This window comes from Cinclus cinclus, chromosome 1, assembly GCF_963662255.1.
Source record: "Cinclus cinclus chromosome 1, bCinCin1.1, whole genome shotgun sequence".
NCBI classification, from domain to species: Eukaryota; Metazoa; Chordata; class Aves; order Passeriformes; family Cinclidae; genus Cinclus; species Cinclus cinclus.
This window is the reverse complement of record NC_085046.1, coordinates 106593487-106654434: the sequence shown is the minus strand read 5'-3', so window position 1 is coordinate 106654434 and position 60948 is coordinate 106593487. Positions and strand designations below refer to the sequence as shown.

Here is a 60948-nt window from a genome sequence, read left to right as displayed (position 1 = left end):
GCCCGGCCGCGCGGTGCGGCCACGGTCTCATGGAGGCGCCCCCTCGCCAGGGGAAAAATCAGGGACGAGCCGCCGGTCCTCCTTAACCCCTTCCCCCGGCGGGATGGGGATGGGCCGTCCCACCGGGCGCGCGCCCCTGCCCCCCCGCGCGCCGCGTTCTTCCCGGATCGCCGCCACTGCTGGGTCCGTGGGGCGCGCGCGTGAACGGGCGGGAGCGGACGCGGAGCCTCCCGGCACCCGCCAGACATGTCGGTGGCATTCGCGGCCCCGAGGCAGCGGGGCAAGGGCGAGATCACGCCGGCCGCCATCCAGAAGGTGAGGAGGGCGCAGGAGGAGGGCCCGGCCCGGCCCGGGCGGCCTCGGGGGCTGCAGCTGCCGCTTCCTGCCGCGCGGGGAACGGGGGCGGTCGGCGGCTCAGGCCCGGAGCGCCGAGGCCCCGGCGGGGAAAGGAGGCGGCCGGGCCGCACTCGCCGTGTCCGGGGCTCGGCCCCGGCGGGTGCTTGCCCCTCTTTCTGCGCTGGGACACTTGTTGGAGGGTCCCGGGGCCGGCGGGAGGCGCCGGGCGGAAGCGGGCGATGTCCCTGGGTTTTTCCAGCCCTCATTTTTCTTCCTCCGCTTGGGCTGCCCCGATTGCCACCGCGGGCCTGAATTAACTAACCCGAGAGGACTCGGCCTGAAAGTGGAGGAGTTGAGTAAGTCCTTCCTGCGGGGGGCCCCTGACAGTGAGACCCCGACCGAGTTGTTCCAGACCCCGTGCCTGACTCCGGGCGCTGCGGGGTAGGAGGCGGCTCCGGTTCCCAAACTTGGTCGAACTGGTAGTTAAGGCTGCCTCCCACTAAACCTTAGGTGTGATTGAAGGAGAATATTACGGTCGGAGCCAATGACAGCGGCTCCGGACGACTCCACCTAAGCTTTTTGTGGGAGGGAACAAGTTAACTCGCTAAAGCGATCAAAGAAAAGGGCATACAGGATTTATAATAATCTATAGTGTTTTGTATTAACAGCAACAAAGGAGCGTGTTCAAGTTCACTGGTCACTGTGTGGCGTTTGGCAGCTTTACCGAGGATTCGTACCACCATTGGTGTGGATAGCCGTGGGTCAGACGGAGTTCAGATTGCTGCCAGCTCCTCATGTAGAGGAGTCCTTTGGGTAGATAGAGCTAGCCTGTGATTTAGTAAAGAATTAGAACATCTACAAAGTAGATGTTGCAGCGATATGGACCTTAAAGAAGACCCTAAAGTTGTAATGGGAACCTCCAGGGTACTGTAGGAGAAGTCAGTGCTTGGGAATTGTAGATGAAAAGTACGAATCCACTGGGTGGAAGGCTGCACAAAGGTAGTCAGTAGACTTCAGGATGCTGAGGTGCACATGGAGAAGACAGGCAATTAAGTTTTTCTTGTGCTGTAGTCAAACCATTAGTTTGATAGTGGTGTGCTGGCAAAATCCTAATGTTAAAGTTGAAGAATTTTTGCGATGTATGTAAGTTGTCAGAAGCCCTGAAGGTATCTTCATCCAGCTGGAAACTAAATTCTCTTTTGATGGCAGATATTTATAACTATTTCATTTTTCTATCAGCAAACACCAATTAAACTTGTATAAAACAGCTGTCTGCAGCCCCACCTAAGATATAGTTATATTCCTTCTTGTTCCATTTCCTCTTAGTCCTAGCATTCCTCCCCCCCTCTCGTTCTTTCCTCCGTAAGAGGTCTGGCTTACATGGCTGTAGTGAAGAATGCAACCACATCATGGGCAGTCTCAAGGTCTGCTTGTCTGCTAAGCCTTAAGAATCTGCTGCTTCCCTCAGGACTGTGGGAGATACTCTGAGGAGAGCCTTGATTCACAGCTTCATTTCCAAGTGCTGTATTAGACTTTGATATCAAAGGTATGTTATGGTTTAGGGCAATTATCTCATTTTTTCCTTTTTTTTTTGCTGGTGAAAATGGCCACTGTGTTTCTTACAAAGCTTACAGTTAGTACATGTGTTGTGTACCAGTGTAACAGTGGGTTTGTGATCCTCTTCAGAAAGTGCAGTTGTAGCTTTGCCCATTTTCTGAGGCTCTCACAGTAGCTGAAAACACTGCTGTTATGTCTTTAGTGCTTAATGTATCTTTCCAGATCCAGCAGTTTCAGGCAAAATACTTGCACTGGGATCATTCTAGTCTATTTTGCTGATTTACTGTTTAGAGTTTAAGAAAACTTGGCTGACTGGCTTACGTGAATAGAAGTCCTGAGTGAACTGCATAAGGTTTCTGACTCCATACTCCTTTTTATAGTAGAGATGGATCAGGTAGGGGAAAAAGTTTTGTATTTTCCCTCCCTGTAGAATTTGTTAGGGAAATAAAGGTTATGTAATGATGTTGTACTCTCCTTGTGGAAAGATGAGTCTAGTCACGGCTAGTTTCAGCCATGTTTGGAAGAAGGAGAGAGTCTGTGGGATGTTTAAGATTCTGCTAGTTTTGTGAAATTCAGCAGCTGGATAAAGGGATCTCAACTCACTTTCCAGTGAGAGAACCAAAGGAGTAAATTGATGCAAAATTTTGCATTTGGCAGTAAATTTTCCATTTCATTAAGTTGACTTGGATGGCTTGGTGGGTGGCTCAGATTAGCCATGGTTCTGCTGAATGTTTCCCAGAGTGCAGAGCATGAGCTAGGAAGATGAGTGTGGGTACATGTTCTCTAGGAGACCAAGTTGTGCTTATTTTTCCTGTTTACGGAGCTTGGAACACTCTGACTTCCTGAACTTTTTGTAGAGAGTTGTGAAATAGACCATTTCACATGATTTTTAAAACTGCTCTCTTTTTTCGTTAGAAAATCAGTTAATAGGTGCTCATTTTCATGGACACTTCTGAAGTATAATAGATTTATTGTGCTTGTTTGTCCTGGTTCTTGCCCCCACAGGATGAATTCTTGCAGTGCCAGGAGGGGTCATGGCATAGACCCAGAGGTTATTCTGTAGCACCTCACTTCATTTTCTGGGCATAGGGGAAGGGGTCATGTAGTGTGGTGTGGTCAGGTTTTGTTGGGGGCTCTGCATGGTGAGTGCTTGTATGTGAATCCTTTGCCTCTCCTGTACCCTCCATTATTGGCATTTTTGCTGTTACCGTTTCTTCTCACCTCAGTGCTATTTCCAGTAAATTTTTCCTATCTCAACCTGTGATCTTAACCTTTTGTACCTCCAGTTCTCCCCTCCACCCCACGAGAGGGGAGGGAGACACATGGTTTGGAGTGTTTCAGTGGGAATACTGAATTTGCCAATACCATTCCTAAACCATGATCTATCATTATACCAAATATTTGTAAAATGCAGCTTAGTTAGTGATTCTTCATGTAAATCCTGCCCAGCTTTCCAGTGCATTTGCTTTAAACAAATCTGTCAGCTCAGTTTTTTTCATCAATAACAATTTCAGTGCCTTTAAAAATTAAATTTATAAGCAATTGCAGGCTTTAGGAGGAGAAGGGGAAAAGGAGGAATAGCAGAAACCTTTTAAAACTTCCTAAGAATTTCCTAAGTTCTTCCTAAGAACTTGGTGCAGAATCAGCATACGTATTTGAACAGGATGCTTCACAAATGTAGCAGCTAATGGTAGTGCTGTGAAGTCTTTAGCCAAAACCTGTAAGATGAATCAGAGGGGGGAAATGGGAGCAAACAGTGTTCTGTAAATACTTGGTGAAGTAGAACTTTCTGGATAACAACTTTTTTTTGTTGTTTTTTAAAGCTAAGAAGAAGAGCATTACTCAAGACTCGAACTTACCTTCAGTTTCTTTCCACAAAGAACATGAAGTTTACTCCAAACTTCTTTATTGTTTCAGATGTTGGATGAAAACAACCATCTTATCCAGTGTATAATGGACTATCAGAACAAGGGGAAGACTTCTGAATGCTCTCAGTAAGACCTTAATCCATATCTACTATGAACTGGGTGAATTTTCCATCTAGATCATCATTATTGATTTGTTTAGCTTACCTTACAGGAGAACTGTGCTGTGAAGAAAAGTATTGCTACAGATAATACATTTGAAATTTTTCTTGGGAGTGGGTAGGTTTTATTTGCTCTATGAATGTCACTTCTGTCACTAAAATGTTGTAGCTTGTCTCCTGCATGTCATGATGATGATGCTCATAAAAATAAGGACTGTACAGTAAAGATCTTTTTCCTCTGTATTGTAATTGCATTGTTAGAAAGAGGTAGTTTAGTTTGAAAAATTCTCAAAATCATGTAGGAAAATGGACTTTTCTGCTTCCTGATGGCATGTTTGAAATCTACCTGCTTTTCACTTGCCCAAGAACAAACAGGCTTGTCTTAGAAGTTTGGCTTGGCAAAATATCCATCATGGACTTGCTGTCTAGTGGGGCCTTTGGAAAGGGATTTGAGAGAGCTACAGAAGGAGTGAATTGTTAAGAAGTGTTAATTTCCCATTACTCTTTTCTGGCATGAGGTGATGAAGGCACCCATATAATCAGACAAATATGGACAGATAGGACATCTTAGTCCCTTATGAAGAGAATTAGTAGTCTGGGAGTAGGAGGGGCATCATAAATAATAGGTGCTTTTGGTTTAAGGGACTGCTCTTGTTTGTAAGCCTGTAGTTATGTACTTATAATCTGCTCCAGCTTTCAAGGTTATTTTTGTGGGGTAGATACTGAGAATTTGGACTGTGGTTCTCTAGCAGAAAAGTTATTCCATAGCAAACTTCCAGAGCTCAGGGTCCTGATGAAATGTGGTCGCAATTCACATAAATCTGTGATATCTTGAATATGGGGACATAATAAACAGCTCTCTTTCTCTAGTGTTTGTGATGGAAATTACACCAGACGCAAACACACTCCATGTCTTCTGGTGGTTTGGTTTAAGGCAGGAAGTGAAATAAGTGGCAACAGTGTCACCCAGCTTTAGATTTTTTTCATAGCAAGAAAGCTGTACAGATAGGCACAGATATGATGGAGATTTTGGGAAAAATTGGATAATAGATAAGTGTGAGGGAAAAGGCTTAAGATTCCTAGTAATGGTATTGTAAGCCACTTGAGTCTTGTTTTGCCTAAGTAGATTCCTTTACTTTTGTGGAATTAGAGTAAATTCTGATGTTACTGTATTTATGAATTAAGATTTGTTTTGCTTTGTTTATTTTGATAGATACCAGCAGATGCTGCACACAAACTTGGTTTACCTAGCAACTATAGCTGACTCCAACCAGAACATGCAGTCTCTACTACCAGCAGTAAGTACAAAATAGGGTAAAAGTAGGGATTTCATTTGGTTTCCTGAAGGAAAACAAAAAATCCAAAAACCAACAGCCAGATTCTTGTGATAAGGACTAAACTCTTGGTCTCTGATGTATGGTACAGTAAATACATGATGCTGTCTCTTCATGCTGTATTTGGAGCAATCTCACTGCTTAGGCCTTGCTTAAAATTTGACTTATTAACTGTAGGCTCTTACTGTGAATGAGATACGCAATGCTCAACTGTCTGGTCTGCCTCAAAGACAATCTTTTTTCCTTTTTATATTTTTGCCTTCAGCTGAGAACTGTAGCGGTACTGTTCTTAGTCAACTCCTACAGCAGTACTTTTTCCTCTTAGATTAGGGAAAAGTGGGAGAATGGGATTTTTTTCCTTACCTTTTTATTTTTCACTGGAGTATCATCCATTCTCTTGTCCCAGTAGAATGAGGCCGAGTAAATTCTTTTCTGCTTTTCCTCTTTCTAGGTGAGTCTCAAATTCTTTGCTTTTCTCCTGTATTGGAAAACAATGTTTTTTTAAGGTGAATTATGATAATATGAAAGAAATACGGACCCATAGGCCCTTTAAACACTGCATCACTTTACATGTCTTGGATATTACTTGCTTTATTTTTTGACTCTAATTTTTTTCTGAGTCTGTATTCCTGAACTCTGTATTTTATGAAATGCCTCAAATTTTTCACCTTTTCTATTGTTTATGCAGCAGTAAGAAAAGAAACAGCAGTGTTAAAATAGCTTGCTGCTATCTGTTTGCTTTTTTGTGCTAATCAGAAAGCTTGGGGAGTTCACTGTGAGTAACACGAGGAAGTTCTTTGTTTTTTGGTAATAAGACTTTTCTTGAATTAATATAGTCTTGATTCATTTCTGTAATATGAAGCTAAAAAGAATGTCTATAAAACAGCCATTCCTAGATACTAGTTTTCACCAACTGAAATTGAATTACTTTTTCTTTGGTCTCTGGAGAAGTGTTCTCCAATCATTGCTACTAGCAAAGTATCCGTTCAAGTTGGTACCTAGAGGACTATAGAAACAGTGCTTCATTATGTCCAACCTGTTGTGCCTGTAGAGGTTTCTCCTTTTATAAATCCATGCTTGTAGCTGAGGGGGAGGGAAAGAAGCCTTTAAGAGGGCTCTGTGTGTTCCTCAACTAATACATTTTTTGAGGCTTAATTCATATCCTGGTTCTGATGACAACTGGAAATGAATTTGACCTTATCCTAGTCCCTGGTGGACAGCCCTGTTGTTAAAGTTGAACGTGATGATATTCTCTTCTTAAAAGAAAATGAAGATAGGGCTGGGAAAGGCTTTTGCAGATCTGGACAGAAGTGTGTTTCTGATCTTCAATGTCAGGAATATTCCATGGTACTGACAAAAATAGCATAGTGTGTGTTTGAGTGGGTAGAGAAAGTCTCTTTTGGACAGGTGAGGAAGGGAGTAAAGGTGGCTTCTTGAGTTTTCTTTCAAAAATACTAATGAAATTTAGATGTTCAGTCCTACCTAAATGTAGATGCTCTGAGAAACAATTTTTGAAGATTGTCCCAAAATGTAGCATAATCAGACAAGACGATTTTTGTTGGGGTTTTTAGGAGAATATTCTTTGAATTCTTTCTGTCATCCTAGTAAATTTTAGCTAACAGAATTAGGGAACATATGGGCTATCATGTTATCTTTCTTTTTTCAATGCAAGATGAACTACTTCAGAGTCTTTTCCTCCACTGGCTTTCCATGTAGGAGCTGATGAGGCTCATGCTGACTTGGAAGTATGAGTCTCTTCATCATACTTGTGTATCAGCAGTTGATCAGTCTCACTAAATTCAAGGTATGGATGGTAACAGTTAAATACAGAGCAGGATAATGTGTGTGTAGACATCTACTATTTTTAATACTAAAATAAATCAATTTTATGATGCTACTATTGCAGTTTCTTTCCACAGATGTTAGGAGACTTTGAGTTTCGATAGCTTCTGAAGTTGGGTTGTCTCTCATCTGTTTCTGGAAGATAGTAAACTATATTTTCTTCTTAGTTTAAATTTTATCATGTTATTGTTTTAATCAGGTAAATAAGCTCTCAAGGAATTTCACAACTTTTAAAGCATTTCATAAAAGGTAATGGTTAAAGTGTTAAAGTGAGGTTGTTAAAATAGTTAAAGTGAGGTTGGAAAGAGAATGCTTCTGTTCAGATACCATTCGCACTGAATAAAAGATATAAGTGACCAGATTCATTGAAATTTTTAATATGAGCAAAAATTTCTCTAGCCTTATAAGAACTTCATTGTGTCCTCTAGCAATATTCCTTATACTTAGTACTTAATATTGCTGGGAAGAATGCTTGTAGTCAGCTGTTGAGCCTTTTCCCTTCTCTTTCACAACTTGCTCTTCTAGTGAAATGACTGATGTTGTTTCTGAAACTCTGGTATTGCCTTAGGAACAAAAAAAATGTAGTGACCCAACACTGCTGTGCAGAGAAACGTTTCCATAACTGGGACCTGGAAGTGTGGAAAGGTGAAATAAGTGAAGCAAGTACTGCAGGGTCTGGGTGAAGGGAGCTAGGAAATCCAGTGTCATAACAAAGCTCCTCTGGTCTTGTATGCCTGCTAGAGTACTAAATTACTACTTTTGGGGGAATACACCTTTCACATTAAGAGACAAAGTGTGAGGTTTCTTGAGTCAACCAGTCTTTTTTCAGCTGTGTGAGCAGCAGCATCATTAGGGTCAGGGCTGTTCTGTGGTGTCTTCCCAGCTGGATAAGAGCAGTGACTTAAGTTCATGTGTGAAGCTGATGCAACTTTTTGCTGTCTCTTTCTGAGTTGTGGCAGGTATTCTCTTTCTTGGATCACAGTCAAGAGTCTCTTCACCATCACCCTATGAGATAAGCTAGCTTCCCAAAAAGGGCTTTTGCACCATGAGGAACACAGCACTTGCTTTCTGGTGAATTTTCACTGGTGCTGCTTTTGAGGGAGGCTACAGCAACATATTGATGTCCTTGAACCATAGAGAGCAAAGATGCAATTGAAGTGTTTTTGTTTTCTGAAGTGTTTAGTGTCCTTAAAAAGTTATTGAAGACTACTGAATAAAAAACCCTCAGCTTTTCTACTTGGACATCTTCCCTCTCTTATATGTCTTCATTTTGCCAAATATTTTTAAAGGAAATAACCCATGACCATCACTTTATTTAGTATGCAGTGGGAAACTTTCCATTTTATGACGGGCAGATAGTGAGGTCTGCAGGAATTATTTGGGAACGTTCGTGTGTGGGTTTTTGTTGGTGGTTTTTTGGGGATTTTTGGGAATTTTTTTTAAGGGGGATGGTTTCTGTGGGATTTTTTTTTTCCTCAGTATAGGAAGTGATTTTTTTTTTCACTTTTTCTTGCTTATATTCTGTCAGCATGCAGAGCATGGAATTTCAGTGTGTCTTTCAAGAAGGTGTTGAAAATAAGTGTTTCTGATTATTGCTCACTTGTGTAACATAGAGCTTTCCTTTATGTTGAAAGTGCCAGTTTCTTCCAGTACTAAGTTACAGTCTGTATGTGTATTGACTTCCAAGAAAACTTAGAGTGTCCAAGTTATAGAAGAATCTGGATATTGCATTAAATAGTTTTTCTAAATTTCATAATATTGGAAAGGTAATAAAACAACTTTCTTGTTACCAAAAAAAAATAAAAATTGAGGTATTTCTTTCAAAAATAGAGCTTTTTGTAGGGCTTGTGAAATCCCTTATTTTGTGTTGTTCCCAAACTTGTAACACAGATTAGGGAGGAGTCCATGCCACTTCAGTTATAAAATACTTCTCTATAAGGTAATGATTACCTTTTATAAACACCTAATATCAACAAGCACTGAAATGCTGGTTATTTCCAAAGCACCTTCTTCAAGAGACAGAAAAAACCCGAACCACAACAAAACAAACTAATAAAAAAACCCCAAAAAACAGAAGACAACCACTGCCCATACACAAAATAATAAAATACTTCCAAAAATTAACTTGAAGACAAGCTTTCATGAAATGTTAGTAATGATGTTTAATGTTCTAAGATGTGGAGCACTGCAGGCTTAATAGGAATCTTCAATATAAGGATGGTTTCACTCAACAATGAAAACAAATAAAAATTTAAACACTTTATTTTTCAAAGGGGTAATGTTCAATCTGTGAATTTAATGTAGTTGTGATGTGATTGTAGAAAAAGATTGGAGTCTTAAGATCTGAGCTGTGCACTCTTTTTTAGTAGCCTTTATTTTGAACGTAGAAGTTGTCTAAAATGCATGTTAATTGAATTGACATGGTTTTTCTTGAAAAAAAGCAAGATGGCATCCTGAGAATAAAAATACGTCTTAGTTTTCACACTTTAAAATAAAATTTTAAAATAAAACTTTTGTTACTGATGATAAGAGGAATCCTAAATTAATGACACTCTTGTCCAGTTATGTACCAAATGCCTGGGAAAGTTTGATAGCTATGGTGGTGTTTTGGTTTAACCCCAGCTGGCAACTGAGTACCATGAAGCTGCTTGGTCACCCCTCACACCTTGCAGGGGGCTGGGCAGGAGAGTCAGAAATAAAGGTGAAACATGTGGGTTGAGTTAAGAACATTTTAATAGTTGAAATAAAATACTACACTAAGATTATAATTGTAATTAAGAATGAGACAGTAAAACCACAGACCAGTGCCCAGCCTGAGTCTGATGCTCTGTGGTGTGGATTATCCCTTTGGCCAGTTTGGGTCCTCTGTCCCAGTCATGCTCCCTCCTGGCTTCTTGCACACCTTGCTGGTAGAGCCTGGGAGACTAAAAATCTTTGACTTGAGAGTTGCTTAGCAGCAACTAAAACATTAGTGTGTTATCAACATTATTCTATTGAATCCAAAACCTAACACTGCACTAGCTACTGGGAAGAAAATAACTCTCTCCCAGCAGAAATCAGGACAGGTAGCAGTATAGCAGAAAATCTGTTTCTGGTATGTGCAGTATGGTGCATAATTCTGTATTAGCCTTTCAGAACACAAGTCTGTGCCCAGTTCAAGTTCAACTATTTGTAGACTGAATTAATAGAGAACAGAGCAAAAGGAAGGTCAAATGTTTCCTGTCAAGAGGCAAGGGAGCTATTAGTCATTACTGGAGCTTGGATTTTGAAGAATAATTGCTTTGGTTAAATGTTAAATAGTTTTGAAAAAAGCATAATAATTTCATAAGATGTTATAAAAGAGAAAAAGACAGCTGTGTTGGCACAGCTGAAAGGGTGCTGTTGGAAATGAAGAGTCACTGGAGGGAGCTTCTTAACCCAGCAACTACAGTAAGAAAATAATAAATACGGGAGTTTAAGCTGATAGATGTTAGGAGTGAATTCAGAGCCCACTAGCTGCCACTTCAAAGCAGAGGATCGCTCTAAGTTCTGTAAGCTACTTTGCATGTATTGTTAATCAGGTGTGTCCACACGGGGAGCTAGTGCACTGTACACAAAAAACTACTTCTATTGCCTATGAACTTGTGTGGCTGATTTAGAAATCAGTAAAAATCACTGGCAGTTTGAATGAGGAGTATGCTCTGAAGCATCATTCTTTCATACTCAAAGATGCCTCTCTGTAGTGCAGTATCTGCACAATAAATACCTTTCCAACTCTAGGCAGTTTTGTGAGAGCTGTACCAGGTAGGCTGGTAACGTAGGTGCAAGGTCTGTATGCTTTTGCTCTTTCCCAAATGCCTTGCTGTGAGGGTTCTGCAGGATTCTTTCTGCTTTAGTTGAGTTTGCATAAAGCCTTTTAGCTAGAACAGAGGTGTTTGTTTTTTTTTTTTTTTTTTTTGCCTATTAGGCTACTAAATGCAGGCAAAACCTGTAAATATCAGACCAAACATTAAACCATCTTAAAAACAAAAGAGGCAAGGGCTGTGGAACACAAAATTTCTGAGGACAGATAGGATCTGCATTTTATGGGGCAGTTTTAGAACACCTCAGAAGTTGTCTAGTTTGTATAATTCAGTGATCTCTGAGTTAACATCACAGTTAAATTATTCATGGTCACTTATAGTAAACCCATATGAATTAATATAGTTTTTAAAATTTCTTATTTAAATAATTTTTAGTTCTACTAAAGCCCCCCAAAGAATTTTTGGGGGATTATTTTTTTAAGCATCAGAGTAGCTATTGCTTAGAGGACATCAGATATTTTAGGGTTAAATTTTGTTTTTTAAAGAATATTGGGACAATAAAATATTTTAATGCAGTGGCTTATACAATTAGAAACAATTAAAGAATGTTTAAGTATTATATTGTACACTATTTTAACATTTGTTCAAATATTAAGTCAGGATTTCTCTTGATTTTTGAAAATACTGGTGTAAATTAAGATGTATAAAGTAGTTATCATTCTAAATTTAGAATTGCTTACTCTGAGTGTCACCACTAGTAATCCAACAGTGAGAGGACAAATTACATTTCTAATTAACTATTTAGGCATGATAGTAAATGCTTTTCCTGTAGAAATCCTCCCTACCCCCAAATATTACACTAGCTGAGAATTGATACAGGGTTTTTATTTTTTCATTTAAGACACTCGGTACTAGAATACCCTGTACCTTGTAGAAGAAGAGTTGTAACCCAATTAAATCTCGGCTCTTTCAAATCTCAAAACCATATTCCTTTACGATCTTATTTCCCAGTCAGACACCTCAGTAAGTACTCCGCAGGTGCCATCACCACCTATCAACAGAGAACTGCTCTCTGAGACTGGGACAGGTCCTATGATATTAGCAATGTGATATGAGCAGGGCAGAGTACCCCCTGGGAAGGGCTGTCCTGCTCTGCAGAAAATGGTATTTGGGAATTCAAAACAAAGATGATTGATTAAATCCTGAGTTAGGGCTTCTCTTGGAGAGAAAAAAAAACCCTATATTTGCATTTCCTGTAGCTTTTCATTGTTATTCTGAGAGAATTTCAATAAAAATTTATTTTTGATAGTGTAGTTTAAATATGTATCGATAGTTGTATTGGTTAGCAATATTGTGTTTTAATGTGCTTAATAGTATTTCCTGGTTTTTTTGCTTTTCTTTTGTCAATTTTTATAACAATAGGTGTTCCATAAAGAAATCTTTGAACCTGCTGATGGTGGTTAGAAAAACCTTACCGTATTCAGGTCCACTTTTCCACCCTAGGAGATTTTATTGTTGGGTCTTGCGTTTGATCTATTTTATTATTTAAAAGACCATCCTCTAAAAATGCGGTGTAGCTGTTGTCTTTAATGCATGCTTTCAAGTAACAGTTGGATTTAGTAGATTTTGTTTTCTGGAGGTTGTCAGTTAAAATCTAACTTTTTTTTTTTTTTTTTTTTTTTTGTTACAACTCTTGGGTCAATTTCAGTCTTATTCCGGTTCAGATTTCCAGAGTTTCACTAAATAGCTTATATTTTTTTTTTCATTCTCTGATAAATTTTAAATGATCTTAGCAGCTATAAGTGTAATCTGTGTGTTTGGGGAAATGAGCCAGAAGTTACTATTTAGCAAGTGAAGCTATATCTAACATTTTCTAAGTCTTTAATTTACTTTTTTCTGATAGTAAAATATGTGACATTTTCTATTACATAACTGGAACAAAATCAGCAGTTATTTTAATTTTCATTCATTTTTGTCACACATCCAGCAAAAGAAGGGAAGTAGCATTTCCTTTGGTTCTGTTAACCTAACTATGTTTGAATGTAATTTCACCCTTCATATATAGGCTTAATGACTAGGGTTTGTTTTGGGTAGCTTTTCTTTCACAAAGGGTGGGTTGTTTCTTTTGAATACTCTGTGATCATTTTGCATTTTAAGAAGTCTTTGCTATATGTAGTGCATGTTCCTGGGATAGTCAATTTTCTTCTGCAGAGAACAGGAAAGGTTAAATCATCTAGTTTATGTAGATGGGTGGGGGGTTTTGTTGTTGTGGGGTTTTTAAATTAAAGTTAATTTAAAGAAGTTTATTATCTGTAAAAGTCTGGATAAAGTCCAATAGAAACAGGGAAGTTGCTATTTAAAAACAATTTTTTCTTGTTTTCTTCTGTCTGCATCCACTAGAAAAATACTCCGGAGGAATTTCACTGGGGAATAATTATATCTGCAGGAGACATTTCATTTTAATTGCTATCAGGTAGTGATTGGTTTACGATCTAACAAAAAGGCTTGTAATGTTCTTTTAAAATATCCTATATAATATCCTATATAACTGTTTCTATTGCATATATGTATGTGTAATTATCTCTTAATCTTATTTAAACTTAGTTCTGACATACTGTGTTGATGAATACCTCAGGTTTATGTGATTTATGGGGTGTCTTGTATATTTAATGTTATTCCTCAATTTACTGGCTATTCTCCTGAGGTTTTCTTTCTTGTTAAGCCATAAATCGAATGATCTACTTTTTGTATGTATCATACATTCAATTGTACTTCTGTCATATCCTCTTACGTTATATTCCTTCATGTGCAAAAAAAAAAAAATCTGTCCTTTTTATTGTTTCAGGTGTAAACATTCAAAGTTTTTAGTCACTAATTGCCTCTCTTTAGAATCCTTCTGGTTTTACAGTATCTTTTTGATAGTACTTTTCCCAGAATGAATGTGTATTTTGCTATCAAGTACATTAGCCTTCTTTTCTTTAATACTTTACCTCACTTTGGATGTTACTGAAGATAATCAGAAAGTGACCACAGGTATTATGAATAGATTTTATGGGGTTTTGAGTTTTCTGTTCCTTTTGTTGGCTTTTTTGTTTTGGTTTGGGATTTTTTTCCCACCACACTGCCTGGATTGTGATAAATTCTTTTTTGTTTGTTAGTTTGTTTTTTTTTTTTCCTGGATTAATGGCAATAGGATCTTCCCTTATTCTGAAGAAAGTGGTTTACAGTTCAGTGTAATTGCCATATATTTATCCACATCACTTGGCACCTTCTGCTTATTGGTTCTTCCACATTTTCAATAGTGTTACAGTAGCTTCACGTGTTGACATTGGCTAAAATATTTCCAGGAGACCTCTGTATGTCCCTTTACTCTTTGAACTTCATGAACTTCCCTTTGGGCAGTTTCTGATCAGTGCCACTGGACAATGTATTGCTCCAAAAGGCTTTGTCAAAAAACTTGAGTTAAGAAGTTTTTGTTAATTATGCAGCTAGGTGTTTTAATTTACATTTAAAAAAAATTTCTAGTAAATTAGAAATGTTTGACTTTACTATATTGGCACTTTACTAACAGCTTTATCACCCTTGAAATTTTATGATATTTAATTATTTTCATCATTTTACCCGTTGCTTTGAGAACAAGGCTCACAGGTCCATCATTCCTGGAATAGGTCCTGCTACTTTTTTTTATAAATAGGGGTACAGTGTTTGTCTGCCTTCTAGTCATATGATAGGGTAGTTTCTTTTAATTGAAGGTGGAATTTTTTAGCAGCTTGGACCCTCATCTTGCATTATTTTCAAGAATCTGATGTGGATTCACACAAGTCTTTGTGCTGTTTCCATATCCAGAAGCTCCTGTTGATGAATTACTTTCTGGTGGTACCTTTTTGAGTGTTTTTAGTTGCTCTATCAGTTGCCTTAATTCCCTGTGGTTTGTGAAGTCTCTAGCAGGTTTTTGTATCTAAAGTCCTTAAACACTTTTTTCTTCCCTGTCCTTGCATGTCCACACTCTCTCATGCTGTCTTTTTGATAACTCCACTGGTTTTCTTGAAGGATAGCTGTTTTGAAAACTTCAGACTAAATAGAGTTGGTTTATATATGGTTTTGTCTAAATAATATATATGGTTTTGTCTAAATAATCCTTGGAGCTTTTTTTGTCCATCTTTCCACAGATAAGTGCATGCCCATGTTTGTAAAATAGTATATGCAGGATAGCTAAAACATAGGTATGAGTTAGTCTTCTTTAGAGCTTCATTGGACTTCCTAATGTTTTATGCTTGGAATTGAAGAAGTTAATTTTAATTCTAGAAACATTTCAGTTTGGATGATTTTTGACTTCGCTCTCAGTTTGCTGGCATGGGACTGCTCTGAGGCTTACATGGGATGGGTTCTGAGCTCTGACTATTCATGTGGAGGTTACCAAGTGTGTTGGTTTTGCTAGTATTCCTAAACATACTTTACAAATAAAAATGAAAATAGTCTGTTTCTTTTCTTTTTTGTTTGTTTCTGTTTGTATCAGTTTTAGATAATTCCTTTTAGATTCTGCTAGATGAAAAATTAGGATGACAGTGAGTTTTGAAGGTGAAGGGATGGAGGACTTAACTGAGGTGAAGCAGCTTTGCCTTGGTTGCTCACTAGTGGAGGAAGAACAAGCAAATTGGAGCAGCATTTCAGTCACAGTTTTCAGAGGGTAGAGCTACCTTTCACTCTTTCCTTCTTCACCTCCTGCCACTTTTACTATAGGCTGAGGAAGGAACTTCATTTATAAAATGTCATTGTCTTCATCATGGAGGAATGAAAGGAATTTAGTAAGAGGAGTAGCCCACTTGCTTGTATTTTTCTTCATCTCCTTCCTTCTTCCTGCTGAAAAAAAACCTTCACTAATTTCCTAAGGAGTTTTTTTAAATACCGCAGGAAAAATAATACCTGCTTGAGGTCTTTGAAGAAATGCTGAGACAATAAATGACTACTGTTCACTCCCCTCCCCTGGCAAGTGAATATGTGTCCGTGTTATGATGCTGTTACTGTCTCCAACATGCACTCACTGGGAAAGCCTTACTCTTTACTACTGTATTGTGTTTTGTTTATGAACCTGATCGTGTAGGCATAAGCGGGGACCGGGCTAGCCAGGAATTTAGGGTTCACCCCCTTGGTTCTGTCTGTGAGGAGAAATGTTGAAAAACACACTCCTGGTTGTCTCATGGGGAATGTTTTTCATGAATAGTTATAACCTGTAGGGAGAGTCCTTAAAAGCCAGAGAGCCAGGAATTTACTCTCACCGAGATGATTTTTACTCCCCTGAATGTGCTTGGCTAAGGTATGTGAGGAGGATGGTGGAGTCTCGCAGGTGTTTTTAGTAGGAAAACAAAGCTGGCTACTGGCAGTTTCTGTGTCTCCTTACATTGCCACGAGTAGAACCAACCAGTAAATTCCCCCTTGTATTTGTTGTTTTTCTTGCTCTCCCTCTCTGAACTCTCAAGGTTATTCCGTTATTTTCCTCACAATTTCATTAGGAAATTTGCCAAAAACATCCTTTCTAGGCAGCTGTCTCTGGACCTTTGGAGGCCAGCACTAATGTGCTTCCAGTCTGTAGGGGGTGTTTGGCACGGAATTATGAACTAGGCCTTCTTCGCTTTGGGGGAGAGTGGGGAAGAGATCGCTCACACTTTACCACACCCAGGTGCAAATTTTTTGCTGGTCTATGAGCATCCAGAGGCTTTCATCTCATGTTGTACCTGTTTTGTCCTGGTGCAAGGTCTGTTAACAGCAACAAATTGTTGATACGAGAGAATTACAGTGAAGACCTATTTCTCTGTTGAATGAAAGCTTTTGTGTGCGTGTGAGGGAGTGACTTCAGCAGTCTTAAACTGTTCAGATGTAATTTTTTAATGAGGCATTGATTTGTGGGTTATTTTTATTTTAAAGTGATGCTCAAAGGTGCTGTGGTGTTGTCTGCGTGTAATACTTCATGTAAAATCGATTAAAATGTTAGACGTTTTGCCAGAATTAATGTCGGGAGGTGTTAAACATAGCAGATAGAGAAAGAAACGCGTTTCAGCGCTTTCTTTCATACGCCGTTGAACGATATAGGCGAGTGCTGTACCATATGTACATATAATATATTTGTCAGACTAACTGCTTCTCGTGTTTGACTAAACTGTCTCCTTTCAGCCACCCACACAGAATATGCCTATGGGTCCGGGCGGGATGAGTCAGAGCGGCCCTCCCCCACCCCCGCGCTCGCACAACATGTCTTCAGATGGTATGGTAGGTGGGGGCCCTCCTGCACCACACATGCAGAACCAGATGAACGGCCAGATGCCTGGTAAGTTTTTCTCCTCTAAGACATTAACACCAGCGTTGCCTGGCAACTGAAACGACATGGGGGCTCAAGGGATACTAGATTGTTGATGACAAAACTGCTTTGAATGCCCCCGAGTACAAGCTCTCTTAGAGTTTGTTAGCTACAGAGCTACGTGACCTGTATTCAGTGTTTATCAGGCTGCCCTTGGGCTTTGATGTAGCTGACACACAGCATTCCTCTGATGAACAGAACTGGCTAAATTTAGTCTGTTTGAAACCATGCAGTACAGCTGGCTTTAGAGGGCTTACTGGGGAAAGGTATTGGCCTGTGGCTGAGCGAACACAAATCCTTCCATAAAAAGATAATGTGAAATCATTGTAGCTACATAATTAGATAATAATAAAATAGATACATCTGAAAGAGGCTGTTTCTGATTTGGGTAAATGTTTAAAAGAAAAAAAGGATTGCTTTTATACATCTTCCACTAATCTCCTGTGTTCTTTATTATTGAAGATGTGTTGAATAGTAAGGGATTTGTAAAGAAATGGCCTCCAGATTATTGTTCTAGGTGTAAATTTTAAGTCAGTTTCTATGCTATCCTGTTTTGTAATAAAAAGAAAAGTACTTGGGAAGACAGAAACAAAGCAGAGAAAGAGGGTGATAAAATTCCACATTGTACCTACCAACACTGGCTTCAGGGTAACTATTCCCTTTAGCAGTCAGATCACAGTAGAGTAGGCAATGGAAGAGCGTGCTTCTTTATATTGACGCTATTTTCCTGAATTTCCACTTGTAAAATCATACTGTCTATTTCATGTGAAATGGCTTTCAGCTTAAAATTGCATTCCCAGGATTGCTTTTGTTCAGGATCCATTCCGATTTTTTTTTTTTTTTTTTTTTTTTTTTTTTTTTTTTTTTGGTATGGAGGAACTTTTCAAACAAAAACTCCTCAAGGTATTGATATTTCAAGAGAGGAAACTACTGTCAAAGGACAGGATTTGAAAATTCATCTCTCACTGGTGTTATCCTTGACACCAGACAGCAGGCACAGTAATAACTACACAAAACTTAATTCAAAATAAAAAATATAACAATTGCTGTAGTCTCTAATTTCTGTGCATATCTTGATAAAATGGACTTGATAATGGTGGCTTTTCTGAAAGAGCGGCTTGAATAGCCTCCAGAGGCCATGTGTAAGAAGTGCAATAAAAGATCTAGAGAAGTTAGTTTCATCATACGTGTTGTTCATGGTCTGCATTTGGAAGTGTAAAGAGCAATATATGCTGCTCCCTAAGTATGGCAGAGATACTCTGATTATGGTGTCCTTCATCCATCTAAAATCCATCAGTTTCCATGGAGAATAGCATTGCCTCTCAAAAAGCAGTCTCTTTGACCCTCAGGTGTAATCATATTATTGTTATTATAGTGATCTTTTCCAAGGAGAAGGATTACTAAGTCACAATGTGGGCATAATGACTTCACCGCAGAGCCACGGGGGAGAAAAGTCACTCCTTAAACATACATATTTTGTAATTAGATAGAATAAGAAAAGAGCTCTTAGGAAAACATGTGAAAGGTAAATAGCTTTGTTTTGGTATGCACCTAGACAGATATTTAAATACAGTTTCCAACTAAGCTTTAATTTAGCCTTCCCTCCAACATATTCCCCTTTTTGAATGTCTGTTCTTCTCAGTTTGAAGTTTTCTCTGAGGATGTGAAGATAAACAACTTAGGATGGGGGCAGTCTCTAATATCAGAAAGGCATGCTAAAATCCTTTCATAGGTAGGCGTTGGAAAAAGGGAAACGGAATCATCTTGTTAAGTGTATAGCTGAATTACACATATCTTTTCAAGTGTGTGTTAGTTTACCTGCTTATGAACCTTTCTCTATATCACAGAGATGTATTTCTAATAATTTCTGCAGTATATGCATTTGCTTTCTGGTTTTAGGGCACTTACTCTGAGCTTGCGTTAAACATTTGTACAAAAATCCAGATACAAAATCTTAAATATCTGTAGAGATGATCTGTATAAAAGGAGTAAAGTCACTAATCTTAAACTGAGAGAATCCAGGTCTGACCAGCCTAGAAAAAATGAAATGCAGGCTCTTAAAATGCCAGCTAAGGATTTCAGGTATTACCTGAGTTGGGGCTTCCACAGGCCCGAGTATGGGCAGAAGTGAAGGGTTGACGAGAGGATTAGAAGAACTGCCTAGTGATCATCAGGCCATGAGCAATTTTAAAGTTCTGTTATAGACCTATCCCACTGCCTGAAGGGCAAAGGATGATTCTTCTTGTACTTGTGTCCTGGCTAATACAGAACCTGAAGTGCTGCTGGGGTCCTTAATTGCATCCCCTGACAAATACGTGTCTGTGTTCTCTTGCCAGGGAAGAGAGTCATGACAAACCTTTTTCAGCTGGTGATACATTTGAGTGTTATCTGTACCTGTGACAGGTTGTGGTTTTTAGCTAAAAAAATTGCTGTCTGAAGAGTTACTTTGACTGAGTTTATGTGATGCAAAGTAAAGGTGATCTGGATTTGGAAGTGGAGGAGATGATGAACTAAGATATGCTGGGGGCAAGTTGTCTTCCTGATTTCTTCAGGTTGTTTTCTCACATGTAAAAAGTGGAAAGGTAAGACTAACTGTAGGGGTCTCTGACCTTCATTGTGGCACTGGTAGGTGACCTTCCTGAATTACAGGTCATCCTTGTTCCAGCCAGAACAAGGTTAATTTTTGCAGTAGCCAGGAGGAGGCATGGCTGGGACCTGGCGGTTATTCTGACCTGCAGGATATTGTTGGGGGTTCTGTATTGTATGGTTGATGGTGAGCAATTGCCTGTGAAACGTTTGCATCCTGTACACTGTTATTAATATACTGTTGCTGTTGCTGTTCTTTTTCTTGTTTCATTGCTGTTTCCAGTAAATTGTTCTTATCTCAACTTGTAATCTTTACTTTTTGTGCCTTTGGCTCTCTTCTGAAGCCCAGCACAGGAAAGGGGATACAGGGAAACGACCAAGTAGTGTGTGGTTTGGAGTCTTTTAGTGGAAATGGTCAGTTGGGGAATAGCATTTCTAAACCACAGCACAGGTGTTTGTGTGTTCCCAGCAAGTTCTCTCAAAATCTTCTTTCCTTCCTGCAGATGTAGTCTCAGATTTACTTAGTTTGGATTACAGCTTCTTGGAGGTAAGGTGCTGTGCCTAGGTGGTTAAGAGGAAAAAGTGCTTCTGTTTATACTCAGGATAGATAGTTACTCTGCTAACTTCATTATAGCACGAATCTAATTATAAATATATATATCTAAGAAAAGCATTTAAAGCAGTTATTTTAAAGTGGAGATACATACTTCATGCCTCATTAATTCACTCACAGTTCATTCATATTCTCTTCTTCCTATTCCATTTATCCATATAAAAAAGGAAATAATTTGTTTTCTCCTTATATGCAAGAGAACTCCATGAAGTGTTTTGACAAACTAAAAAAATAACATGTATGTAAATTGTGGTTTTATTATTTTTCTTTTGCAAGGTTTTTGATCCTTAGCTTTTTCTCTGTCTTTGTCTTCTAGCTTCTCACTAACAAACCCCCAGATTTTCGCCACAGAAAATCACCTCACATTTCATATGACAGCTTTTCTTATGAGTGCTTTCTGCTCTTTAGTGCTACCTGAAACATGAAGTGTAAACCAACCTTTTAGAGAAGGTTTTTTTTTAGTTATCTCTTGCAATGATTTTTGCCTTCCTCATTTTGCTTCTTACATTACCAGTTTTTAAAAACTTGCTCGCCTGTGTGCTTGCCTGACTCTCTGAAATCTATCATTGACAATGTCTTCCTTTAATCAGAAAGAAACAGAGCCACTCCCAGGCCCTAGCTTTCTGGCACTAACCCTGTGTATTCCTTTCTTTAATTAGGAAAGTAGTCTTTTAGCAGCTCTGCAGTAATTTATTGGCACTATAGTAGGAAGCTTTACTTCACCTAAGAGCACATTCATGATTGAGCTCATGGTTAGAGACAAGCTCACTTTTTCATAATTAAACTGTCTCCATGTTCTCATTACTACGGAACTAGGCAGTGCTGAACTGAAGAGGGGAAGTATGGGCATCTGTAGTACTCTTGTGGGCATAATCCTATTCACTGAACTACTTTTTCTCTGTTGGTGGACCTGCCTTTGTACATTTCAGCAATCTCTGCTCATCTTGTTTTACAGGAACGGTGAACTGCATGTTTGATATCTTTTTCAGCTTTTACACTTTCCTTGACAATGTAGGTTTGTGTTTCAGTACGGTGTTTTAAAAAGGGCAAGAGTATAAACACATTTTAAAACTTGATCTCTGGTCACTTTGGCTTTAGTAGCCATGTTCATTTATCATTGTTATCTTTTTTTTCTGCATCTTTTTGTTTCAGTCAGTTAGTATTGACTCTGTGATCTTGTGTGCAGCTGTGTCCTTACTTCTGCCTTCATTCTACCCTAGATTAGTGCAGACAGGAGCTGTGTTCTTCTGAAGGCAGAAGAGTGTGGGGGGGTTAATTTTCTCTGGGAAATATGTAAACAAATCAGTATCTTCCTACAGCTCTACTAGAGTAGTTTCTTTTAGATTCCTCTTCTTAGACTTTCTAGCTTCACAAAAAACCTGTGGCATGTTTAGCAATAGCAGCATCTTCTTGGTGAAATCTGCACATATCCGCATTTGCCTCGTTTACAGTTGACCTGGTCTGTCATGTCCTTCGGTTGTACATATTTTCATGAGGTCTTCATGTAGTGCTTGTCATGGGCATAATCCATACATTTCATCTACTTTTTTTACTTGTCATAGTAATACCCAGTCCCACCTCTTACTAATTTCAGTTCTAGTAGCTGTTCATCTATTCTACCTTAAGTAGTGAGTAAACTGCCTGGGTGGTATGGTAATGTTGTACTTGTTAAAGTATCCATTGAGAGTAGATTGAATTCAGAGAATAATCCAAATTCAACCTTTGTTGTTAGGAAGAAGGGAAATAAAAGATGAAAAGATGCTGGCTCATGGGTGTATGAACAAGTTGCTTTTCCTTTGTATCTTCACAGGGTGAACTAATAATTTGGAGACTGTCCTTCCAATCATCATCCCCCACTCTAGTAATCTGCAAATACAGTTGCAGAATATTGGCTATATAATATATGATAAAAAATGTTAAATAGCAGTTTTTATTCTACATTGTTTCATGTTATCTGAATCACTGCAATGCTAGGTCCATTAGTAATCAAAAACATTCTTTTTCTATTGTGTTGAAATTTTCCCCCTTATTTACGAGTTGAAAAGATGCGCCACATCGTCTATAACATTTTCCCTTTGTTCCTTTTTTCACACTTCTCTCTGATTTCCAAGGTTGTTCTTTTACCTATGCACAACAAAGGTGATGTGTTTACCAACACAGGTCACTAAATGCCTTCCATTTACATGTCATTCTTATAAAAAAGTCATGATTGAAGTATCAAAAAAAAGTCTTGATGTCTTACCACGAAGATTTGTTCTCATTCTCATCTGAGGAGATAAACTCAGAAGTTGTCTTCTTATCTTGAACAACTTTTTGATTAGATTTTTATCTACAGGGGCATTAAAACAGCTCTGTAGAAGAATGAGTCTGGCTCACAGGTTTTCCATGAAAGCCTTTCCTGTTGTATCAGTGATCCATGAAGTGCTTGTCACCTTCTCTTTCTTCTGTGGGTAATTGTATAATAATTTAAATGAAATTTAGCCTAAGTTAGCATTCAGTGGTAGACTTGGCAGTGTTAAATTTGTTGTTGGACTTGACAGTCTTAGTGGTCTTCTCCAACCAAAATGTTTCTATGCTTCTAATTATACCATGTCAATGTTAATACTGCCTGCATTTAAAAATAATGATGTTAGTTTCAAAAAATTGTCTACCATGGGTTGTTTGAATACACAGAAATGTTACAGCCATTGTAACAATTACAGCTCTGATGGAGTTACTGAGCTGTCTGTTGCACTGGTCTTGTACTGTTCAGAACAAAATTCAGGCTGTGTTATGCAAGTACTAAAAAGAATAGTTGTGTGTAGGGTATGGATAGAAGATAATTCACCTTTGTTTTGGTAGCTTTAGCTGCTTTAAAAAAAAGAAAATATATTTCATAGTAAAGATGAATTTTGTTGTTCACTTCCTTTTTTTTTAAGTCAGGAAATGTTAAATTTATTTTAAATTTAAATGTATTTTATTTAAATGTATTTTAAATTCATGTTCATGTAATTGTGTTTAATGACTTCTGTTCAGTTTTGTGATTCAGTATGACTGTTTTCACCTGCTTTTATGCGGCTTAAAGTACAACTTTTTTCCCTGTTTTTCTTTCTGAAGGACCCAACCATATGCCTATGCAAGGACCTGGACCAAACCAGCTCAATATGACGAACAGTTCCATGAATATGCCTTCAAGTAGCCATGGGTCCATGGGTGGCTATAATCACTCAGTGCCATCATCACAGAGCATGCCAGTGCAGAATCAGATGACAATGAGCCAGGGTCAGCCAATGGGCAACTATGGGCCGAGACCAAACATGAATATGCAACCAAATCAAGGTAAGTGAGGTGATCCTTAGCTTCTGTGAAAGGAGAACATCCTGGGTGCAGATTTTTTTAGAGGTCTTATCTTGTAGATTTCCTTCTCTAAAAGTGTTTGTACCCTGAGATTGACACAGTTGATTAGAGCATGATGCTAAGAGCACAAGGTTGTCACTTCAGTCACTCCATGGGCCATTTACCTAACACACGGACTCAATGATCCTTATGGAAGGATCATCTCAGAATACTCTGAGTATTCTTTACCTGTGTTTGGAGGATTCTACAGCTCTTTTCTCCCATGTATCTGTGACTTTTTGTTTATTTGCAGACATTGAATTATTTTCAGGTATTATGTGAAAATCTGGGAATGGATCTACTTTCATCAGTTATAAGTTGGAACTACTGTTTGTCTTTTTCAAACTTCACCCTTCTAGCTAAGTGTTGTTCTCATTCAGGTTGATGAAAGAAATGTCTGCTTTTAAGTGTCTTGGTTAAATTGAAAAATTAATGTCAGATAGTCTTCAGATTGTTACACCTAGTCAGATTTTGTTTTCTGCTGCATGCTGTTTTAGCATGGAATGTCTGTTCAGTCTTAGAGAAGAAAAATAAAGACTAAAATAGTGTTAGCCAAATAGGTTCAAGAACAAGAGTAAAATACTTAGAACAGTGGTACCATTGCCATTAGGGCCACAGAAAGCTTTTGCTTTGTGTAACTCTAATTCTGCCAAGTTTTGACCATATAGGCTGAGACTTCTTCCTTTCCAGGGGTCTGCTTCAGGGCTGGTTCTGTTTTTTGCGGAGGTTTCACAGAAGCAGAGGGCAGCGGGGTGAAAAATTACATTCTTCAAAATGTTTCAATGTCTCACAAAAACATTAATAAACAGAGCACTTCATATATAAATGTAGGAGTGCAGGTGCACTCCTTCCTTTAGAAACCAGGGCTTTGAAACTTGTCTGTTATGCAAGCAAAGTGCTTTTTGCTGTTAAATGAAAATACTGTTCCAGATATCTGTGAGAGAGGAAGTCTTAAGTCTGGAGATGGGCATGTTTATTATTTTGATCTAAGATGACTCCCAGTCAGGTCTGCTTAGTACATTTCCTCCATTTTCTACTCTTAGTTGTTACATGTGTTTTGAAGTTTGATGGCAAATTAGGGGAAGTATTTTTGTATCTTCACTCTCTTGTGACTCCAAGACAGCTGGGCATAGAACAGCAGAGTAATCTGTGAGACCATGAGAAATTTAGAGGCAGGTAGCCAAGCCCAAGTCTGGTTGGGCAGAGGTCTCAGCCAAGCATGGCCATTTCAGCTTCTCACCTAAGTGAAGAAACAAGAATGAGCTGCTGGGAAATGCACTCATTGCAGTTTAAATAAAGGAGAAGAAACAGACTGTGACTCAAAGATTTCTTAACTGGTCGCATGGGCAACAATTCAGAAACAGAAATGAACCAAAGTTTCTGAACCTTAGCATTGTTGTCAGAAGGCATTTGTGAGCCCCTAAGTATGCTTTGTTTGTCTTACAGAAGTGATCCATACTGAAAATGAGAGATCCTACTGCATCTGTCAGTTAATAACATCACTGCCTAAATAAAATGCTGAATATTCCACCAGATGAGGTCTTCGCATCTCAAGTTGGCTGTTAAAAATTAGTAGATGTTTTTGACCTTAATCTTTCCCTACATGGATTCCTTATCTGCAGAGGAATGAATGTGGTGGTAAGATTACAATACCCTCTTGATTTCGCAGGAGAGTTGTCAAAGTATATTCATTATGAAGATTTGGACAAATTACTTGTAGGTGCCATAAGAAAACCTATGAAAAAATTAATAATTCTGTCTTCAGTGTTTGACTAGGCATTACATCTCACATGAACTATTAGGAAGGAACAAAAATACTGAAATAGTTTTTCAGTGAGTAATACCATGTACTGAATGAAGCCAGTACTTCCAGGGGACAAAAAGCCCTGTACTATTATATAATAGATAAAACCACCATAACACTCAAAGGCTTGCTCTAACACTCAGGTGTTATGCTTGAGCATAACCTCTTTACTTGCCCTTGCTACCAAAACATCTTGCTGTATATATACCTTGTGAGGCAGATGGTGTTAGCAAGAAAAAAAATAAAAAAAGTACCAATTAAGAAATAAAATGCATAGTAGCAGAACTGTTCCTGTATCCACTCTCCACTCATTGATTTACACTAGTTATAAAATGCTATCCAGAGGAATACCTTAAATGAGGAGCAGAGTTTTCATGGGATTGGTTTTATGTAGTCATTCCAGTTTCAAAGAGGAATTCTCGTGATTTTGAACTTCAAAACCAGAATATTTTAAGTGGAAGATTCTGTAGATGACTTCATTGAAAAGTTAATCTAGCAGCCTAGGACATCTGCAAGCAATATTTGCTATCTTTTTGGAAAAGGTAGGAAGCAGAAGAAACTGAATGGATATGGAAGAAACTCTCTTCTTATGGGTACATTTCTTGTGTATGGTAAACTACTCAGGTTGAAAAAAAGATTCAAGGTGTTGCCAATTTTTTGACTTTTCAGAGGGGAGAAATAGGCATGATTTTTCTGAAACCTGAAACTTGCATGGAAATTCTTCTTTTTTTATGTTGAACAAATCTTTCACACTGATTTAATAGTAAAATGAATACATTTTATAAGTAAGAACCAAGAAATTGTACCTTGGTCATCTCAGAAATTCTGCTATGCATGGCCATCCCAGAGACTGCGTTTCTGGTTTCTCAGATCCTTTTGCTGAGATTCCATTCCCTTGCTAGAAGAGCTTGACACAAAGTTTCCCGACTCCCAGTCTCTGTTGAGTGAATGCTATGTGTTGCCTGTGGTAAGGGAGGGGAACTAGTTTACAGGTCACTTCGGCAGGGATAGTATCATGTTGAGTCAGTCATTAGGAGACCAATTGTCAAATCTGGTGCTGAAATTCTTTAATGACAGTTTCATTTATATAACCTTGGAAAAATGCCATTAAAATTTCAGGCCTCTTTTCACTTGCAAGCAAATGTGAAGATACGCAAAGAGTAGAGATGAGGCAGATGCAGCTTCCGGTTCTTTTGTTGTGCACATAAAGAGCGGAACATCCAATTCTAGCTAAAATATAAGCATAGTCAGGGTATGGCAGACCAGGATGAAGTGATTTGTGAGTTTTCCTGTGTTCTGTGAATGTCTTGCTGTCTGTTCACTTCCATGTAAGCTGAGACTGTTAGGTTTCAGTACCTTGACTACTTACAGTAGTCAAGATGCTATGGAGAAAGCAGGGCAGTCTTTTTTTTATTTTTGAAATCTAGCCTATTAAAGGGAAATAAAATTGCCTTCACGTTCTGAAACACCATCATGCTATAGCTGCATTGTGTAGGATGTCTAACTGTGGAAGACAGTGTAGTTTTGTCATGAAAAAACAAAAGATATAAACAGCTGCAACAGAGCTTGTGCTTTCATCTTCTTTCCCTAGGGTAAAACATGAAAGACAATGTTGTAACTAACGAATTTTTTGTATGACATTTTGTGTTATAGGGTTTTTTTAAAAATCATACCTGAAATTATGGTTCACTTTGAGATGAGAAATTTGTGGAGTAATAAAGTGTGGAGAAGTGTCTACCGTCTTCAATTTGCAGCCTGAGTCGTAGATTAGGAGTAGCAAAAAGTTTTGTATCCTCAAAGTCTTTTGAGATAATGTTTAAACTTCTCCTTGTGCTATAACATCTTAAGGATAGTGGTTCATTTGACTAAGCACATCTGAATTGTAGTGTTTGTGAAGTTAAATTGACCCTACACTAGAGTTTCTAAGACAGCTCTCACAAGTCTTAAAACCATAATTGAAAAAACAAGTTGTTGTTTCGGTTTTTTTTTTAATGTGGAAAAACAGTGAAAAAGTTTTGCTGAGGGCTGCTGCAGCGATATATGTTTTTCTATTTTTGTAATAGTAGACACAGTGATGAGATTGACCATGGTAAATCTGACATGGTGGGCTTTGCTGATGCTCTAGATATGGATATTCAGTTGCTTCATCTATGCAAGTGTACATTGTGAAATGCCTAAAGACTAGACCCTGGGCAACACAGTGAGCGTAATTTAGAAGACTGAAGAATCAATAGCTTGTACTGCTGGTTTTTGGTCATACCCACCTATTCCTATTGCTCTTTAATCAGCACTGCAGAGTCACCAGTTCATTTGTGAGTGTGGTTCCTCACTTCTCTGCTTCTTCAAAAGGTTCAACCATGTCAGCAGTTTTTCTTGTCCTCTCATGGTGTTTACCACCAGGATCTAAGTTTCAGCATAAGGGACGATGCTAAGGAAACATTTTTAAACCATCATTTAAAACTTTCTGCAGCTCTTTCATCCTCTGCACTTCTGGTCTCAGATATGTAAACTTTATCTGGGACCTACTTTCAGCTTGTATTTCTGTTTGTTTCTGTCTGTCTTACCTGTGTGGAGACTAGTTGTCAGCTTCCAAAAGTCCTTTCTTGTCAGGAGACTTTTGCTTTGTCAATGTACTTACAAGATCAGGTAGTAGTCTGTAATCCACATACCTTTTCTTCCCTCCACATGAGGCCTCCTTATGAGATACTGACTGTAGCAGAAGTTATTTTTTTCTGCAATTGCTCAAAGTTGCCTACACCTACTGAACAAAAATGTGTATTCTCGGTAATGTAGACCAGTTACTTGCATATTTTACAGAGATAATATTAGCACAGTATTAGCAGTATTTCTTTGGATGCATTTTGAACTGTGTGCAAATAAGATACTTTGTCCTCTCTGGATTAAATAATTCTAGAAATTCACAAAAACCAGGGTTTCTATGGAGAATTTTTGAAAACAGTGAGCATTCTCTTGCAGCTCACACTTATGTGAGGTTTCTATATGAAAGTCTTATCTCCAGGTCTGGAAGAGATAATGACTTCCACCAAATGTAATTTGTTGTTACCCAACTGGAGATTCAAGAGCTGTGTTTTAGGGTTCTTGTAAAAATACGTGCCAAAAATGCTAGAAAACATTATAGAATCATTTAATGGTTTGGGTTGGAAGGGACATGAAAGATCATAGAGTTTCCAGTCTCCCTGCCTGTGCTACAGATAGATCAAGTTTCTCACTCAGAGCCCTATCCATCCTGGTATTGAACGCATCTAGGGATGGGGCATTCACAACTTCTTTGGGCAACCTGTTCTGTGCCTCACCACCTTCACAGTGAAGAATTTCCTCCTAATACCCAATCTATACCTACCCTCTTTCAACTTAAAATTAGTGCTCCTTGTCCGGTCACTCTGCCTGTACAAAAAGGCCATCTCCCTCCCTTTTATAAAGCCCTCTCAAAATACTGGAAGGCCACAGTGAGGTCTCCCTGGAGCTTTCTATTTTCCGTGCTTTCACAGTGCTTCCTTATAGGAGAGGTGCTCTCTCTCTCTGGTAATCCTTATGGCCTTCCTCTAGACTTGCTCCCACAGGCCTGTGTCTTTCCTGTGCTGGACACCCTAGACCTGGATACAGCACTCTGGGTGGGATCTCACCAGAGCAGAGTAGAGGGGCAGAATCATCTCGCTTGACCTTCTGGCCTTTTTTTTTTTTTTATGCAGCCCAACAGACAGTTGTTTTTTTGGGCTGCAGGCCCACATTGCCAGATCAGACCCAGCTTTTCATCAGTGCAAACCCTCAAGTTCTTTTCAGGCCTGCTTTCAGTGAGTTTCCCACTCTGAACTCATGTCTAGGTTTGCCCTGACCCAGGTGCTTCACCTTGCACTTGGACTTGTTGAATTTCATGAGGTTCTCTTGGGCCCACTTCTGAAGTTTGTCTGTGTCCAAGTAGATAATGAATTAATAGTCTTAAGTTTTTTATTCAGTTTTGGGATTTTATGTCATCTTAAGTATTACACGATGAATAAATATAGCTTTTTCCTAGGCTATATCTTTCAAATGGAAGAATAAATTTGAAGTTCCCTCATTGCTCAAAACTGGTGCATAAAATGGTTATGTTCCATGAGGCAGTAGAGACCATTGTGGTTCTTTTAGGTATCTTCTTAATAAGAAGAACCAAACTGGAAGGAAGCCAGGCCGTCTGCTATGAACACAACACACAGCCTGATACAGGGTAGTGAATTCTCATTGTGGCTCTACAAAGCGTTAATGAAGTTCTAATTTAAAAAGCAAACAGAAGATCTCTACATTGCACCATGGGGACCCAACACATTTTAGCACATTGTATTGTGACTAATATTAATATTGTTAATTAACAAGCTTTCTTGAGATCTAGGAATATAACGGCAACAAGTTTTTTTTTTTCCAAGACTGCCTAATATTTCTCAGTAGCTTCAAACAGAGGAGCAGTGAAATGGAATAATTGAAATTGCCTACTTGTTTAGAAGGTAAAAAAAGGAAATATATTTTGACAATAACTAAAATAAGTACATCTTTAACCCTTTTTTTTTAACTTTAAAGTCAGGACACAGAGACTTGCCATACCGAAGGATAGAAACATAACTGGATATTCTTAGGAGTGGCCAATATTTATTTTTAGAGGCAAAAAGCTTAGACCACTTTACTTCTCAAGAAGAGATCTCAGACAGGGTTTTTATGGGATTTAACTAACAAACTTTGAATTTATACCATTAATTAATTTGTCTTAACTTTCCCTCATAACTCTGCATAGACAGGATCTAAGTGACTACATATTCCTTTGCCCGTATAAATCCACTGTCGCTTGACTGTATCTGGGTATTTTTCCAGTACTGTAGTTTCACACAGGACTTTCTGCTTGTGCTTCAGCACCTACTCATTTAAAAATACTAAGTGGAATGGAAAAATTCAAGCATACAGAAATTACATGATATCTTTTCCTTTTTCTCCTTGGATGGTACTTGGGAGTAGCTCTGCCAGTTTGATGTTAGATGTCATAGTTTGTTTTAGGTGTTTTTTTGGTTTGTTTTTTTTTTTTCCCAGTGAGACTGCTAGTTACTTGTCTTTGTATTTTATAAAATCATTTTTAAAAAGGCAAAAAAAGCTTAGGGTTTCACCATTATAGACTGGGCAGTATGTGTGAAGTGCTTTGAATTAATATATTACAAAAATCTGCTGTTTAAAAAAGTTCTAAAAAAGCTCCTTGTCACAACTTTCTCCTCATCATGTTTTTGATACTGGAGTAACTTTTCTGAAGTGATACTACAGAGGAGGCACAGAGGCTGTTCTTTGTTAAACCTTATATCAGTCTAACCTGCAGTCTCATATAATGAAATGGTGTAATCATCATTTTCATTGCTGTGTGGTATCAGTAGGGTGCTCTTTAACTGTCTGTTTTCATTACTGAAATTTGCATTTCTCCAAGTACAGCCTTAATCAGATTTTGTCAGTTGATAAAACATGGACAGTACTTGATCTCTCCTAGTCTCTTCCTGTGGTTCACAGAAACCAGGTGCAACTTGGTATGAAGGATTTTTTTGTTATAGACTTGTTTGGAGTCAGGTAGAGCCTGTTGGGTCTTCTGCATAGGCCTGTTGTGTAATTGCATGTCTGCTTCACGTGGTTTGCATTTACAGGCTAAATAAAATAGTTGACTTTGCTATAACAGCTTAGTGGTTTGTTGATGGAATATAACAGCAACTGTTTGTGTATTGAAACTATGCTCTAAGGAGATCACAAATGTTAAATAATTTTTTATGACTTACCAAGGTTTCACCATCAGGTTTTCACTTACACTTTTTTGAAGATACTTTTTAAAACAAAAAGTCCTAAGTGTTTCAGTTATCTTTGTGTATGTGTAAACTAATACCTGTGGCTTTGAAGAAAAATAATTTGAAAAGCAACCTTATTTAGGCTGACTTCTCTTTTGTAGTTTGGTTACTGAATTGTTTACCTACATTTGCATAGGTCCAGAAACAGCAAAATCATACCAGAGCACTGGATATACAGAGCCTTTTTTGGTCCATTTTTAAAGGTTGGGTTTTCCACATTCTTTTGGAAAAGTTTAATCACAAATCATTTTTGCGTATTTTACATTTTTGTTGTTTCTCCTTTTACAGGTCCAATGATGCACCAGCAGCCTCCCTCCCAGCAATACAACATGCCACAGGCAGGTGGCCAGCATTACCAGGGACAGCAGCCACCGATGGGAATGATGGGCCAGGTTAACCAAGGAAATCACATGATGGGGCAGAGACAGATTCCTCCATACAGGCCACCACAGCAAGGTAGGAATTCACTTCAGTATTTTTACACTGATTTTAAATAACCATGTTTAAAATCATTTTACATCACTTTCTTGCTTACACCAAATTTCTGTCAAGTCATTTGTGTGACAAACTTTGCACACTCTTTTTGTTACCCTTTTTAAGGGTGGTTCTTGCAGCAAGAGATTACTGCTTATTACCATGAAATGTGAAGACCAGTTTTCTTTTTCTTTTGGTTCTTTCTGAGATTATGCATTCTGAAATTATGCATCTCAGATATGCTGATGCAGAATTCTGTTTTGATATTTAAATTATAGGTGCAGAAAAGGAACAGAATACCTACTTTGTTCTGAATTCATTCAATTACTAAAAAAGGAACTATGTTCCACCATATTGGTTCTCTTTTTTCTTTTTTGTCCTTTACTACAAGGAATAATTTAATTTTTAACACCCTAGTCTGTTATACACATATTCCTAAAATGAGCTCAAAACTGAAGTTTATATATAGTCTCAGTCTAGTGCAGCCAAACAACTGTGTGTTTGTATATGTAGATAGATACATTTGCTTATTTTCTTAACTAAACCAGATTACATATGTTGTCTGTAATGCAACAATATGGGTGGGGAATATATTTGAAAAATATTTCTCATACTAAAATCAGAAATTAGCAGGCTTTATAACAGAGAAAACAAGTTATTTACGTATTGACTGGTTGTGGTTTTTCAGGCCCACCACAGCAGTACTCAGGCCAGGAAGACTATTATGGGGACCAATACAGTCATGGTGGACAAGGTCCTCCAGAAGGCATGAACCAGCAATATTACCCTGATGGTAATCTCTCATAAATGTTAACTTTCCCATTTTCTATACCTGCCCAATACTAATGTAGTCATATGCCCAAAATTAAGGGATGAGGCAAGAATAGTAATTGGATATCATACCTCACATTTACAAAACTTTCCAAATTGAGAATTGTTACTACAGTTTAAATTACTATGACTAGTTAAATTTACAACTTAAAGCATGTAATATGTATTACTTCCATTTGAAACTCTTCACAACAGTTTTAGTGTTTCAAAAGAATGGAAATAATTGGTTTCTCTCAAAGAATGGAGAGTTCTTAGCATATCTAATATAATTGAGACGAATTTAAACAGTCATAATTTTATTAATAAGAGAGGGGGCGATATCCTTTTATTAAAAATTTTATTGAACTGAAAAAACTTGCTAAAAAGATGTGGGTTTTTTCTGAAAATATTATACTTTTAACTTAGTGTTTAGTTTTCATATAAGTCCCACAAATGTGTTATTGCTGACATGGTATGGGCCTTCAGTTTAACATTTATATAGGAATAAAGTGGTCCCTGCCCTGAGGATATTGGAAGTGTGAATCCTCTTTAGATGTCCCCTCAGTGCTTTCAAGACAAGATTGAAACTCTGAATTTCATAAATCTGTCCTCCTACCTCTTGGAATATGGAGTGCTGAGGACTATTGGATTGTGTTATAAGTTAGAAAAGTTTAAATGAACTTGTTTTCAGGCTAAGCAGAGACTGGGAGAACAAAGTTGCTGACTCCTGACTACTGTGATAACCATGTGTTCAACTTAATGGTATCTTATGAAGCTCAAGAAATGTGGTAGATGTTAATGTTTAAAAAATGTACACAAAGCAAAGCTGTGTAATTGCCAAAGTAACTGCTCATAACGAATAAAGGGATGCAAGTCAGTTGTTTGAATTTAATTTCCATCAAATTGATTTTAAGATACACGAAGCCATATCTGTATAAGCTTACATGTGTTAATTTCTGGAGGTGTGTGTGCAGCATTACTTTACACGTTGCATTAACTGGTAATTATTCAGCTTTCATTTTGGAACATTATGTACACACATGAACACTAAATTGTTACAAGCAATTTACTCTAGTAAGGGCAATTTTATGTTACCATCAACAGCTCTGTGGCAGCACAGATATTCTGAGATCTATTCCTTCTGAAGAGTCATCTTTGCCATTACCTTTTTATTATTCTTAGGTAGAATACAAGCAGCATATTTTGATACTTGTTTTAATGGTTATGTGTGCATGTAAGATTCAGTCAGTGATATATTGTACAGTTGCAGACCTGATAACAAAACCAGCGAGTTTCAGAACTGTTTCCTCCTTTCCTGACTTGTATCTAAAATTTTATTCGAAATTTATATTATTTAATTTCAAATGTAAATAAAATTTTGGCACGTGTTCTTCACCAGGTTAGCAATGAGATATATTTTGGTCATCTGTAAGACAAAATATATGTGTGGTAAAGCTAACAAGAGGTGGGGTGCTTACTGCATGTGTTGGTTTCTTAATCAGAGATGCCTGTAGTCTCTGAATAGAAAGGCTTGTTTGTAATGAATATGCTCAGGTCTGGAATGTAAGAGGAAAAGTTTTCTTAAGACTTGAAGTAGGAATTGTGTTTGTAGGGAAAACATTGAGAGTGTTATATTTCTGTCATTCAAAAACAGAATTTAATGTAGGTGCTGGTTCATAACTTCATTGAGTTTTATTTGTTATGTTTCACACTGCTTTTAGCATATGCTTTTGAATTGGAGATCAGCAGAACAGGTGTTAGACAAAGTATGATAATTGCTTTCTTTGTTCATTCTAATTTAATTCAGGTTATTTACATGTGAAAGGCCTAAATGCTTTCATTTTTTTTTTGAGTGAAAGATGAAGTACTTCCTCCCTTCCCCCCCCCCCCCCCCCCCACTCCCCCCAACAAGGATTATCGGAAGGTTAAGACCATCCCTTGCTGTGATGTTTCTAGAGCTACTGCATTAAGTTTTTTTTCCCCCTGTCACATGTTAATTCAATACGAAAGGAAATCTATTAATAAGTCTTTGGCTAATACAACTGAAAATTATTTTTCATGTATATCCAGTTGAAATTTTTTTTTTCATTTTTCTGAGAAATGAAATATTTTGAGGGTTTTCACTCAGAGGCCATTAACGTTTCTTCCTGTCTCTTGTCGAATTGATGTAGGTCATAATGATTACGGTTATCAGCAACCGTCGTATCCTGAACAAGGCTACGATAGGCCTTATGAGGATTCCTCACAACATTACTACGAAGGAGGTATCTATATACCTTCACACACATACGCACATACATTCCCTTTCCTCCCCCACCCTCAACGGGAACAGAAATTCTTGCACAACACAACTTATACCCATGCAAAGCTCTTGTAGAATACTAGTTGCTGGCTGTCTTGGAAATGGCAGGGAACTTGAAGCCTTCAGAATAATTTCTTGCAAACACCTAAAATATGTAACCACAATTTGCCATTCTAACAACAGTAAAATGACTAAAACACTCTAGAGAATTTTTTTTTTTACCTCAGTGGAAATTTTTATTTTAACATAAATTTGTTGGTTCAGTTGTATATCTTTTTGTGTGTGTATTTATTTGTATAATTATAGTGCCGTTAGGAAACAGCTTGCTGATCTTGTGTAGCTAGTCTGTGCTCTTGTAGCTGTCCTTAATTTTGTCTTTTTTTTCTTTATTTTATTTAGCATAGTCATGATCTTATGACTGTGATGTTCCAGTAAATGTAATGCTCGTTTGGCAGAGATGCTGAAAATGCTGCAGTTCAACTTTGCAAAATTGGCTTTAACTGCAGTTTGTTTGGCCGAGTTCCTTCTGTTTGGTTTGAGTTTTCTTTGTTTTGTTCAGTTTTTGAAATCAATATTGCATTTTCATTTTGTTTTTGTGTTGTTGGCTGTGCATCTTAGAACAAAAAAAAAATTATAAAATAGGTATCTTTATGAGTTTTTGCTTTCTTGCAATGATCTTACAGGAAACTCGCAATATGGTCAGCAGCAAGATGCATATCAAGGACCAACCCAACAGCAGGGTTATCCACCACAACAGCAGCAATATCCTGGCCAACAAGGCTACCCAGGACAACAGCAGGGTTATGGTAAGAACCTGAGGACACAGACAGCTGTCACAGAAACAACTAAGAGAAACTCTTGTGTGTTACTCCAATCTTGTTTGACTGTGTCCAGAGGCCAGGCTTGCACAGAACGGCTCTGTGCCTGCAATTTCACTGGGATGAGACGAGAGAACATAGAAGGCAGCGTCTTTTGGGAATCAAATCTGTTGGCAGTCTAGGAGAGTGTGGTAGCACAGAAAACTGAAGGTGAATAACAGCATTTTTATGGGTGTCTGTAATTTAGAAGGACCCAGAAAGATTCTGCTCTTTTCTGTTTTCTCTAAGTGAATGCACTTACAAAGATGACAACCTGTTTCATCTGTTGATTTGCCAATTAAAACGGTCTTTTAAAAACTGTTTAAAACTTCATTCAACATACATGAATAATTCTTTTCAAATTCTTGTACTGATCAGTAGAGAAATGACTGTAAGCATTGACAGTGCAGCTTTAAAGAAACTGTGCCTTATAAATTTGCACTAGTAGTCCAAACCTTCTGATACACTACAGGAATGAGAAATCCTCTGCCACAAGTCCCTGGATTCAAGGAGAACCTCCCAAAAAGGAAACTTAAAGCAGTGGAATGTAATTTCAGTGCATTAATTCTAAAAAACTTTGTGTCAAAAGAGCATACTGAAGCTACTGCTCTTTTAAGTTTTACTTGCTTGCATACTGTAAAGTCATACATATTTATGACAGAAGAGGAATCTCTGAAATTCCATGAATTCCATGTATTTTAGCTTTCAGCTCTTTTGCAGGCTTAAATGCTAAAGCTTTCAGCATTGTGTGTATGTGCAGAAATGCATGGATAATTTGTTTGCCATATAGATAAATGCCAGATTCACATGAAATCCAGTTATGCTGAGACAGAGTTAAGTTTTTAGAGGATCCACTGAGATTTACCAAGTGTTCTACTTCTTGAGGTTATGGATGAACTGATAGTTCTAAAGTAATACTTGTACCTACATTCTACTAAACATAATATAAGAACAGACTGAAGATCAGAGTGGAGGTGCGTGTAGATCACTGCTCTGAACTTTGTAAGTAAAGAAATAAAATCTGATTTATTCTGAAAGGTTAGGTTAAGAAATACTAGAAGAAAAGGGATTAGGACATCTTTTGGAGCAACTTACTCACCATAGTTTGTAAAATAGAATAACATTTTCCAGTTTCTGGTTTTTAGCCGAATTTGTTACTGAAGTTCCATTTTTTTTTCTGTGAAATGTGTCAATGAATATTTAGAATTCAGCTATAAAGAATTACCATGAATAAATAAACACACCCATGTTCATTTGTCAGAAGAGCACAGCACTTCTAGGATGTCATATTCTTGCTCAATTTAATATTTAATTGCTTTCTAATTTTCAAAAAGAAATCAATATCTCAGTCATTATTATCAATCTTTTAAGTTCTTACTTCACTGTGAAAAGCTGAAACTGCATAGTTCAAGGGGATTTGAGGCCTGAGGAGAATGGTAATAGCTTATGGAGCTTCTCCTCTCCAGGTTGTCTTTTCACTGTCTTACAGATTCAGAATTACTGAAGGAGTTAGCATCTGATGTCACCTTAATGTCCAGTGTCTATAGCTAAAACTAGCCCTCTGTAACACTGAATCACGGTTGATAAAACACATCTGCTTCTGCTGAGGGGAGGGAAAAAAAGTGTTGGTTTGTTTAAAAGAAAGCACTTCTGAAGAGCTGCAAATCTTCAGCTCTGAACGTTTTTAAGGGGTGGTGTTGAAAAAGCTAACAGATCCACTGCAAAGGATTCATAGGGAGTGCTGCTGAAATACAGAGTGCATCTCTCCCAGTGCTGGAGGGGATGGGGATAATTTTGTTTGGAACATGGCTGCACTGCCTGATGGTGGTAAAGTGCAGCTTCCAGTGGTAGACAGGCCAAGTCTCTGTGAATAGTAGCAAAGTTATACTTGCAAAAGAACTACTTCTTTTACAGACAAAATGTACTGGAGTCCAAGTTTTGGGTTTTTTCCAAGGCTTTTTATGGAAAGTTAATATTGCCAAAGAATTACAGAGTACAGGGTGCTTTTTCCATCTCACAATAGCTTTTACTGCTTGTCACATCTCACGTTTTATACATATATAACTTGCTTGCCTGACACCCTGTCCCATTATTGCCTGCTGTGGTGTGAGACTTCACTTTCTGGCAGCACAGTACTGCTGGTCTCTTCAACAAGTCCAAATGTTAAACATAGCTGATCTGGCTGCTCTTGGCATTAGAAAATTCTGGAACTGAAGCAGCATACATCAGGAGACTTCCTTCCAAATCCTGGAAGGGGCTCATGTTTATCATTTCTTGCCTTGTTCTTCTCTGTCCTGTGACTTTGTATGTGGAACTACATGCATTGATATTACCTAATGAATATATAAATAAAAGTAAATGTTTCTGTGGTTAGAGCACAGGCCCTGGCAGCAAAGGTGCTTTCCAGGGGGAGGGGGTGGGCCACTCAAAAGACCTAATTGCACAGTAGTGGTATTTTGTAGTCCTGGTTATCTCTAAAATTCAGTGTTTTTCCTGTTCTCCTTTGCAACATCTTAAACACTCTTCATTTAATGATCCCTAGGTCCTTCCCAGAGTGGTCCAGGGCCTCAGTATCCCAATTATCCACAAGGACAAGGACAGCAGTATGGGGGATACAGACCCACACAGCCTGGGCCACCACAACCACCACAGCAGAGGCCTTATGGATATGACCAGGTATTTCATTTGATGAGAAAGTTGTGATTCTTACACACTCATTTGATAATCTTAGATTCTGGACATTTAAACTAATGAATTTTAGGACATAGTCTTTCAGGTATGTATGTACAGTTGTCATTAAGTTTATTTCTTGGTGAGTTACCAAGAATCATTTGTATGGAATTGTGATTAGTCATTCTCTCCTAAGTTTGCTAAATTTTAGTGCAGTTTGGCAAAATGAGGTCTTCCCAGCAGTATTTTTGGACGTTAAAAATTAAGGTGATATGTTTCATAGCCTTATGGTGAATGACTGATATGAAAGATGAGATTTCTAAATCTCATGGTGGATCATTTTTCATTGCTTCTTTGCAATAGAAGTGGTTGAATTTATTTTCCACAAACACAAGTCCTAATCAAGATCTTCCTCTTCAGCTGCAAAAGCACCTCAGGCATGCAGCTGAGCTCCTTCAGCTGCAGAGCTTATGGGGAGACATTAAACCTTTTTTTTTGCACAGATTTTCTCTGAGTAGCGTAAGGGAGTAGTGAACATAGGAAAGAAGTGACCTGAAAATCACCTACTTCATTCATATCACTGCTAAGACAAGATTAAAACAAGCAAACAATTACCACCAAATAGGCTGGAGTTGTAGTGAAGGGCTCATGTCAAAAGCTGTCTTAAAATTAAAGGATGAAACAGGTTTTGTTCCTGTAAAAGGTACTAACTTGTAAAAATCTAAACTTTTCACTGTTAATCATTCAGAAATGTCATTAAAATGTACACTATTACTTTCCTTGGTATAAATAATGTAAAGATTAACTGAATGATAAAGTTGAGGTTCTGATGTTTAACTAAAATCCTGTTATGTCAGAAGATCAGTTGAACTTTCAAGAAAAACTTACCTGAGAAGTGAGAATTGCCCCTGATTTTAAAGAATATTTGGCTTTCTTTCTAGAGAAATTAGAGAAGACAAGGAAGAAGGAGCAAACTCTCTATGTGGTAGTTTAGAGATGCAGTTACTTTTAATTATTTAACAGATAAAATGTTTATGCACTGAGCCAGTAGCTTCCTCTGGAAACAGTAAGCTACAGGAGAATTCTGTGCTTGTGGCCAGCATAGTGTCAAGCAAACTTAATCACCATTTGCCAGGTTTTTCCCAGCTTTCCTTGCAGTAGAAGTGGACAACCTTCTTTGTTGACAGGCTATGTTCCTCCAGTTTGTGCAGCCTTGATTTCCACTGGGAAACTCAATTACAGAAGACCTCTCTTTCATACTGGCCATTCCCTTAGGAACTGTGCTGCTTAAATTCTCATCTGGCAGCTGTTGTGAAACTCTTCTTCATGACTGATTGTTATATTATAATGGAACAAAACTGACATTGCAACATAAAACTAAAATGTAAAATACTGCCTTGTGGTAGTACTTTACATGGAATGGTGGCAAGATCAGTTTGGAGCATGTTGACTTCCTAGGACAGTCTTTCTTTCTGCAAGCCTTGAACCCTCTAGTGAAGGATTGTGGTAAGCTTATAGCATTGGTGCTTTCACCTTTGCCCACCTCTGCAGTACATGAAATTCTGTCAAAAGAAATAGAGAATATCAATAAGGGTGGTAATTCTGTGGATCAGATCTATGGAATAATTGCCTCCCGTAGACTAGTTCTTCCTGTTCACCGGGATGTGCCTTGGTTTTGAAATACATGTACCATTATTCTGTAATGCTTGATAGATTACTAATTTTAGATACCTCTGTGTCATGGTTAGTTTCCTTAATTACTTTGAATTTAGGTGACCTTGACTTTTTGAAATAAATTTCAAAGTATAAGTGGGAAGTAATTTCCATCTTTTGATGATGTCCTGCTAATTTCACAGCAGCCTGTTGAATGTAAAGGTGTACTCTTTTGATCGAATTAGGTTCCTGGCCTTAAATTCATGTCTTTGGTCATACTTCTGTATTAAAGCACATAGTATTTTTAGTGAGATGAAACAACACTAGTTACTCATATCAGTATGTAATTTACTTTTATTTGTTTCCACCTTTTCCTATTACAGTTTATTTGGATGGTCTTCCAGTTACAGATTTAAATGTAGAAAAATATGCCTTGTGGTCTAATTATGTATTTTGAATTTTTTTTTAGGGTCAATATGGAAATTATCAACAGTGAAAAAGTACTCACATTCCGGTAGGCAAAATTTATTAGCAGCCATAATGTCTCCTCAGCACTGTGGGCATCTTCCCAAGATGAGAACCTCCCATTCCATCTAGATTTTGGAAAAATCTTGTGGCTGTTTTATGGTATACAGTCTTTATGGGTTAATTGTTAAAGACTGTAGATTCTCAGAAACTAGTTTCACATTTCTACTCTAGATGGCAATATTGGACAGAAAATCCGTGACATAACAATTTGCAGTTAGTTGAGAACTGTATGTCAAATACTGTTACAGACTGAGAGGTGCGAACAGCTTTGTATGTTTATGAAGGTTATGGGAATTTAATATTTTTTCCACAGATTTTTTTTTTTTGTAGGGGAAAAGGGGAAATGCACACTTTTTACAGCAGCAATATTTTGTATATTATGTTTTTCATGTGGTGAATATGCAACAGTACACTACTCGCTGGGCAGGATAGCAAATCTACTGTTAAAAATGGGCAGGGGCATGGTAAATGCTTGATTGTATTAGTCTTGAAATGGTGTACAATAAAGATAACGGTGAAAAGATGGAGAGCATTCTATGTCACTGATGGGTTCATGTACAAAGACTGAGAATCCCAGTTATCTAAATGGGAACATAATTAAGGACAGTGTAATATAGTCTTGTGCGAAGATGAATTTTTTAAGCTTTCCAATTTTTCTGAGTGAAGCGGTTTCGTAAAAATTGTTTCTAACATAGTTTGACAATTTTCTGCAACAGTTTTTGGTAACAAGATAAACGTTTGGGTTGTATTTCTCAAGTGTTTTGTCAGAGCTTTGCATAAGCAAGCTGTAATCCTTCTTAATAATTGCAATAACAAAGAAAATGACAAGTGTTAATTTTACTTGGCTTGAATATGCAAAGAACTTGAAAAAGAATATGGAGAACAGGACTGTATTGTATAAGTGTATTTTAACCTTTAGTTGAATAATTTGTATGTATCAAAATAGCCTAGAGGACTTTGTAAAACCTATCTAAACTTCTGTCGTGGTTTAGGAATGGTATTCCCCAATTTTAGTCTTCCCACTGATACACTCCAAACCACGTGCCGCTCACTTGCTCCCCACTCTCCCTCCCCTTCCCTTGTGGCAGGCTGGAGAGGAGAATTGGAGGCACAAAAGATAAAGATCACGGCTTGAGAGAACAATTTACTGGAAACAGCAATGAAATAAGAAAATGAAGGTAACAGCAACAATACCAGTGCCAGAGGGTGCAAGAAAGAGGCAAAGGCTTCACACACATTGATTGCTCACCACACAGAGCCCAGTTCTACCCCTATGCTGCACAGCCTGGAAGGGTTCCCTGGAATCCGAGGTGTCCCCTCCCGGCTAATGCAGAAATTAACCCCGTCCTGGCCGGAACCAGGACAGTTTTCCTAACTGGGAGTTAGTAACTTCAGAAAAAGGGCATTTTTGTTTGTGCCCATTTTTTCTTATTGATTAATATGAGACCAAGGGGATGTTTTGCAACAGCAACTATAAAACCTGTTGGTGAGGCAAATGCCAAATTTTGTTTTGAACTGCATTAATGCTTATAGTGTTGCATGTGAGAGAGAAGCAGCACCTTGATCAATAACAATAGTGCACAAAAAATTGGTTTTGAAACTGCCCTGCAACTGTGTATCAGATAAATGGATATTCTGTTCTGCGGAAATACATGCATTCAGGAATCCCTGGGAACTTTTATAAGTGATAAAGCTTAAAATTAACCCAGGAGGAAAACAATATTTTGTTTTTTTTCAGGTCACAATCAGTGTTCAGGGAGAAAATAAAACATGTTCATAGTATGTATGACATTATATATGGAAGACAAGGTTTTCAATTTGAGCATCCTTTTTAAAGAGAAACAGTTTTCTTAAAGTCAATGGAAAATATACAAACAAAGGTTTGAAAAGATATGGCATAAGGAACATTATTATGAATTAAAAGCTTGTAGGTTCTGTGCCAATTTTCCACCACTGTGTACTTCATTGCTATTTAAAACTGTACTCCATCAATTCTAACAGAAGAATAAATTATTTGTGATTTTAATTTTCTCATTTGTTTCTTTAAATTAGATCCCTATCACTCTGATGTCTCATCTGGAGACTCTGCTGTGGGTTTTGATTTTAAAGACGTTTGGCCAGAATAACCAAACCTTATTTGCAGTCTAGGACTTTATCAAAATTCTCTTGCCATAGCCAAGTTAATTAGAATTAACTGTTCAGTAATCAGCATGTTGTGTAGGTTGTTTGTTAAGGAATCCTTCCTCTGAAAATGAAGGTCCATGAGGCTATAATCAAGATGACTGAATTAGATAAATGAGTTGACGAGGCAAAAATGTGTTGAACCCAACCTGGTGTAGATATGTTATCTCATTTGAAATAGGCTCAACTGACATTAAGAAATAATTTGTCTTGCCAACCCATCTTCTGTTGTCTTATTCTCCTTTTTAATGGAAACTAAAATTGCAGTTTTAATAAGCAGAATTTCCTCCAGGGTTTCCCTCCTAGAGACTACTGCATTTGCAAGGTTTAATTGTTTTATAACAGTCCTGTTTCGTAAAACTTTTTAATTGGTGGTGACAAAAATTACCTTATTCCTCTGATACTATGCCAAAAGAACAACTTGAGAGGAGATAGCTCCATGCAGAAGTATTTCTACTAAAACTGTGTATTAAAAAGGAATGTGTGTTCCCTAAACAAAAGAAGAAGCAGGAGTGCACGACAGGACCAGGAGGAAATGGCAAGATAAAAGGTTCATTTTAGTAAGTCTTCCTTATTAAATAAAATCCAGCCAACAGTAAAAAAGGTGTTGCAACTGTCATTTTGCATTCAGAATATAAAAAATAAGAGGGGGACTGACATAGCAAGTCAAATACAGGAGCAGAATTGATAAAAATGTTAAAAGAGTAAAGAGGAGGGGTTAATGCATTCAGTGACTTTTAGTTATCACAGGGTTATGATTTTTGCCGTTGTATTTTTCTCTATTCAGACTGTTTTATTTCCTTTTCTGCTCTGTGAATGACTCGCTGAAGGGAGAAGCTGGCTCCGTGTTTCGGTTGAAATTGACTTCACAATGTTGGCCATAAGGAAGCAAATGTGCTGCTTTATAGTCAGGGTAAATGTATCATTTTGCAAAAGACACTCTTCCATTTTCATACCTAAAATATTCTAAAATGTGCCAGGTAATTGGTTTTTAGTTTGTTTTTTTCTTTATTTTGAGAAAATGTACCTGATTAAAGAGGGGCAAGGACTTCAGTGCAAAAATATTGTTGTATTTCTACAGTTTTCACCACAGAGGATGCTGAAAGACTGCAATGTGATTAAAAAGTCAGACTTTAGATTCAAAAAAAGAATACTTAAATTTACAAAAGAGAGAAGCTGTTACTTTCAGCAAGTCTAGGTAGAGTTCTGCCAGAAGCCCTGAAGAAGTTAAAAAAAAAGTAGCAGGCTTTCCCTACATGAGCAACAATTGCTGTATCATAAAACAGAAGCATAAGAGTGAAATCTTGTGAAATGAAGCCAAACAAACCTTCTGACAAGAATAGATACCTGGATAAAGTAGTAAGTTAAAAGAAAAAAAACCAACCTAAGCTAAATGATACGTTCATGAAAAAAAAAGACAATAAAAAGTGGTCCTGAGTCAGGTAGAATTACAGTAACAACTCAAGCACAGTTTGATGGAATTGATCTTTATGGTCACAAAGCCTGAATTTCTCTGAGAAGCTTCTGCCATAAAAATAAACCATGGAGTATGGTTGACTGTGAATCACTAGGAACCGGACAAGACAATAAAGAGGAATGAATGACAAGTATCACAAGTGATGGAGATTGGTAGTAAGTTATGCTGGAGCTCTCTAGGGATCACTGATTAACACTTAATAAATGGGAGAAAAGATACAGGTATTTTGATGGCAACATGAGGTGGAAGTGGTGCTACTTAGATTATGCAGGACTTAAAACTAGAAATACAATGGAACAGACATAGCAGAACTTAAGAAATTACTGTTGTTTACAAATACAGTACTGGGTGAGGTAATTCCTTTTTACTCATGCCTTTTGACTCCTTTTTACTCATGCCTTTTGACTCCTTTTTACTCAGCTATTCAGCTGTCAGGAGTTGTCCATCACCTAACAGAGTAAAAGTTCTATTCAGTGGGTGTCAGGATTCACAGTGCTACCAAAATATTCAAAAAGCTGTGCTGTGGAATGCCTAATGAAATACCTTAATACTGATAAGAGTTTTTTTCAGAATTATTGTGTTCAGCCTTGTCTCTGCCACATCAAAAAGCTCAGGTAAAAGGTAAGTGAGTAACAAATGGCCAAGGACAAATATAGCATGTTTGGGATTATTTCAGATGTCGGTATGTGTAAACCAGCAGTAAATAACAGATAGTGTAATTTTTGTAAGGATACAGACAACATGACCAAAATTTAAAGCAACACCTTTGAACTTGACAAAACGCTTCTTACGAACATACAGAACTGCAGACTCAATCCCATGGCTTTAGTAGGATTAAAAAATGAATTTGATAGATGTACAATAATGGAAAATTGGTTAGGTTGGAAAAGACCTTTAACGTCAGTGATTGCAACCATTACACCAGCACGGCCAAGTCTGCCAGTAGCCTATGTCCCCAAGTGCCACCTCTGTTAAATACCTCCAGGGTTGCCAACTCCACCACTTCACTGGGCAGCCTGGTCCAGTGCTTGACAACCCTTTTGAAAAAGAAACTTTCCCCAAGTATCCAGTCTAAATCTTCCCATGTGCAATTTGGAAAGTTGGTGAGGGGAGAATAGGACTTTTGTGCTATCACCTCTTGTTTAGGAGAAAAGCCTGACCCCCCCTCTTTGCTGCAACCTCATTTCATGTGAACAGTTAAATTAGGGCAGCTGAAAAGTTTAATTTGAAGGAATGATAAAGCCTCATGTTTCACAGCTTTATGGAATAAGCAGCATTCGTTCTAGAGTGTGGAATGTAGTTTCCTGTTGGTACCTTGACAGTAAATGTTTGGAGTATATTTTGATTCTTTTATAATTGTCTCATTTAGAATGTCACTCTGCAAAACCTGGAAGTAGGCAGCACTAGCAGAAGACTCTTGGTTTACATTCCAGACTCAAACTGGAACTGAACTTGGATAGCAATGTTCTGTTCAGAAAGGTTTTTTGGTTTTGTTTTTGTTTTTTTTTTTGCTGTGGTGAAACATAGCTCCAAAATAATGTGAATAGTGGAGTACTTATATTTCAGTCTTGCAAGATGTGGGCTGGGTATTTTCACTTCAATTGTCTTAAGCTTCCCATGACATAATTTTTCAGGAAAAATTCTGACTAATCCAACAGAATGTGTGTTTTCCCCTGCTTTAGATCTGATGATTTTACAGGAGATATTTCTGTTTTCTATAGATACAGTTTTCTAATTTTCTCTTAACTATTCACCTTTTGGTCTTAGGCAATGAAGGTAGTTCAGTATATCAGTGGCTTCACATAGGTACACCTTGGGTGTTTGGTGGGAATTGCTGTGGGGCTGGAAAGGAAGCTGCTGGAATAGCCAGACCCAATAGTCTCTGAACTCTTCAGGGCACTGCATTATTTTCACTTGCCTTGGCACTTTTTAAACAAATGATGTAGGTGAATTGCCATATGAATGCCTTTGCATTTTGGTTCATAATTTTCATTTAATCTCAAAGTTAATTTTACACAGCATAAATTCTAATCACTTACTGCAGTTGGTGTTGCCAGAAGTATGCTGGCATCTTGACACAAGTGCATTACAGATACTTTTACACAAAAATGCCATTTGCAAGTGCAGGCTTAGTAGAAACACACATTCTGTTTTTATGAAATTAAGTTCCATCAGTTGGATTTCCTTTTAGCAAATTTCAAGTCAAGAATTTTTGGTTTCTGGTATTAAGTTGCCACACTGACATTTTTCCACAAGTAGCTTTTCTCAGCCCAGGGTTTTATTTCCATTGGCCTACAGTATAAACAAACGCCACAGTTCTTAGAGTTTCTTTCTAAATGCTAATTATGGCCTTGCTTGTTAAGATAGCTTTTTTTGGCAAGTTGATGCAGTGTCAGTCTTGAAGGTTAATGATGAGAATCTCTGTCACTTTTTTATTTTAAATTTATGTTTTTACCCCCAATGAGGATGCAGATTATTTAAGAGCTAGATTTTATTTGAGCACTGAGAGATATGTATCTATCTGCTCACAACACTGTTTCCAGCTTGGCAAAAATACTTCCCTTCTATCATGGAATGCCTTCTTTAGGAGTGTACTGGTGGGTAAAAAGGATTCTGCCTATAAACACCTGAGTTTCTGATTTCATAGGCACAGAGATCCTGCCCATCTGAGTATGACGAAGTATTTGCTGGAGTGACACTGGCTTAGGATTTATTGCCTGCTTCAGTGCCCATGTAGGCTCAGGAAAGGTGTGCATGTGGGAAACCTGAGGCAGCATGAAGGTTTCTGTTGTATCCCCCAGAGTTTTTGGTTGATGGCAAGAGGTTGATTTTAGGACTGAAATAGATGTGTGGTGAGTACGAGGATATCTGTCACGGCTACAAGCACCTTGTGTGGATGCTAACTTGTCTAATGGAGCTTGTGTTCATTGGTGCTTGTTACAGCTGTTGCTGTGGTCTTGCTGTAAAGACAGCACTGATACTCTATTGCCTCAGAAGCTTAGTTCTAAGTTGCCTGTGCTATTTGCCCATCAGTTTCGCATTGCTTCATGTTTTCTGCCTCTCTGGCTGCAAAAAAGGAAGGCAGAAAAGCAGGTGTCTTACGTGAGATTCACTCTGCTGACAAGGAACTTGAATCTAATTGATTTGACTGCTTCAGTAGTTCTTTTGACTGTTCAGCAATCTGGAGTTTACAGTGTGGCAGACCTGAGTTCTGCGGGCCAAGCATAATAGAGATGACCAGCTGCCCAGGATTTCTTGATACTATGCCTCATTATCACTGTTTAGGTGACCACTGACAGCAGCTGGTCACTTGGCACTTGGATTCACGTCCAGCTGTTTGGTAAGAGTGAGCTTGTGGGTCAAAGCACCTTTTGGGCTGCCTGCTTTTCAGCGAGAGTTGTTGCAGGAGGATGCTGTACTGTGCTAGTGTGCTGTGGTGTTGGTATGTGTGTTGTTGTGTCTTTGCAACAGGTTGATCCAATCACTCTGCAACTTGTAGGCCTACCCCATGTTACGGCATCAGTAGTGCCAGACAGTTTATATATAGAGATGAATATTAAGAAGCTCTCTCCTTTGCTGTTGTTTCTCATAGCAGGAGAGTTGTGTTGTCCATCTGTTTGTTGTTGTAAGCCACGACAGCTTACCTTTTGACCATGTTAATCTTCTAGAAGGGTAACAGGCAACGCTCCTGGACACCTGACAAAGATGCAAAGGCAGAATTGCTGCTGGAGATAACTGGGAGATACCTGTGACGTGGTGTGTGTTTTGAGACTGCTTTCTCCATTGTTGTGAGTAGGCTCTGAGTCCAAGAGATAGCTGTGGATTAGTGGAATTTACACTGTTTTTGGAAGCGGGGCCTCTGGGTGAAGAGCTGTATAGTGAACTGCACCCTGAGTTTCTAAAATATCACAGCATCTTCCAAGCACCAGTGCATGTGAGGGAAAGGGTGCCCCAAGAGGTTTCATTCTACTGCTGACTGACTGATGGTTTAGGATTGGGAAAGTCTACTGCAAGGAAGGTGGACAACAAAATCTGCCTTGGCAAATTTTGCCTGGCAAAATCTGTTAGGTTGTGTGGAACCTATCCCAGTCCTCAATTTTTAGCGATGTGAGCACCTGTGATTATATCAAGAAGAGTTTACTACTCCTTTTATATGAGGATTCCTAGATTTTCACCGATGTACTGACTGACCTCACTGACCTAAACTGGGACACCCTTCTTTCCATCATCTGCACAAGTTAGATCTTGATAGTGGAGGCACCAGTGCTCCTGTTTTCTCCAGATAAATAAATATCCAAGGAGAGTGGCTCCCTAAGTGTGCTCTGGTAAGTTGTACCACAGTTGTGGCATAGGATCATGAAAAGATTCTATTTATCCACCATAGTGCACACTGATGAATCTGAGAGCTATTTAGCTTCTCAAAGTGAAAAAATCATGTTTCAGTAAAAGGAGGGGGTAGAAAGCTTAGGAGGAGGAATAGATGGTGAAACTTAGAAACACCAATAAGCATAAAGGCTTCCTTAATGTAACCCAGGAGACTTGCAAGGACAAGGGAGGAGCTTACTGTACTGTACTGTATTGCACAGTGTTATTGCACAGTATTGCACACTGTATTCCCATTGCACAGATGGGAAAAGGAGAGAAGTTGATGGTTTACTACGTCTTTGATGACTGATGACATTTTCAGAAGGCAACAAGTCAGATAATAAACTGATACACATTGGAAGGGACCTGAGGAAGTCTCTAATCCAACCTCCTGCTCAAAGCGTGGTTCAGATCAGGTTGACCATCTTCTGAGAACAGACTGCACAACTTCCCTAGAACCATGTTCCTGTGACTGACTTTCCTCCTCCATGTGAAGAAGTTTCTTCTTTTAGCAACCTCTTATGCTTCAGCTCATATCTGCTGTCTCTTGCTCTCCAACCATGCACTGCCATGACATTCCTGGCTTGGTCTTCTTGCTAACCTACCTTTATACACTTAGAGGTACACTGCTTGTAAGTTCCATCCCAAACCACCTCGTCTCAGCTGAACAAGCCCTGTGCCCACCATCTCCTCTCAAATGGCAAGTGCTCCAGCCTGGGGACCCCCCACTGAATTTGGTCCAGTTCATCAGTTCCTTTGCTGAGGGATGGGACAAGTCTGGACACAGCACTGCAGGTCCTCAACAGTCAAAGATGTCAGTGCCCAGAAACAAAGTGTCAGGAACCAAAGATTTTGTAGAATGGGGTGGTTTATATGATAAGATCAGAGGATGAACAAGAATGAGGATCATGAATTGAAGCTTAAAACTTCAGATGTTAATGTATAAATGGCGGAAGTGTGGGGATTTAAAGGAGGATCTGTAAGTGTATTATTATTGAAGCTATAGCTACATAGGCATAACAGATACGTGGTTCGTTTTATTTATTTATTTATTTATTTATTTATTTATTTATTTATTTATTGGTTTTGAACATTAGCATACACATCTTTTTTTCAAATTGAAGAGAGGAGATGCTTTGTCAGTGTATGAGGCACTTTGACAGTGACTGAGGCAATACAGCTTCTCAGAGGCATTGAAAATTGACCAATTGAGAATGCATGGCAACAACAAGTTGAAAGAGACAAATGCAGTCATCGTGCTGAGATTTTACTGTAGGAAGCTGTAATGGGGAGAAAAAAAGTAAAAAAGGAGTTCAGAAGAGCTGGTAAGTCCCTAAAAAAATTCCACTGTGGTGGATGTACAAACTATCCCAATGTGGAGGATCAAGAGCTCATCAGTGCCTTTAAAGGAGAAGGTGCACTGAAGGCTCTCATTGTCAGGAATAAGCTTAAAATAACAGTAGAACACATGGAAATAAAACCAAGGCAAGCAACAAAATGAACTATAATTATTGAGAGATACTGGTGAAAAAATAAAAAGAGGTGGTCCATTACTTCTCAGAGAACAAAAGCTGTAGAAGGTGTTACCGAAGAGTATTCAAGCTAAGGACATTGTTCTAGACTTAGGTAGGTATAATCATTTACCCAAATAACCAGATGAGGAGAAATTCATTAGGTACACAGAATTTTACTATTGTTGCCACAAAGATTGCTAGCCCTATTCTAGGATCAAGGAACTAGTAAAATAACAGCAATAATAGCAATAGAGTTCAGATTTGTTATCAGACCAATTTATGACAGAAGGAAAGACAATGGGCACATTAGAGGTAGGATCTTGGTGGGGATAATTATCCCCAAATGACTACTGGCAAGAGGTGAGTATGGAAAGATGATGGTGGAGGCATCTCAGAGGGGAATAACATCTATTGATCATATTTATCAAACACAGTGAGCTGACCACAAGATCCATAATAGTATATTGGCTCATTATAGTACAAAACATATATTAGCTCTAACATAGATTACACCTTTACTTTTAATCCCCACCAGCGCTGAGGGAGTCATGAACTTCCAGCAGAGGATCTGATGGGGAGAGAGTAAATAAATGGTCTTGCAGAGAACCTGCCAGCTGCCACATCCCATGGAAATGGATGCTGGGAAACTAGCAGATAAAATCCATTTTGAACATCAGTTGCTGCTGTTTTTCAGTTGCATTCTTCCTCTTTTCAACTTCGGAAAATAGCCTTTAATTTTAAACGTTGCCTACACCAATTCGTAATGTTATGATTCAGTGGGTACTGTACGCTTGACTGATTTTCAACCCTATTAAGCTTTATTCCAGGATTCCTAACTGGTGTTAAGAAACTGATTTCTGGGGAGGTAAGAACCCAAGGTCTTTACTAAATAGGCTGTTCTTAGACACCATCTTAGGATCAAGGAACAGCTTGGGTTGGAAGGGGCCTTAAAGATCATATAGTTCCACCCCATGCCACAGGTGTAGGCACACCTTCCACTAGATCATGTTGTTCAAACCATCTTCTACAGTTTTTTTGATACCAAGAATATAGTGCTGCTCAGGATATCCTTCCTGAGCTGGAGGTGTTCCAGCTGGAGCTGCAGACAGTGCCTGTACTAGGGAAGGAGGCTGATTCACCATCATGAGTAGAGTTCCCATTCCCTAGATAGTCTGACTTTGAGTTGGGAGGAGGAGGAGGTAAAGAAGATCTTGTATGCTTCATCCTTCTCTGGAGGAAGAAACAAGTGTGCAGGGCAGCTGAGTGCCAAGTGCAGGGGGAGCTGCACTTCCTAGAGTAGGGAGCATTGGACTGGCACCATGGATCCCCTGCAAGACAGGGAGCTCAGGAGAAACTGGGTTTCAAAGTTACTTAACTGACCCACACCTCTTTGGATCATGCTGGCTGATGTGTGCACAGAAGCAAGTATTGCTTCTGAGGTATGCTGATAAAATGCATTTGTACCACCTACAGATACTTCTTATCTAGTAAGCACAGGGATTTGGGAGCAGTGGAGGTGGATTATATTGGGAAATGACAATCCTAGTATGCATATTTTGGCACTTCCTGGGACACCTGAGACCACAGTAGCAAAACAACTCTTTGTATGTTGCCACCAATCTCTTCACACTCTTAAGGCTCTTTGGACTCCCCTCAAAGGTTTCTGAACAGAATCCTAAAGGCTGCATCTCTCCTCAGCAGCCGTAGCTCTACCAAGTTACCTAGACCTAGTCCTTTAATTTCAGCACCCCATCTTAGCAAGTTATGGAAGCTTCATAGCAAAAGTTCAGTACTTCAAACCCTGCCAGTTAGAGCTCAGTCCTCATTCCCACATAAACACAACGATTTTGCAAACATGATCTGATATTAATTACCCCCCTGGCACCAAAAGTCAGGATTTCCTGATGCGGCCCGCTAATGTAAAATGCATTAGTGAAAATGCTGGCTCCAAGGGGTTAGGTTCTCTAAATAAACATAGCAAAGTTCTTTTTTATTTGCAAATCCCAGGCTATTTTGAAAGAATGATTTCTCCAACAAGGAAAAAAAAAAGACTAAAATCATCCTTGGGTTTTAATAGGTTATAAATGCCTTTTTCTATTCAGTTGCAGGAACTGAATGTCAAGTTGTAGATCAATGAAATCCAAGTTTTTGCCTTAGAATGAAGTTTGTCCAAGCTCCTATCTACAGTTGTATGCTTTTATGCTTTGTTGTGTCTTTTCAGCAGATGGCTGATGATCAAGAGGGCAGGACTGCAATACTGGCTTTTGGGCTAAGGTGGCAATGCTAACATTTGTTGATAAATAAGGAAAAGTTTGCAAGAGCTAGGGAAAATTATCATGTTAAAAAAAAAACTAAACAACAAAACAAACTAAATTTCTGAGGCAGTGACTTACAATTATTTTTCTCCACTGAAAATCAGAAGTAGGACTCAGACAAAGCCATCTTGAAATGAATGAGGACCGTTCAACTCTGTTAACAAAAGGCCAGTGATTTCCATCTCAGAAATTGCCCATGTCCTCATTGGCAGTACCAGCTTAAGGCACAACCACTTTCTGCCAGTACTGCAGGGCCTTGCCTTCACTGTTGTACCAGGAGTTGGACACAATCCAGAATTTCATCTGGCTTGAGCAGAAAAATAAAACCTTAACCCAAACCAAAACAAGAAGAAAAAGCCCCCAATCTATTGCAAGCAGTACTGTCCTGGCACCTAACAGGCGCAGAATGGCAAGAATAGGAGACAGCAGATGCAGGGGATAACCCAAACAGCACTGCCCAAAGCTGCCCATTGCTGAGGTGCTGCTGCTCTCCAGGTGCCAGCAGCAAACAGCTGGGGCTGGAACCTTGTGGCCTGCAAGGCTGGAGCTGCCTGTCCTGCCTGCATGGGGCCTGGCATGCTGGGGTTGACTGGGGAACATCCCAGTGTGAGCAGGAGTGGAAAGGATCAGGGAGAGCTGAGATCCGTGTTCAGAGAGGTTGTCCTGGCTTTCTCTGGTCAAAGCTCCTCCAAAGTCCCATACTGTAACATTTACTGTAACTGGATAATAAAAGCTTCCCTTAAATGACTGTGGGAGGTGCTGCAGAAGTCATACACCAGCAAGTCTGGGCACCTCTGTTTCACTGGGGGCTCCCTATCCTAATTTGTGCCCCAGGTTTTAGAAGGGTCTTTGGAAATTAGACCGGGTATCAATCCTTGTTCTGTTTCTTATTGTGCATCCTACTCTTAGGGATGAGAGAAAGGAAGCGTGCTGAAGCCCCAGACTACCTTCTTACATGGTAAAATGAAGCTGAAACGGTGGGGATTTCAGTCCAGAAGCTAGTACCATGTAACTAAATTATTAAAAAAAAAAGTTTACTCGGTCCTCTTCCCATTAGTTCAGAGCAACTAAAAATATGTGCACTGGTACGGTGAGATCAGGTACCAGCACAAGCATCTCATCCTTACCTGATTCAAAACACAAATACCTGCTTAACATTACTCCACTGCAGATAAATTTGTATCTGAAATGCTGTTCAGCATATATAATAGAGTCTATTCAGATAATAGTCCCTTCATATTTATAAGAAGGGCTGAAACCATCTTTTATGTTGAAGGAAAATTCAATTACAATTTCAAAAGAATACTTGTCCAGGTCAAATTTTCTTTGAATCATCTAATGAGGCACACTTAATCACTGGGAAACTGCAGAGTTTTTTAGACCAATTTTCAAATGTTAATTCTGAGAGTAAGTTCATCTTTTTATTCAACAGTTTTTCTTTGCCATGTTTGGTTATTAATTTAACTTTCTTGATTTTAGCTAAAGCAAGACCCCCTTTCTGTTTTGATGGTCTAACCTTGCATATTCTGTTCTTTCCTTGAATCACATCCTAGAAAATGTTTTACTTTTGTCTACCATGCCTGTGGAGGGATGAGGGTAGTACCAGCTTCAGTCTACACCAATTTTTTTTTTTTTAATACAAAAACAAAAACCCAAGTTTGCTGTACAAGTTTTCAACCAGGGTCACAATCTAGGGGAGGGGGTAGAGGATTCTAAAATTTCAAAACTAAATACCTCTTTTCTACCTAGAGTTTTCAGAATTCATTCTTTGTCTTGCAGGTCCAAAAGGTTAAAAATAACTGTACCTCCTGAGACTTCTCCCTGGGCTGTGCTCTTCCCTGGGATTCTGTGAGCTTTTTCCACCCAAACTGGGTCAGCCTCATGCCTAATTTTAAAATCTCTGGGATCCAACACTTTATAAAAATCAATGAGAACTTTCCCATTATATAATCCCAGCAGTCACATATGTATGCTCTTGCCTGATTCTTCTTTAGCTTGATTTTATATATTGAAATGATGATTATTAGTTTTAAGAAGCTGTGAGCTTCTCTTGAAAAATTATGGGGAAAATTCTTCATGCATGGAGTATTTTCTCTATCTCTTTTTGCAAACTCTTCCCTTTACTGGCAGGAAGACTACAGTTAAAATGAGAATGTTTCCTGATTGAACTTAGGAAATTGACTTTTAAACTAAAGGTTGAGAAAGTGCATTTTCTTATATTTGCTCTGATTATGTTTGTGATCTCTTTTACTCTCTGAAAATGTAATTACAAGAAATATCTATGGAGGTGACAAACATCTCTACAGATCTGTTTCTCTAGACATTTTGATACCAGAGTTATTCCTGCAGCTAGCCTGTAAGGTCTGAGAAGAACTCAAGCAGGATTAAGTAATATAAGGAGCCATAACTATCAGATCAATGAATAAACCAAAATAATTCCAGTATTTATGGAAAATACCTCATTGTTTTTTCAGTCTCTCACTTAGACAGACTCTTCTTTGCTCTAATGCCTACAAAGTATGTGACAGCTGTTTGACTGCTTGCATGCTGCACCAGTGTCCATCATACCCACCTGTTGCTCTGCTCTGGATTTCCTGGTAATATCCAGCTGTTTCTAGACTTAGACTGGGTATTAGAATAGGAATTTTTTTGATCTTTTATGCAGCACCTAGCACAGTGCCATCCTGATGCATGGCAGGAACTAGAAGATTCTCCTGCAAAGCAAATTAACAGTGTCTTTGGGATTTGGAAATGACATGAAGAATTATTCAAGATCTGGATCCAGAAAGTAAATCACTAAGTCAAATTGTTAATGATAGCTGTGACAGCAATGCATGGTTTGGAATTTTATTGAAAAGAACTTGACAAATGCTTTAGATAATGAACAAAGTAATAAAAAATCAATGTGTATTCCCAGATAATTTGTGAAAAGGAAAATAAGTTTATTTTTCAAAGATATTGTTTCTGCAAATAGTTCACCTCATGATTTCTGAGGGGAAGTAGGCAGGAAGAGAAAATGAGCTTAACAAAACAAACATTGGTTTATATGTCAATATTCTTGTAAATGACAACGACGAAAGGGAAATACAGCTAATACGATACGGGAACAAAATAACTTCTTAAATGAAAATGTTGTTGTGACTCTTCTAATCCTCACCAGCTCCATAACAATGACAAATCCAAGAACCACCTAGTGTACTCTGCATGGGGCTGCAGGAGAGCCCTGGCTATGCTGCTCCAGTAGTGCTTCCCAACTCTCCCATTCCTTCAGTCACTTTTTGGTGTCATGTATTTCCTTTTACTCTGTTTGCCTGCAGCAAATGACTGTTTGGGAAACCAACAAGCATATTTCTGGATTCCAGGGGAACAGCAGGCTGACTTACAGCAGATTTTCTTAAGACTTTTGAAGAACAACATTAATATCATTTATAGTCAACCTAATCATTCCCTTTGACAGAAACAACTGCAGAAGATGGAAACTTCTTCTGAAAGATTGACTCTGCCTTGCTTGTGTCTTCTCCCTTAATTAGGAAGCCAGAAGTATATGTCTGAAAGGTATCTGGGATGGTGCTGGGCAGATTTAAAAACCCCAGGACATTTATCAATTTAAGACCCAGCTACCCCCAGCCCTAGTCAGGGTGCAGGCATGTCTGTGTGACCTTCTGTCACATCCCTTTGGCACTGAGTTTCATGGCAGCTCTCCTCCCCACCTTCCAAGGTTTTCATTTGTCTGATGAATTACTGTGATGGTTCTGGATGGGGAAGAGTTAATTTTCTTCATACTAGCTGGGAAGGTGCTATGGCTTGGACTTGTGCTGTGAACAGTGTTGATAGTTCAGGGCTGTTTTAGCCATTGCTGAGTTGTGCTTGCACAAAATGAAGGCTTTTTCTGCTCCTCACATCGCCCTACCAGTGAGGAGGCTGAGGGTGCAGAAGGAGCTGGGAGGGGACACAGCCAGGGCTGCTGGCTCCAGCTGACCAGAAGGGTATCCCAGCCCACATGGGATCATTCTGAGCAATAAGAGCTGGGGGATGAGGCAGGAAGAGAGGATGCTCAGTGTGATGGAGTTTGTCTTCCCAAGTCATTATTAGGCATCATGGATCCCAGCTTTCTTGGGGATGGCTGAACATCTGCCTGCCCCTGGGACGTGGTGAATGGATTCCTTGTTTTGCTTTGCTTGTGTGTGGCTTTTGCTTTACCTATTGAACTGCTTTCATCACAACTGATGAGTTCTCTCACCTTTTATCTCCCAAATGTCTTCCCCCATTCCACAGGGAGAAGTGAGTGAGGGGCAGTGTGGGGCTCAATTGCCAGCTGGGGTTTGCAGGCAGAGGGGAACACCTGTTCCAGAAAGGTACAATAACTTATTTTGTTTCCAACTGGAGTCATCATGATTTTTTATGGCTTATTTTTAGTCTGGTCAGATGTGGGAGAGGAAACGGGTAACACCATAGCAGAGATCGTGATGAAAAGCAAAGCCAGGGGAGTACAGAAAGCACAGCTGAGCTCAGTCCTCCTCTTGCCTGAAAAAACACAAGTTTATGACCTGAGAAAACCCAGCAGTCAAGTGTATGTGTGTGTGTGTGTGTGTGTGTGTGTACATGTGGGTGGTTCATGGGGTCCTGCCAGTGCCCATTTGCTCTCCCCTCAGTGTAGATGCTCCTCCACTTCAGTGGGAAAAAGAAGAGCATGAAGTTTGAGGTTTGCACTTTCAGGTCCTGTGTCCCCCACCAAGGAGGGCTGCTGTGCTGCTGTCAGGGGGATGACAGCCCCCAAGCACAGCTGGGCTCTGCACCGGGAGAAATCCCACCACACAACCCACTGCAGAAGAGCAGTGTGGGGCATTGTTCTCCTGCTGGTGGAATGGCACATGGGAAAGTGGAGCCCTCAAAAGGGGCTCCTGAGTCCTGGAGACCTGGCAGGCGAAAGGATGCCATGGTCAGGGCTGGCAGCTGCTTGCTGTGCTGTCCTTCAGCAGTGCTTTCTGCTCCCATGAGCACCTCAGGAATGATCCAAGAGCTGGCCTCTTGAGAGGCCATCCCTTAGTTTTCTGTGTTTTATTCCCAAAAAGAGAATCTCATTAGATTCTAGTGGGGGAAACACTGTCAACGGAAAAATAATTTTTCTCTGCCAAATACCAGGACCCTGAATAAGAACGTGACTACAGCTGGAGAATAAGCTGAGTAAAATGAACCCCTCAGGAGGTCTCTTGTTTCCCACTAAAGCCCTACAACCAGGCAACACATATCTGGGAGTTTTATCTTCTTCCTTCCTTTCCATAGAATTATCTTCCATTAGTAGTAATAATCTTTTAGGGATGTTTTCCTTTCATGACTGTCCTACTACACAGAAAGACAGGTAAGCACTGTCGTTCTCCTTGTGAGACCCTGTTTGCAATGAGGGAAAATGACACATAAAGAAGACAGGTGACACTGAGCTCTTCAGCCTCAGCTCTACATTTGCTCACACCTCAGCAAATAATTTTTCAGAGGATCTTAGAGACCGGGGAGGGGGAGGGAGTATTTTCACAGCTTAGTAAGAAACTGCTGCAGAATTCAACTTGTTTTGAGGTGTCAGATGGATTTGTGCCACTATGCCCATTAAAAGTCAAGATATCCTAAATTAGGGAGATGAGCAACAGTGCTTGGGAGCAGACAGCAGGCACTGAATGCTGCTGTAATCAATGAAAGTTTATGCAATGAGTAGCTTTTAGGAGTATTTAAATCTCAGATGTCTGTGGAAAACATCAACTCGAAGATCTTTCTGTCCTCAGTAATTTAGATTGCACTCATTGAAACTGAACATAGAGCATTGAGTACTCTCAAGTTCATTTAAAGCCCATGCTAAGTTATGGCCTCAAATTCCCATTTAAAGCACCAGGGAAGAGGAAACCTGAATTTCAAATAGTGATTGTAAGTTCTGGTTTTAAAGGTGGTAATGAAATGCCCATGGAAGGGAACTGTGTGATACTGCTTGGCTTGGAGAAAAACAAAAGCAAAAAGTTGGGAAAGTCATTACAGGAAGGATTGTTTTCAGTTTGTCAAGGTTACACGAGTCTCACCCTGACTGCTTTTGTTCTCCAGGAGGCTAAGTGCTTATCTTAAACATTAGGGAGGCTCTTCATGTGCAGCAGCCACTCAGGCAATAGCAAAGATACAGTAAGGATCTTAAAACATGAAAAAACAAAACCCAAAGATGCGCAGCCCTAGTCTGCCCAGAAATAAGACTTTTTCTTTTATCTGATCTGATTTGTGGAATTAATGTTTGCAATGCTATAATTTTTCTTTCCAAGAAGAATGAAGTATCTGAAGGGAGCCTAAAGGAAAGATGAAGAAAGACTATTTACAGGGGCCTGGAGTGACAGGACAAGGGGGAATGGCTTCACACTGAGAGAGAGTAGGTTTAGATTAGAGATCAGGTGTTAGGAAGAAATTTTTTACTGTGAGGGTGGTGAGTCACAGAACCAGTTGCCCAGAGAAGCTGTGGATGCCCCATCCCTGGAGGCTTTCAAGGCCAGGTTGAACAACGCTTGGAGCATCCTGGTCTAGTGGAAGGTGTACCTGCCCCATGGCAAGTGGGATTGGAACAAGATGATCAACCAAGGTCCCTTCCAACTCAGGCCATCCTATGATTCTATGAATTTCTTTCTACAGACTCCAGCTTGCCATCTGTGCTTTGCTTTCCCTTGTACAGTCTGAATTTACTTTTCCTGAGGATCGATGAGCACAAAAACCAAGTAGCACAGTGCAGGGGAATCTGGCAAGTCTCATCCTCCTGCTGGGTGAAGTACAACATCTCACTGTACCTGATGGCAATCTCCACGTTTTGATAGATTTAGATGTGAAGTGCCAGTTAAAATGGTGGCACAGAGTTTCAAGCATCTCGAATCTATTGGAAATCACTGAGTGCCAAAGTCTCTTTATGCTAAATCTCAGGCTCCTAATCAGAGAAGTCTGGCTTTTCCATACAATTCCAAAACTTGTAATTCTTTGTGCATTTTAAAATTGTTTTTTTATAAGTGTTTGCTATGCCAACAACAGATGTGGAAGCCCAGCCTGCAGCTGTTTGTACCTGCAGCAGTGCTTCAGCTGAGCTTCACAGTCTCCTAGAAGATCCACATTGTCTGGTGCTGGCATTGGGTGGTTTGATACAATCTGTCAGTCAGTTTGGATGTCTTACTGCTCTGTGTCTGAGTGCCTGGACCATTCCTCAGGCTGATGCCCTGGCTATGAGTCACCCACAGCATCCACACTTCGTGGCTCCCTGCAGCACGTGCTGGTATTGGCTCCTCAAAGGGATTTTGCTGTCAAACTGCTGTAGATCCCTTGGGACTCATGTTAGCTTCCTGCAGCATGAGGCAGAGCCCAACCTCCTCCACATCCCTGTGTTCCAGCTTTCTGCTTTGGTTACACTGGGGTTTGAATGCACAGGTAAAGTTGACAGAAGTTATGAGACCCAAACATTCCTTAAAATGGCAGGCACAGAAACAAAACTCACCTCTTTGCAGGGAGGCTTTTGTCATTTTGCTTTGACCTGCCCTTACACTGGACTTCCTCTTGCTAGAGGATGCCTCCCTATCCCTGGGAATCTGAACCTTGAGGGATCAAAAATCATGAGTTGGATTCCCTCAAGAGAATAAAAGTGAAAATGCTGCAGACTTAGATTATTAAAAAACAAGCCAGAAAGCCTTTGTTTTCTTCAACTGATCTCACCTTGTTTGTGCATCAACTTTATTTAAACCCCAACATTTAACATCTTCAGAAATTAACACCTCATCTTGCCTGCTCAAGTAGGGAATCTGCACATGCTGAAGGCAAGGGAAATCCATATCATGCAGGAGTTTTGACTTTCTTCTTTACCACAGCCTCATCTCCCCCCTGTACTTGCTCATGTGTAGGGGTTCTTGTATATGAAGATGGAGGTATATTCTTTATACACCAACTGAGAAATCATTTTCCAATACATATTTATGTGAACCACAAACATTTAAATGTAAAGTTGTCATTACAGTGTCAGCCATCTCTCTAACTGCTGGAAAACCCCTAACCTAAGCAGTGCCTTTTATAACTCAACACATTAATTATATTTAGCATCCTTAATTATCTCTTTTCCATAGCCGACTCTAATAAATTCCAAACATTTAAAAATAATTTTCAATAATGCTGCTTTCTTTGCATATTTTCAATCAACTGCACAAATATCTAAATTAGCTGGTGATTATACGGCATTTGGTGCACTTTAAAAACTGGTAATTAATTGCCCAATGCAACATTTTCTTTTTCAGTCTCCATTGTCCCTCCCCCTCACAGCCCTGGGACTGGAATGGAGTCCAGGCT

At 38.9% G+C, this 60948-nt stretch overlaps 1 protein-coding gene across 2 annotated transcripts; it reads left to right on the top strand.

The window, feature by feature from the left end:
- Window positions 1–216: 216 nt before the first annotated feature.
- Window positions 217–42727, top strand: SS18 (SS18 subunit of BAF chromatin remodeling complex). Of its 2 annotated transcripts, XM_062501266.1 has the most exons (11): window positions 217–315; window positions 3811–3887; window positions 5133–5217; window positions 17046–17199; window positions 23525–23746; window positions 31754–31921; window positions 32628–32732; window positions 34921–35013; window positions 35735–35857; window positions 38451–38584; window positions 40701–42727. In XM_062501266.1, exons 1-11 carry the CDS (start codon window positions 247–249, stop codon window positions 40725–40727), a joined length of 1257 nt encoding a protein of 418 aa, XP_062357250.1. In that variant the 5' UTR covers window positions 217–246; the 3' UTR covers window positions 40728–42727. The 2 variants fall into 2 exon arrangements, with proteins under 2 accessions (XP_062357250.1, XP_062357259.1); XM_062501275.1 differs by lacking the exon at window positions 34921–35013.
- The last annotated feature ends 18221 nt before the right edge of the window (window positions 42728–60948 follow it).

Coding starts and splice junctions, on each gene's coding strand:
- SS18 (XM_062501266.1), top strand. CDS start 247: ATGTCGGTGGCATTCGCGGCCCCGAGGCAGCGGGGCAAGGGCGAGATC. Junction 35,858..38,450: donor AGGACAACAGCAGGGTTATG/GTAAGAACCTGA, acceptor AATGATCCCTAG/GTCCTTCCCAGAGTGGTCCA. Junction 38,585..40,700: donor GGCCTTATGGATATGACCAG/GTATTTCATTTG, acceptor ATTTTTTTTTAG/GGTCAATATGGAAATTATCA.